The sequence below is a fragment of the Rutidosis leptorrhynchoides genome, chromosome 2 (assembly GCF_046630445.1).
Source record: "Rutidosis leptorrhynchoides isolate AG116_Rl617_1_P2 chromosome 2, CSIRO_AGI_Rlap_v1, whole genome shotgun sequence".
In the NCBI taxonomy this organism is placed as follows: Eukaryota; Viridiplantae; Streptophyta; class Magnoliopsida; order Asterales; family Asteraceae; genus Rutidosis; species Rutidosis leptorrhynchoides.
This window is the reverse complement of record NC_092334.1, coordinates 17,619,084-17,691,172: the sequence shown is the minus strand read 5'-3', so window position 1 is coordinate 17,691,172 and position 72,089 is coordinate 17,619,084. Positions and strand designations below refer to the sequence as shown.

General features: G+C 34.3%; 2 protein-coding genes and 1 pseudogene across 2 annotated transcripts; 2 read left to right on the top strand and 1 right to left on the bottom strand.

Annotated features, from left to right (window-relative positions):
* Positions 1 to 19,508: 19,508 nt before the first annotated feature.
* LOC139887653 (uncharacterized) lies at positions 19,509 to 33,895 on the bottom strand (annotated as a pseudogene).
* A 3,464-nt stretch (positions 33,896 to 37,359) lies between these two features.
* LOC139887652 (uncharacterized) lies at positions 37,360 to 40,884 on the top strand. Its single transcript, XM_071870723.1, has 3 exons — positions 37,360 to 39,574; positions 39,704 to 40,092; positions 40,273 to 40,884. Exons 1-3 carry the CDS (start codon positions 37,360 to 37,362, stop codon positions 40,882 to 40,884), a joined length of 3,216 nt encoding a protein of 1,071 aa, XP_071726824.1.
* Positions 40,885 to 44,070: 3,186 nt separating this feature from the next.
* LOC139887651 (uncharacterized) lies at positions 44,071 to 45,385 on the top strand. Its single transcript, XM_071870722.1, has 3 exons — positions 44,071 to 44,541; positions 44,607 to 44,841; positions 44,925 to 45,385. The coding sequence occupies exons 1-3, from the start codon at positions 44,071 to 44,073 to the stop codon at positions 45,383 to 45,385; spliced, it is 1,167 nt and encodes a 388-aa protein (XP_071726823.1).
* The last annotated feature ends 26,704 nt before the right edge of the window (positions 45,386 to 72,089 follow it).

Genomic DNA, 72,089 nt, shown 5'->3' with positions numbered 1-72,089 from the left:
ACTGTATATTACTCAAAGATCCAAGCTGTGATATCAATGCACTGATTTGACTTTCAGGTACAGACGGCTCTATCTGACGGTTATCCCTTGCACAAGCAAGCATCAACCGATGCTGATTGTACGTAAGGATAATCCACTCGTTCGAATCGGGACAGGCAGAGATGTTGAATAACTTAGTTCGATCATCGTACCCTAATCTACCACTGCTAATGAATTCAGTGTGTGTCCGTTTCAACTCCTCATACCATTGATTAAGGTCATCAACCAAGTGTTGACGATCAACTCCCCACTTCTTTACTTTGTTCTCAGAGAGTTCCCCCGCCCTCATACTTACTAAATTTCTTCTTGGAGACGTCACATACCAAGATACTGAAATTTATAGACATGTCTTATACCCTCAAGTATTCAAATATCAAATAGTGACCGTCCAAAAACTGATCTGACGGCTAATATTCTTCAAGTAGTGAGCATAATCTAGTGCTTACACGTGTCATCAATTAAAATAATCATATATCAACAGCTGACATCACGACAGCATGCGTCATCAAGGAGTTATCATAGAAGAATGTTATAATCCAAGTAATGTTAGCTGATTATTCTCCATGATTGAAGGATATCTCTTCTCCTCAATTATTACATAGGTTACAGCTCATGGGTTATTAAATGAGTAGTTAGCAGTTACATTTATTTATTATGTAGACTATGGTTGTTTGAGTCTCATTTATGATGTCCAACTGTAAAGGATCGTGTAACAAATGAGAGAAGGACATCAAGCAATGATCACAAATCAATAAAGCAAAAGCATATCAATATTTTCATAAGTAATAGGTACCTAACTTATTCTCTAATTGTCGATCTGTAAAGTGAGAGGGCCATTTATGACTCATATGAATCTTGTAAGTGATCCATCCACATCTTGTTTAGATGAAGAAGTCTTCTACATCTGTAATTGCACTGCATCCTGACTATGTATGTAATATGATTATCTGAATCTGTATACTTGCGATGAACTTTGAAGAAAAGTTCAAAGTTAGATACATTTGGTGTATTCAGTGTTTCTCTTGTACAAACAGCAATGAATATTATACTTAGAGATTGGAGTCTATGACTGGGTATGAATATGAATGTACTGAAGAAATAATAAGATTTGAAATATAAATAAATATTTATTTTTTATTATAATTCATCATAGTACATAAGAGTTATCCTTCTTAACAATGCATCTAACTGTTTATCAAGACATTGATTTACATGATCATAAAATATTATCTCTGGATGAAAAAGAAAGCTCACAATAAATTAAAATTATAGTAATCAAACCCAACTTTTTGTTTCATTTATTCCTATACTTATTAAATATTAACTAGTTTTCAAGGTCTGCGCTTCGCCGCGGCGTGAAATGTTTATGCAGTTATTCAAATAGTATGGATTTTTTTTCTTTGTTTTTTGTCGTTACATATTATTTGTTACTCCCTTCGTCTCATATTAATAGTTAATCTTTTCTTTTTGATATGTCATAAATTAATATTCAACTTCTATAAATAGATAAGAATATTTGGGTAGAATTTAAAAAGACAAAAATGTAGGTAAAAGGTAAGGGTTAAAGCTGGAAATTAGACAAAAAAATACATGTGACAGTCATTTTTTCTTAAACTGTATTTTTTTCTATGAACTATTAAATTGGGACGGAATAGTATCATATTTAGTAATGAAAAATTTTGTCCTTGGAATTTTACTTTTATAGTGCTTCGCCAAATGAAGTGGGAAAAAAGTTACTGCAACCGTAATGAGTTGGAATAATTAAGGGTAGTTCGTTTTCTTATACATTTACGAACAAATTGTCATAAAATGAATGTCTGGTAATTGTGACATATCTTTGTTTTTCTTAAGAAAAATTATACGTTAAAGAAAAGAGAATTATGACATGAGTAAAAAAAGCAAAAATGACTTAACAACAATATTAAAAAAGAGAATGAAATTATAAGTAGTTCTAATTCTAATAATAATAATAATAATAATAATAATAATAATAATAATAATAATAATAATAATAATAATAATAATAATAATAATAACAATAATAATAATTATATGAATACCCTATGTCAAATTATTATTATTATTATTTTAATATGTCAAATAATAATAATAATAATAATAATAATAATAATAATAATAATAATAATAATAATAATAATAATAATAATAATAATAATAATAATAATAATAATAATAATAAGTAATATAAGTAGTAATAGTAATAATAATAATAATAATAATAATAATAATAATAATAATAATAATAATAATAATAATAATAATAATAATAATAATAATAATAATAATAATAATAATAATAATAATAATAATAATAATAATAATGTTAATGTTAATGTTAATGTTAATGTTAATGTTAATGTTAGTGTTAATACTAATACTAATAGTAATAATAATAATACTAATAGTAATAGTATAGTGGTGGTAATGGAGATAATAAAATAAAATAGCAAGACACCTCCGTTTTCGATGTAGTTTGTTGGGTTTTGTTCGTAAAATTATTTCGTGTTTAAAGGTGATGCTGGTGACACGTAAGGTTTGACGAACGGGATGGTAAGGACATTTGAAGTTGTCGGTGGTTTGTTGTTGGGGGAAAAGTGTAAGCTTTAAGGTTTAGCATGTTAGGCCCTTGAAGTTTGGACTTTTGGCATGAATGGTCCCTGGGTTTTGGGTCGGGTTGGGGTGGAAAACGGTTTCAATAGTGGGAATGGGGGGTGTTAACCAATGGGGTGTTGATATCAAATACACGGTAAGGACATTTGAAGTTGTCGGTGGTTTGTTGTTGGGGGAAAAGTGTAAGCTTTAAGGTTTAGCATGTTAGGCCCTTGAAGTTTGGACTTTTGGCATGAATGGTCCCTGGGTTGTGGGTCAGGTTGGGGTGGGAAACGGTTTCAATAGTGGGAATGGGGGGTGTTAACCAATGGGGTGTTGATATCAAATACACCAATTAGTATATTGAGTAATATTAAATAATTAAATTAATTGTAATGAATTTTAATTATGATTATTAAAAAGTAATATTAATATATTAAAATTATTGTCTTTTAAAGACTAAATTTATAGTAGTGTCTAATAAATCTCTATAATGATGATGTCATAAATAAGGATTATTCAAGCTTAAAAAAATTCAAAATAAAGAGAAAAATTTTAATCCCCATGCTAATGTCATTAAAATAATTAATTATATTTAAAATAAATTTAACATGTTAATTGTATAATATATGAAGCATTATGTACAAACTTATGATAAAACACCCTCATGACCATATGTACAATATTTGAAGTATTATGTACAAGCTTATGGTAAAACACTCCCATGACCATATATACGATATTTGAAACATTATGTACAACCTTATGATAAAACACCATCATGACCATATGTATAAACTTTAAAACAAATTGTACAATCTCTTACAAAATACTCCATGAACACATGTACAAACTTTGAGGCATATTGTAAAAATAATTGTATTTTAGTTTTTAAAAAACTTTCAAAAGGCATTTGTTATTACTAATAATTATTAATAAAAATATAAATACTCAATTGTTAAGTAAAATTTTTTATTATTATTTATTGTTATAATTATAATAATTATTATAATTTAAATGTGGGTTCTATTTACGGGATTAATTACGTTACATATGTATGCGAAGTACATATCTCAATAAAAGGTTGTAATATATGCTTTTATGACAAGGAAAATAGTAATTGTAATGAAAATTAGAAGAGAGTGGTGGGAGAATAAATGCAGTTCATTTATGGTTGTTACGATAAAGAGGTCAAAGAACTGGCTTCTAGGGAGATCCTTTTGTTTTGTTGTTTTGTTGTTTTCTTGCTTCTATATGTTAGTGCAGTTTTTGGTTTTTAACAGCTCCTTCATAGTTTGTTAGTAGATGTGAATTCATGGTTGTCTGGACAGTAAATGTAAGTCCAATTCGACCCATTTTGTATTGTTTGACTTTTCACCTTTTTGTGAAAAGTCTTTATCTATTTTGCTTCCTGTTTTTTGCCAAAATAATATTAAAAAAAAAATGTTAAGTACATCAATATTTGTAGAAACAACGAGAAGTTTCTTAGTCGGAATTCGTGGTTTCGCCGGTAATTAAACTAAATGACCTTAACATTTACATTCACTTAATACTTAAAACATATTATTAAAATGTTTCTTTTAAACAAATCCGTGGTTCCACGTGTCATTTCACTAGTTTTAATATTATTATTATTATTATTATTATTACTAGCTTAGTGCCCGCGATTTCGCGGGGCTACTTTATTGGATTAAGCGGGTATTGGTTTTACGTGAGTAAATTTTAGTAATTTTTTTATTTTGCATGTGTTGTAGTAATCTCGACATTCAGATAATATTTTTTGTTCCAAATTGATGGGGTAGCCAAAATGCTTATAGCCCCACTTGTAGCACTATGTACACTACATTACATTTATCAAATACACTATGACTTCTATCATAAAAAAGATAAGAATAAAGCCCCATGAAATATTATTCCAATCCTTATAATTGAAGTTATATCAAAGAAACATAATTATAACTGTAAATATTAAACTAAGTAGAGAACTTGCAGTCATACCACGAGGATGAGATGGTTCGATGTTGTACACTACCAATTTTGTAATTCTCCAACTGAAGAGCTGCAGTAGACCACACATTAAAACGATACTTTAAAGCATGATCATTAAATGAGAATTTTATAACAAAAGGAAAAATAACCCTGAAAATGCTAAATTTTGAGAAAGCATATATATCCATGTCTAATGGGTTTAATGGATTTCAATTATTGAGAGTTAGAGTAAGCAAGTTAACTAAAATGTGTTTCAACACATTCTACACCTATTCATTAGCTCATCTATAATCAAATATGTACTACCCTATAATAATGATGATACATCAGAGTGTGACACAATGTGCTCAAATCTTCCATCAACAGGCACCGCTGATTTTATAACGTGTGGAAACCTGCCATATCTACAATCATATTATGCCAAATATGAGTTCGGTCACTTAGAAGTTTTTTTATTGATAATACCCGAAAGGTTTTCGCTCAACAATGTGGTAGAGGCGACCAGGTGCATATAGCCTTCTTGGATCTTTGAGTTTTCTGTCCTCCGATGTGCATGTGTCTGTTACACATCTTAAGCACAACAAACATGGTAAACTGTTCAAACAAAGAATCATGATCGTTATTATATTACTAATGACAAACTGTTATAAACACTATGCTTTTGTGGATATTGGTGTATTAACTTGACCACAACTTAATTTAAAATTACATGCTTTAACTGGTTACCCAACCTACCCATTTTGCTAGCTCTGGTTTTCATCATACAATGCATAAAAGTTAAGAAAGCTCTTTATTGTCTCAGTATATCTCTCTAATTGTATAAAAGGTAAGAAAAACTTGCCTGCAGCACGAACAAAATTGATGACATCAGCATATCTAAGGCCAAGTTAAGTGACATACATCCGGCGGGTGCAATAAAAAAGCATCGAACCCTTTTCCTATCAATGTTCCCAAACATATCTCGGTTTGTGACCACCACCATGGCCAACAATGCAGCCACAGCTGACCCAAGTAAGTGACCCATTAGAGTTAACGTATAGCTCGGGTAACTCTCTAACAGCTTCTTCAAAGTGTCACTTTCAGCATCCAATATAACTCTGGCAGCTTTTAACAACCCATTATGAACATACCCACCATCTAATTTCCTTCGAACCAACTTTTATCAAGCAAGATCGCGTAATTTGTATGGATGGCAGCAAGAACTATATCACAATGAGCATGATCTAATTACAACAAGTATGGTGGGGTTCAGCCTTGAGTATCATTATGTCATGACCCGGATTTTTTCCATGGTTATATATTGAACGATATTAATATTTACATGATTAAATGTTTCCAACATGTTAAGAAATCAAATTTGTTAAGACTTGATTAATTGGAACGAATTTTATGTAAACGTGTGACAACCCAATTTGTCCGATGATTCACGAACGTTATAACTTGTAAATGACATGATAATATATATATGAACTTATATATATATTTAACATGATGAAATGATAATTAAGTATCTCATTAAGTATATTAACCATGAACTATATACATAAAATGAGACTACTAACTTAAGGATTTTGAAACGATATATATACGTAACGATTATCGTTGTAATAACGTCTTAATATTTATATATCGTATTAAGATATATTAACACACTATGTTATCATGATAATATAACAATTTAACATCTCATTAGATATAATAACAATGGGATTAATTACATTTAACAAGGTTGTTAACTTAAAGGTTTCGAAACAACACTTAGATGTAACGACTAACGATGATTTAACGACTCAGTTAAAATATGTATATATATATATATATATATATATATATATATATATATATATATATATATATATATATATATATATATATATATATATATATATATATAGTATATTAAGATGTATTAATACACATTTGAAGGAGTTCAATACATATATCAAAACACTCTTACTTAACAAAAATAATCACAATTGTATTCCCATTTGTTTTCATCAAGAATTCGACTCGTATTCACTCGGTATTTGCACTCGTATTATACCCAGCTTCTAGATGTATTTACTATTGGTATATACCAATAAAAATCTGCTCTTTAGCAGCCTTAAATGATTAAGGAACATGTGGAACCAACCATTTGTCAAGTAGCATGAATTATTTAGCAAGAAAACAAAATTAGGAATCTTTTCTTTCTTTATAAACTAAAAACGTTTTTATGCATGCACATCATTTATTCATTCCATTTTCTCATACCTACACTCCCAATTCTCTCTCAAAATACTTCTAACTTCATACTTGATCATCTCCAAGCATTTTCCCCATCATTTAGCTTCAATTACAAGCTTTAATCATCATAAAAACAACCTAGAATCAAGATGTTGCAAGATTACTTCCAATCTTTTTAATCCAATCCAACAACTCATCAAAGATCAAGAACTTCCATCTAATCTCAGTAACTTTTCATTCTTAATCAAGGTAATAATCATATCCAAGCTTTGGTTTATTCCTATAAACATAACTATCTTAAATCAAGTAGTGATCTTACTTGAACTTGTTTTCGTGTCATGATTCTGCTTCAAGAACTTTCAAGCCATCAAAGATCCTTTGAAGCTCAAGTTATTTTCTCATCATTTCCAGTAGGTTTACCTACTATACTTGAGGTAGTAATGATGTTCATAACATCATTCGATCCATATATATAAAACTATCTTATTCGAAGATTATAACTTGTAATCACTAGAACATAGTTTAGTTAATTCTAAACTTGTTCGCAAACAAAGTTAATCCTTCTAACTTAACTTTTAAAATCAACTAAACACATGTTCTATATCTATATGATATGCTAACTTAATGATTTAAAACCTGGAAACACGATAAACACCGTAAAACCGGACATACGCCGTCGTAGTAAAACCGGGGACTGTTTTGGTTTGGATAATTAAAAGCTATGACAAACTTTGATTTAAAAGCTATACTTCTGGGAAAATGATTTTTATTATGAACATGAAACTATATCCAAAAATCATGGTTAAACTCAAAGTGGAAGTATGTTTTTCAAAATGGTCATCAAGACGTCGTTCTTTCGACTGAAATGACTACCTCTTACAAAATGACTTGTAATTTTTATTTCCGACTATAAACTTATACTTTTTCTGTTTATATTAGTAATCTTTGGTTCAATATAAACCATAGCAATTTGATTCACTCAAAACGGATTTAAAACGAAGAAGTTATGGGTAAAACAAAATTGGTTAAAAATGGTTAATTTGACTACGGGATTAATTTACAAAAATCTATTCTAACCATAACTTAAATAACTTATATTATATATTATGTAATCTTGATAGACCATAGACACATATACAATGTTTTAACATATCATTTCGACCCATATATATATATATTTCGGAACAACCATAGACACTCTATATGCAGTAATGCGGGAGTTAGCTATACAGGGTTGAGGTTGATTCCAAAATATATATATACTTTGAGTTGTGATCTAGCCTGAGACATGTATACACTGGGTCGTGGATTGATTCGAGATATATATTAAATTATTTATGTACTACTAATTGTGGACTACTAACGTTGGACTGCTAACTGGACAACTTAAATCATCAACAGTAATAAAAATGTTGTGAATATATTTCGATCATACTTTGATATATATGTATATATTTGTTATAGGTTCGTGAATCAACCTGTGGCCAAGTCTTATTTTCTGACGAAGTGAAAATCTGTGAAAGTGAGTATATAGTCCCATTTTTAAACTCTAAAAATATTTTGGGATGAGAATACATGCATTTTATGTTTTACGCCATGGACACAAGTACTTAAAATATATTCTACGTTGAGTTGTACCACCTTGCATATCTTCCCTAATAGCTTGGTAACTAATATTTACATGTTGTAAAAACATGTAAGCGCGAATCCTATTGATAGATCTATCGGGTTTGACAACCCCAACCGGGCTAGTCGCTCTAGTATCGTAAACGGTTGCATAGTACTTCATTTTTACTACACTTGGTACAGTGTAGGGAGATTTCATAATAAAGGGAATATGCCACATTAATGGTTAAGTATGGTTACCGAAGCGCTCAACAACTTACAGAATATCTTTATTGAAATATTTGTAACTATGAAATCGTGTGGTCTATATTTATATTGATGCTAGCTTTAAACCTATATATCTCACCAACCTTTGTGTTGACTGTTTAAGCATGTTTATTCTCAGGTCCTTAAGAAAGTCTTCCGCTGTTGCATTATCTGAGCAAGCTGTGCATGGAGTCTCATACTTTTGTTTAAATGAAGTGTTGCATTCAATAAAACCTTTGTCATGTATTATATTCGACTGTTATGTCACGTGCGTAGTATTTGGAAACTGCTGTATTATGGGGATTATCTCTTAAATAATCGCCCACTTGTTTAAAACATGCATTATGTATAATAATGGTGTGCTTTTTATGAAACGAATGCAATATTTTCTAAAACGTATCATATAGTGGTCAAATACCTCGCTATGGGAACAATGAATAACGTACTACGTTTATAGTAATATGGATGGGTCGTTTCAGTTGGAATCAGAGCAGAGGTCTTAGCGAACTAGAATTTGCATTAGTGTGTCTGACCGGTATTTGTTAGGATGCATTAGTGAGTCTGGACTTTGACCGAACTTGTTTTTAAAAACCATTGCTTATCATTTTTGGTCGAAAATTGAATATTGTAACATGTAAATATTATGTGGTATATTACTAATGTGGTAATTAATGTGTGATAGATGTCTACTTCTAGCACCAATCTCATTATCACATTCAGCGACTTCGAAGAGGAATCTCCGGCAAAAGTACCAATCATCGACTTATCTGATAATGACGATGACCCGAAGAAAGATGTATCAATCATCTATATAACTGATGACGATGATGACCTGGATTCGGATGCATTTTGGGAAGATTCACAATTTCCAGAAGAACCGAAAGTGAAAGAACCTAAAAACAATCCTGAGGCGGAGGAGGAAGTCAAAGAAATTTCTAAACAGAAATGGATTAACGCAACAAAAAGACCCAGTGTTAAACTTCCTATTGTAGTAGGGCTTGAAAACCGACACCTTTTACCACCAAACCACCCTTACCATATAAATCTCCCTGATAATCCCACCGAGATATTAAGTACCTCCAACCCCCGACCAACAACAAAATACACTGTGCGTATATCCCTCATTCCACCTAAACAAATTGATTCACCAACAACTAAAAGGCTCCGTCGTTTTTGAATCACCTCCCGCTATGATAACATTTCACGCCATGTATAATATTATGTAGTGTGCTTTATTTTATCCTACATATGTATTATGTAAAATATACCTATGTGAAATACTGGTATTGCATTGCTATATCATGAATAGGCGTGAAATGATTATATGATTTTACTTTAAATTTTTCATAAAAGAATATTATCTAGATTATAGTAGTTAATTTTTGTACTAAGCTATTAAGTATGAACTTTAACGGGTAGGTACTACCCTGGATATAATTATAAAGTGCTAATAAGAAGAAAAGGCTTTTATAATAATTGGTTCATATTATTAATATGCCACGATGTACCATTAATTACTCGCTACATCTATAATATTCTATGTGATTAATTATCTTATATGTTTATTGAAGAAACATGGCTCGAATAAACCGAATGACGGAACAAGAAATTGAGGAGCTTATCAACCAACGCGTAAACGGCCGTATGCTTTGAGTTGAAGCGGCAAGAGCAGCAGCAAACAACACCAACCCTCATGTTGGATGCTCATATAAAGCATTTCAAGGTTGAAAACCTTCATCATTCAGCGGAATAGAAGGACCAGTCGGTTTAACCCGATGGTTCGAAAAGCTGGAGTCCGTATTTAAAATTTGTGGTTGTGCGGAAGGGGATAGGACAAAGTATGCTTCATGCACATTACAGGATGGTGCACTTACATGATGGAAAAACTATGTAAAAGCTGTAGGGGGCGATGAAGCATATGATGCTCCTTGGGAAGAGTTGAAAAATATGCTAATCACTGAATACTGCCCAAGAAATGAGGTCAGGAAGATGGAAACCGAGCTACGAAATCTGAAAGTTGCTGGCACGGAACTTACTAACTATAATAGGCGATTCATGGAATTAGCCTTGTTATGTCCTGCATTGGTACCAACGGAAGAGCGAAAGATTGAATTATACAAAGAGGGTCTGCCAAAGAACATCAAGGCCAATGTTACAGCATCCAAACCCAAGACAATTCATGAAGCTATCACCATGGCAAACGAACTAATAGATCAGATCATCCTGGATAAGAATGCATCAAATACCGATGCTAATGCGGAATGAGGTTATTGAGGAGACAAAATGCTCTCCGCAATTCACAAAAGCTATGCTTAAATCGTAAGCAGCTGATAATATTGAAAGAAAATATATTTTATTGATATCCAAAGTAATAGGGCATAGCCTCTATTTATAATGACATGAAATTAAACTAATTAGGATAGAATTCCAATTCCTTATTTATGCAAACTTCATCTAAAAATAAAATAACCAAGTAAATCTTCCAGAATTATAGTCCTGAAAAGAATTTTCTGTCTTCTTTAGCCTGGTTCCACGTCAGTCTCTCCCGCTTGAAAAGAAACAAGGGAGTTGTAGCTTCATGGTAATGCGAGAGGTCCGCAACATTGAAAGTAGATGAAATTCCCATAGACTTGGGTAAATCCACAACATATGCGTTGTCATTGATCTTATGAAGAACTTAATATGGTCCATATTTCTTCTGCTGTAATTTGCTGTATTTACCAACCGGAAAACGTTCTTTTCTAAGAAAAACCATGACCTGGTCGCCTACTTCAAAAACATTAACTCGTCGGTGCTTGTCAGCTGCCATTTTATACTTATGATTTGTGGCTTCCAATCGTTGTCGAACTTCTAGTTGAATAGCTTGCGAGTCTCCTGCTAACTTTACTGCATCATAATTAGTCTCAGCCACGGGTGGTAATTTGACCAAATCTACCACATGTTGGGGTGCTTTCTGATAAACTACCGAAAAAGGTGAACGCCCCAAAGAGCTGTGAACGGCACTATTAAAGGCAAATTCTGCTTGGGGTAAGGCGTAGTCCCATTGCTTTGGTCGATCCCCACAAATACAACGAAGAAGGTTACCTAGTGTCCGATTCACCACTTCTATCTGTCCATCGGTTTGGGGATGCGCGGTGCTACTATACTTAAGCGAAGTATCAAACAACCGCCACAACGTGATCCAAAAGTGGCTCAGAAATCTAGTGTCACGATCCGAAACAATGGAGCGAGGTACTCCATGAAGTCGGACGACTTCACGAAAGAAAAGTCGGGCAACATTAGATGCATCAGATGTTTTTTTACAAGGTATAAAGTGTACCATCTTCGAAAACCTATCTACCACCACAAAAATGGAGTCAACTCCGCATTGTGTGCGAGGTAACCCAAGGACAAAATCCATAGAGAGGTCTTCCCAAATAGCTTCAGGTACGGGTAAAGGCATATATAATCCTGTATTCTGAGCCTGCCCCTTTGCTGTTTGGTAAATAAAACACCTGCGTACAAACTTACCTACGTCTCTCTTTAGTTGCGGCCAGTAGTATCGAGCTTCTAAGGCTGCGATGGTCTTTTCGCGACCTAGATGGCCACTAAGTCCATCCCCGTGCAAGTCACGAACCAATTTCTCTCTTAACGAACATTGAGGTATGCAAAGGCGGTTCCCTCTAAACAGATAACCGTCATACAGTTGAGTAATCTTCGAGGGGATTTTACTCCATATTTCCTTAAAATCTGCATCATCAGCATAGAGTTCTCGAAAGAGTTCAAACCCCGTAACCTCTTGTGTCATAGTAACGAGCAACGTGGCACGACGGCTAAGAGCATCCGCCACTTGATTCTGGTGGCCCGATTTATGCTTAAGCGTGAATGGAAACTGTTGCAAATAAGACACCCATCGAGCATGCATTTTGTTTACCTGTTTTTGACTATTGATGTATTTCAAGGCCTGATGGTCAGTGAACAACACAAACTGATCTTGGATCAAGTAATGTTCCCAATGTTTAAGAGCCCGAAATACCGCATAGATTTCCTGATCATAGGTAGACCACTTTTGACGAGCCTCACTTAATTTCTCGCTAAAGTACGCCACGGGTCGGCCTTCTTGAGAGAGGACAGCTCCAACCCCAATGCCACATGCATCACATTCAACAACAAATACTTTATCAAAGTTTGTGAGCGCCAAGACAGGGGCTGTACAAAGCTTTTGTTTGATGCTCAAAAAGCTGTTGTCTTGAGCGGTGCTCCATTGGACTTTCCCCTTCTTTAGACAATCAGTCAGCGGAGCTGTGATGGTGCTAAAATTACGAATAAATCGTCGATAAAAGGTGGCCAACCCAAGAAAGCTTCTAACTTCCGTTACTGATGTTGGAACGGGCCAGTCACGAATTGCTCGAACTTTGTCTTCGTCAACTCGAATGCCTTCACCGCTGATGACAAAGCCCAAAAAAATGAGTGATGACTGCATGAAACGACACTTCTTTGTATTAATGTAAAGCTTGTTTTCCTGCAAAACGAGCAAAACCTGTTTCATATGCGAAATGTGATCACTCTCATTAGAGCTAAATATCAGAATATCGTCAAAATAAACGACTACGAATCTGTCAATGAAAGGCTTGAGCACTTGGTTCATCAACCGCATGAATGTGCTAGGCTCGTTACTCAAGCCAAATGGCATTACCAGCCACTCATAGAGACCCTCTTTCGTCTTAAATGCTGTTTTCCATTCGTCCCCTGGTCTTATTCGTATCTGATGGTAGCCACTTCGTAGGTCAATTTTTGTAAATAAGGTCGCCCCGGATAATCTGTCTAGCATGTCCTCCAAACGTGGAATTGGAAATCGATATCGCACTGTGATTTTGTTAATGGCTCGACTGTCCACACACATGCGCCAACTCCCATCTTTTTTTGGTGCTAATAATGCAGGTACTGAACAAGGACTCATACTAGTACGAATCAAGCCTTTTTGTAACAATTGTTCTACCATCTGTTGTAACACTGCACCTTCCCTCGGATTCATTCGGTAGTGGGGAAGATTCGGTAAACTCGCCCCGGGGACTAAATCAATTACGTGTTGAATATCACGCATAGGTGGCAGATCTTCGGGGAGTTCTTCAGGCATCAAGTCGGAGAACTGTGACAATAACTCTTGGACCACTTTAGGGACATGGTCACTGCAAGTCAATTCTTCCTGACCTGTCATCAAAAATTCTTTCACAGTTAGCACAAACACTTTATTAGAATCCTTAATGTCACCCATGAATTCAGTCTCAGATTGAACCAGAGTCAATAAGTTTTCACTCTCTTTCTGCCCTGAGTTGGGCCGGAAGTGTAATGGCAGTAGTGTGATCTTTTGTCCATCTTTAACAAATCGATAAACGTTCTCCCTACCATCATGCGTTGTTTGTAGGTCAAATTGCCAAGGCCTACCAAATAAGAGATGACAAGCATTCATCTCTACTATGTCACACAAGACTTCATCTTTGTAGAACTTTCCTATGGACAAAGGGACACGACACCTTTCAGTTACTTTGATTCCCGGGCCATCGGTAATCCACACAATGCTATATGGCTCAGGGTGTTTCTCGGTAGACAATTTTAATTTGCGAACCAATTCCTGAGATATGATATTCTCACAACTACCACTATCAATAATTAAATCAAACACATGGTTAGCAATTGTGCACCTGGTGCGGAACAGTAAGTTCTGTTGTGTATCCACCTTTTTAGGTGCGAGTAACACCTTTCATACCACTAGGGCTGCCATGTGATTATCGAAACCATCAGGCTCGCATACACCTTCCTCTTCCTCTGTATCAACTGTTTCTTCTTCCTGGTCATACTGAGTGTAATTAACAGGCCTCCGTTGGGGGTAATTATTAGACTTATGTCCTGTTTGGTTGCATCGATAACACTTATCCATTGTAGCGCGACTATAAGTGTTGATGACGGGTTTCTTTCATGCATCTTTCTCAGTAGCTGCTTCTGCTTGTCTACTTTTAGTTGCCACCGAGTCAGGCCTTTTGGGTGTGCGGGACATCGAACCGTACTGGTAGTTCCCAAAGTTTCCCCGAGTACTCATCGTCTCCGCCCTTCGTGCTAAGTTGCAGGCTTCTGTCAGACTCAATATAACTTGGCACCCTATTTTATCACGAATGGCTGGTTTCAGGCCGTACAAATACCGCGAGATTTGCTGCCCTTCAGTCTCCATTAAATTATTTCTTGAAGCTAACCATAAGAAGTCAGTCGTATATTCTACCAGAGTCTTCTGCCCCTGTCGTAAGGCTTGATACTGTTCGAACAGAAACTGATCATAATCTGGCGGGAGGAATCGAGACATTAGCATTCTTTTCATCTTCACCCACGTGCTTACTGGTGGTTTTCGAGAACGAAGCCGCTAACTTTGATTTTGTTCCCACCAGGAAGAGGCTCCCCCTTTCAACCTGTAGGCTACCAATTTTACCTGCTTATTTTCGTGTATGTCAGCAAACTTGAAAAACCTCTCGACCTCTGTTAGCCAGTCAAGGAACTCTTCAATGCTTAGATTTCCATTGAAGGATGGAAGATCAACCTTCAAACGAAAATCATCTTGTCTATTTTGTTGTCTTATTGGGTTGCGCTCCCTGTTGGGAGGTTCTTGGAAATCGTCGTCAGATGATAGATCATCTTCGTTGCTCCAGTATTGTTGATGATGTTGGCGGACAGGTGGTTGATATGGACGATGTGGTGGTTGTTGAAACTGAGTGTTTTTAGGGTGATCTGGTGGTGGCTGCCTGTTTTGGTGGTGTTGCTTTGGAATCCTTGGTGGTGTATCAAGGATAGTCCTATCTACATCATCATGGTTCATGCATCCTTCCAGCTCTGACCTTAGTTCCTGAACACCAGCCTCGGTTTGTTCGACTCGAGTGGTGAGGGTCTTGATTGCTGCAGTCAGGTTTTCGATCCCTTTGATCATCGCAGAGAGATCTTGACCTCTTTCGTCATTACCGGTCATCGTAACAGGAGATGCCTGCTCTGATACCAACTAATGCAGAATGAGGTTATTGAGGAGACAAAACGCTCTCTGCAATTCACAAAAGCTATTCTTAAATCGTAAGCAGCTGATAATATTGAAAGAAAATATGTTTTATTGATATCCAAAGTAATAGGGCATACCCTCTATTTATAATGACAGGAAATTAAACTAATTAGGATAGAATTCTAATTCCTTATTTATGCAAACTTCATCAAAAAATAAAATAACCAATTAAATCTTCCAGAATTATAGTCCTGAAAAGAATTTTCTGTCTTCTTTAGCCTGGTTCCACGTCAGATGCCAAGGTATCGGATAACAAAAGAAAGTGGGATGGAAACCGTGATCGAGGTCACCAACAACAATCTCTTAAGAAAAAGGAAACCACGCAAGGTGCGGGTAGTGGTTCAAGCTCAGGTTACAAAGGACGAAATCCTTTATGTAACAGATGCCACAAACATCACTCTGGTTTTTGTAATGTGGTGTGCAGCAAATGTGATCGAAGGGGTCATCTTGCTGAAGATTGTAGGGTTCCCGTCACAAATACAAATGGCACCAAGACTCCTGCCAACAATGCAAATAGAACAGCCCTGGCTACTGTTACTTGTTACGGGTGTGGGAAACAGGGTCATATTAAGAGCCAGTGCCCGAATCCAGAGAAGAATAATGGACCTGCACGGGGAAGAGCATTTGTTATTAATGCTAGAGAGGCGTGTGAAGACCCGGAGCTTGTTACGGGTACGTTTACCATTAATGACTTATCAGCATCTATTATATTTGATAATGATGCTGATAGAAGTTACATGTGTAGAGACTTTTACGCTAAATTGAATTGTTCATCATTACCTCTAGATGCTAAGTACATGATTGAGTTAGCTAATGGTAAATTAATTAAAGCCGATAAAATTTGCCGTGATTGTAAAATAAATTTAGCCGGAGAGACGCTTAAAATTGATTTGATACCCGTAGAATTAGGAAGTTTTGATGTAATAATCGGCATAGACTGGATGTCCAAAATAGGAGCTGAAGTTGTGTGTGCCAAGAAGGCAATTCGTATTTCTCGTAAGGATAAAACGTCAGTAATGATTTATGGTGAGAAGGGTAACTCAAAGCTAAAACTCATTAGCTGCTTGAAAGTCCAAAAGTGCTTGAAGAAAGGGTGCTATGCTATCTTAGCACATGTTAATAAAGTCGAAACTAAGGAAAAAGAGAAGAGCATCAACGACGTGCCTGTGGCAAGAGATTTTCCTGAAGTCTTTCCGGAAGAGTTGCCGGGATTACCTCCATTTAGATATGTAGAATTTAAAATAGATCTAGTACCAGGAGCTCACCAGTCGCTCGTGCTCCATACAGACTTGCACCGTCTGAGATGAAAGAGTTACAAAGCCAGTTAAAAGAATTACTGGACCGTGGATTCATTCGACCGAGCACTTCACCGTGGGGAGCTCTGATTTTATTCGTCAGGAAGAAAGATGGATCTTTCCGAATGTGTATAGATTACCGCGAATTAAACAAGTTAACTATCAAGAATCGGTACCCATTACCGAGAATTGATGACTTGTTTGATCAGCTGCAGGGATCACGTGTTTACTCCAAAATCGATCTGAGATCGGGTTATCATCAGTTGCGTGTCAAAGAAGAAGATATTCCGAAAACCGTATTTCGGACATGCTACGGTCATTATGAATTTTTAGTCATGCCGTTCGGGCTGACAAACGCACCAGCTGTATTCATGGACCTCATGAATAGGGTATGCAGTCCATACTTAGATAAGTTTGTTATCGTCTTTATTGATGACATTCTTATTTATTTTAAGAATGAAGCAGAACATGAACAACATTTAAGGTTGGTGTTGGAACTGTTAAAGAAAGAACAGTTATACGCAAAGTTTTCCAAGTGCGCCTTTTGGCTGAAGGAAGTACAGTTCCTTGGTCACATTGTCAGCAGTGAAGGAATTCAGGTTGATCCAGTCAAGATTGAAGCCATTGAAAAGTAGGAGACCCCAAAGACTCCAACGCAAATACGCCAATTTTTGGGTCTTGCTGGCTATTACAGAAGGTTTATTCAAGATTTTTCCCGGATAGCCAAACCATTGACGGCATTAACACATAAAGGGAAAAAGTATGAATGGACTTCTGAGCAGGAAGCCGCATTTCAACTATTAAAGAAGAAGTTGACTACATCGCCTATTCTTTCGTTACCTGAAGAAAACGATGATTTTGTAATTTATTGTGACGCTTCGCGACAAGGTTTTGGTTGTGTTCTCATGCAACAAAAGAAGGTTATTGCATATGCATCCCAACAACTGAAGATTCATGAACAAAATTATACGACTCATGATCTAGAATTGGGAGCAGTGGTGTTTGCATTAAAGATTTGGAGACACTACTTGTACGGGGTTAAATGTACTGTGTATACCGACCATAAAAGCCTTCAACATATCTTCAACCAAAAACAACTGAACATGAGGCAACGTAGGTGGGTCGAGCTGATAAACTACTATGATTGTGAAATTCGCTATCATCCCGGGAAAGCAAATGAGTAGCAGATGCTTTAAGCAGGAAGGAAAGAGAGCCGATTCGAGTACGAGCAAAGAATATGAAGATGCGTACGAACCTCACTACCCAAATTAAGGAGGCTCAACAAGGAGCTCTTTCTGAAGAAAACTTTGCAAATGAGATGCTTAAAGGATTAGATAAACAGCTTGTTACACGGGAAGACGGAACCCGATACTTTGCTGGACGCATTTGGGTACCGAAGTTTAAAGGATTAAGAAAATTGGTTTTGGATGAGGCACATAAGACGAGATACTCGATACATCCAGGAGCTGGAAAGATGTATCAAGATCTAAAAGCACACTTTTGGTGGCCGAATTTGAAAGCTGATATTGCAACGTACATCGGAGAATGTTTAACTTGCTCCAAAGTCAAGGTGGAACATCAGAAACCGTCAGGTCTGCTTCAACAACCAGAAATCCCAGAATGGAAATAGGAATGTATTACCATGGATTTCATCACGAAGCTACCAAAGACTGCATGGGGTTATGACACCATTTGGGTTATTGTCGATCGTCTCACCAAATCTGCACATTTCCTACCTATGAAGGAAATGGATAAGATGGATAAATTGGTACGATTATACATGAAGGAAGTTGTTTCAAGACATGGAGTACCTATCTCTATTATATCAGATCGCGACAGTAGGTTTACGTCAAGGTTTTGGCAATCACTACATGAAGCTCTAATATTTTTGGTTCCAAATTGATGGGGTAGCCAAAATGCTTATAGCCCCACTTGTAGCACTATGTACACTACATTACATTTATCAAATACACTATGACTTCTATCATAAAAAAGATAAGAATAAAGCCCCATGAAATATTATTCCAATCCTTATAATTGAAGTTATATCAAAGAAACATAATTATAACTGTAAATATTAAACTAAGTAGAGAACTTGCAGTCATACCACGAGGATGAGATGGTTCGATGTTGTACACTACCAATTTTGTAATTCTCCAACTGAAGAGCTGCAGTAGACCACACATTAAAACGATACTTTAAAGCATGATCATTAAATGAGAATTTTATAACAAAAGGAAAAATAACCCTGAAAATGCTAAATTTTGAGAAAGCATATATATCCATGTCTAATGGGTTTAATGGATTTCAATTATTGAGAGTTAGAGTATGCAAGTTAACTAAAATGTGTTTCAACACATTCTACACCTATTCACTAGCTCATCTATAATCAAATATGTACTACCCTATAATAATGATGATACATCAGAGTGAGACACAATGTGCTCAAATCTTCCATCAACAGGCACCGCTGATTTTATAACGTGTGGAAACCTGCCATATCTACAATCATATTATGCCAAATATGAGTTCGGTCACTTAGAAGTTTTTTTATTGATAATACCCGAAAGGTTTTCGCTCAACAATGTGGTAGAGGCGACCAGGTGCATATAGCCTTCTTGGATCTTTGAGTTTTCTGTCCTCCGATGTGTATGTGTCTGTTACACATCTTAAGCACAACAAACATGGTAAACTGTTCAAACAAAGAATCATGATCGTTATTATATTACTAATGACAAACTGTTATAAACACTATGCTTTTGTGGATATTGGTGTATTAACTTGACCACAACTGAATTTAAAATTACTTGCTTTAACTGGTTAACCAACCTACCCATTTTGCTAGCTCTGGTTTTCATCATACAATGCATAAAAGTTAAGAAAGCTCTTTATTGTCTCAGTATATCTCTCTAATTGTATAAAAGGTAAGAAAAACTTGCCTGCAGCACGAACAAAATTGATGACATCAGCATATCTAAGGCCAAGTTAAGTGACATACATCCGGCGGGTGCAATAAAAAAGCATCGAACCCTTTTCCTATCAATGTTCCCAAACATATCTCGGTTTGTGACCACCACCATGGCCAACAATGCAGCCACAGCTGACCCAAGTAAGTGACCCATTAGAGTTAACGTATAGCTCGGGTAACTCTCTAACAGCTTCTTCAAAGTGTCACTTTCAGCATCCAATATAACTCCGGCAGCTTTTAACAACCCATTATGAACATACCCACCATCTAATTTCCTTCGAACCAACTTTTTATCAAGCAAGACCGCATAATCTGTATGGATGGCAGCAAGAACTATATCACAATGAGCATGATCTAATTACAACAAGTACGGTGGGGTCCAGCCTTGAGTATCATTATGTCATGACCCGGATTTTTTCCATGGTTATATATTGAACGATATTAATATTTACATGATTAAATGTTCCCAACATGTTAAGAAATCAAATTTGTTAAGACTTGATTAATTGGAACGAATTTTATGTAAACGTGTGACAACCCAATTTGTCCGATGATTCACGAACGTTATAACTTGTAAATGACATGATAATATATATATATATATATATATATATATATATATATATATATATATATATATATATATATATATATATATATATATATATATATATATATATATATATATATATATATGAACTTATATATATATTTAACATGATGAAATGATAATTAAGTATCTCATTAAGTATATTAACCATGAACTACATACATAAAATGAGACTACTAACTTAAGGATTTTGAAACGATATATATACGTAACGATTATCGTTGTAATAACGTCTTAATATTTATATATCGTATTAAGATATATTAACACACTATGTTATCATGATAATATAACAATTTAACATCTCATTAGATATAGTAACAATGGGATTAATTACATTTAACAAGGTCGTTAACTTAAAGATTTCGAAACAACACTTAGATGTAACGACTAACGATGATTTAACGACTCAGTTAAAATGTGTGTATATATATATATATATATATATATATATATAGTATATTAAGATGTATTAATACACATTTGAAGGAGTTCAATACATATATCAAAACACTCTTACTTAACAAAAATAATCACAATTGTATTCCCATTTGTTTTCATCAAGAATTCGACTCGTATTCACTCGGTATTTGCACTCGTATTATACCCAGCTTCTAGATGTATTTACTATTGGTATATACCAATACAAATCTGCTCTTTAGCAGCCTTAAATGATTAAGGAACATGTGGAACCAACCATTTGTCAAGTAGCATGAATTATTTAGCAAGAAAATAAAATTAGGAATCTTTTCTTTCTTTATAAACTAAAAACGTTTTTATGCATGCACACCATTTCTTCATTCCATTTTCTCATACTTACACTCCCAATTCTCTCTCAAAATACTCCTAACTTCATACTTGATCATCTCCAAGCATTTTCCCCATCATTTAGCTTCAATTACAAGCTTTAATCATCATAAAAACAACCTAGAATCAAGATGTTGCAAGATTACTTCCAATCTTTTTAATCCAATCCAACAACTCATCAAAGATCAAGAACTTTCATCTAATCTCAGTAACTTTTCATTCTTAATCAAGGTAATAATTATATCCAAGCTTTGGTTTAATTCCTATAAACATAACTATCTTAAATCAAGTAGTGATCTTACTTGAACTTGTTTTCGTGTCATGATTCTGCTTCAAGAACTTCCAAGCCATCAAAGATCCTTTGAAGCTCAAGTTATTTTCTCATCATTTCCAGTAGGTTTACCTACTATACTTGAGGTAGTAATGATGTTCATAACATCATTCAATCCATATATATAAAACTATCTTATTCGAAGATTATAACTTGTAATCACTAGAACATAGTTTAGTTAATTCTAAACTTGTTCGCAAACAAAGTTAATCCTTCTAAATTAACTTTTAAAATCAACTAAACACATGTTCTATATCTATATGATATGCTAACTTAATGATTTAAAACCTGGAAACACGATAAACACCGTAAAACCGGACATACGCCGTCGTAGTAAAACCGGGGACTGTTTTGGTTTGGATAATTAAAAGCTATGACAAACTTTGATTTAAAAGCTATACTTCTGGGAAAATGATTTTTCTTATGAACATGAAACTATATCCAAAAATCATGGTTAAACTCAAAGTGGAAGTATGTTTTTCAAAATGGTCATCAAGACGTCGTTCTTTCGACTGAAATGACTACCTCTTACAAAACGACTTGTAACTTGTATTTCTGACTATAAACTTAAACTTTTTCTGTTTATATTAGTAATATTTGGTTCAATATGAACCCATAGCAATTTGATTCACTCAAAACGGATTTAAAACGAAGAAGTTATGGGTAAAACAAAATTGGTTAAAAATGGTTAATTTGACTACGGGATTAATTTACAAAAATCTATTCTAACCATAACTTAAATAACTTATATTATATATTATGTAATCTTGATAGACCATAGACACGTATACAATGTTTTGACATATCATATCGACCCATCTATATATATATTTCGGAACAACCATAGACACTCTATATGCAGTAATGTGGGAGTTAGCTATACAGGGTTGAGATTGACTCCAAAATATATATATACTTTGAGTTGTGATCTAGCCTGAGACGTGTATACACTGGGTCGTGGATTGATTCGAGATATATATTAAATTATTTATGTACTACTAATTGTGGACTACTAACGTTGGACTGCTAACTGGACAACTTAAATCATCAACACGTAATAAAAATGTTGTGAATATATTTCAATCTTACTTTGATATATATGTATATATTTGTTATAGGTTCGTGAATCAACCTGTGGCCAAGTCTTATTTTCTGACGAAGTGAAAATCTGTGAAAGTGAGTATATAGTCCCATTTTTAAACTCTAAAAATATTTTGAGATGAGAATACATGCATTTTATGTTTTACGCCATGGACACAAGTACTTAAAATATATTCTACGTTGATTTGTACCACCTTGCATATCTTCCATAATAGCTTGGTAACTAATATTTACATGTTGTAAGAACATGTAAGCGCGAATCCTATTGATAGATATATCGGGTTTGACTACCCCAACCGGGCTAGTCGCTCTAGTATCGTAAACGGTTGCATAGTACTTCGTTTTTACTACACTTGGTACAGTGTAGGGAGATTTCATAATAAAGGGAATATGCCACATTAATGGTTAAGTATGGTTACCGAAGCGCTCAACAACTTACAGAATATCTTTATTGAAATATTTGTAACTATGAAATCTTGTGGTCTATATTTATATCGATGCTAGCTTTAAACCTATATATCTCACCAACCTTTGTGTTGATTGTTTAAGCATGTTTATTCTCAGGTCCTTAAGAAAGTCTTCCGCTGTTGCATTATCTGAGCAAGCTGTGCATGGAGTCTCATGCTTTTGTTTAAATGAAGTGTTGCATTCAATAAAACCTTTATCATTTATTATATTCGACTATTATGTCACGTGTGTAGTATTTGAAAACTGCTGTATTATGGGGATTATCTCTTAAATAATCGCCCACTTGTTTAAAACATGCATTGTGTATAATAATGGTGTGCTCTTTATGAAACGAATGCAATATTTTCTAAAACGTATCATATAGAGGTCAAATACCTCGCTATGGGACCAATGAATAACGTACTGCGTTTATAGTAATATGGACGGGTCGTTTCACAATATAAATTCTCTTCAAAATTATATTATTCGGATCGATTTCATATCCACCTGGAAGTTACCAAATAGGGTAGTTTAGATCATCTTCATAGACTGCTAGAATATAATGACAAATCCAAGAAACGGGTTCAAATTCTTCGAAGGTGGCAACACTGTGATGGCCCGCCAAAATCCCTATTGACGCAGCACATCATTCATCGGTCCCATTGCGAGGTTTGCCCTCTATATGATACGTTTTACAAACATTGCATTCATTTCAAAAGACGCGCTTTCTATATAAGAAAGTTTTAAAATCTGTATACATTTTTAAAGTATGTACATAAATGTTTTCGACTTGTGGTGATTTCTACATATAGACAATCCCAATAAATGATAGTTCATAATAATACATCAGTTGATTAAACAGTCAAAATATAATACATATTAATGTTTGAATGCAAAGTTTCCTTGAAAAATATGCCATGTAAGACTCCATGCACATAGCAGTTAAACAGCGGAAACTTCTTTAATACCTGAGAATAAACATGCTTTAAAGTGTCAACCAAAAAGGTTGGTGAGTTCATAGTTTTATCATAAATAATGATTTTCAATAGTTGTAATAGACCACAAGATTTTAGTTTCATAAATAACCATACACTCGCAAGTGTATAAAAGCATTCTATAAGTTGTAGGCACCCGGTAACAAGCCTTAACGTTCATGTTTTACCCTCTGAAGCACACCGGATCAGGTGCGTTTAAAATAACCTCGAAGTACTAAAGCATCCCATAGTCAGGATGGGGTTTGTCAGACCCAATAGATCTATCTTTAGGATTCGCGCCTACCAGTCATACACTAGTAGTTATAGTTACCAAGCTAAGGGGATATTTCTGGTTTAAACCCACGTAGAATTAGTTTTAGTACTTGTGCCTATTTCGTAAAACAGTTATAAAATACGCATGTATTCTCAGCCCAAAAATATATAATGCAAAAGCATTTAAAAAGGGAGCTATGAAAACTCACATATCAATATTGTGGTTCAATATTGTAGGAAAAATATGCAGACGCAACGGAGATGATAAATGCAAGGTTGACCTTTGATTCACGAACAATACCCCCGATCAATACCCATAACCTCCTTATTAAATACCCATGAATTCCTTAGCTTTAAACCATTTGAAAAACTTGTTCTGAAATCACCCGAACGTAACCCCGTCGTAGTATTTTATGTATATTATTATCTTTGTATCATAAAAATAATAATCTAATAATAATAATAAGATTAATAATAATATTAAGAAATATAATCTTAATAATAATATTACTACGGAGTATATGTATATGAATATGTTTATGTGTGTGTGAGATTTTAAATCTCTCGATTGAATCATTCATATATATAGAATAATATAATAATATAATATAATAAATATATTAATATAATAATAATGAAATAAAATATAATAATATAATAATAATCAATAATTCAATAATAATAATAAAAAAATCAAAAATTAAAAACGTGTGAATTAGAATTCAATAATATCTGCCGACAGTTTTCACGGACCGGTATTTCGTACTCTTGTTGCTAATAATTGACGGGTAAAAGAATGAGTAAAAATTCCACTTTTTATATTTGAATACATATATATCTGTTTTGGTCTTAAGCTTTATAAAATTAGTTTTAAAAAGGTTCGTTTATAAAGTTTATAAGCGTAATATGTGTTTTCCTAGTTTTTGACTGGACAAAGATATATAATATAATATAAATTTTAATATAATAATATAATAAATATAATAATATTGAAATAAAATATAATCATATAATAATAAATTTAGAATAAAAAAAAGTCGTATTTATTAAATACTTCAGGGGTATATTATGTAACTTATAATTAATAATATCTATCATGTCGCTTTCATGTGAATAGTAAATTAATTAATTTCGTTTCATTTACTATTCATATAAATAGTAAATGAATTAATTTCGATTCAACTATTTAAGCTACACGTTGTTGTACGTTGTGCTTTACAAATTGTACATTTTTAATTTAACTTCGTTTCTTAAAAAAAAATTACAAAAATTATATCATAAAAATAAAACGACTTAATACGTAAAATTTTTAATTTGAAATAGCATCGTTTAATAGTAAATTTTTATCATTTCATATATAAATATTATAAAATTTAGTTTCCTAGAACTAATTATATTCAAAATCATTTTATTAAGAGGTTATAATAATAGAAATTATTATATCATAAAACGTATTCATTTAAGAAAGTAAAATCATATATAAATCATGACGGGTTCGAGTTTTAAATTATAGATTGTTCTTGAATCGTAGGGTAAAGTCCAATGGTTAATTAAATGTATGAAAAAAAAAATATTTTAATGCAACACATCAATTTGCTTATCTTGTCGGAGTTATCAGAGTATAAACTTGACCGAAATTTCCGGGTCATGATAGTACCTACCCGTTAAAAGAAATTTCGTCCCGAAATTTGGCTAAGGAAAGTTGATAACGAAAACGAGGATATTTTCGTATCACGAAATATGATATAACTTGAATTCTTTAAATGAATTCGATTGTTAGTATAATCATTATCAAAGAAAATGATAAGATCGATGAATGGAGTATTTCGAGTACCCTAAATGAGTCGGGTTCCGTTTTATGATAAGCACACGTTCAATAAATAGATAATTTCTCACTATTGAGAAATACAAATGAAATGATAAAGATTTCTCTGGAAATACGATAGATAGGATTTCAAATGAGCATAACTAATGTTATAAGCAGAAAGAAAAATGTAATGGCACGATTATATTAGCAAACTACTGGAATCACGAAAAGTATAGAACTATCAAGAAAATACATTCTTGGTATGTTCAGATGTTAAGTAAAATAAAAGAGTCGCGTAACATGGTACATGGTGAGGGTAATGTTGATCAAGTACTACCTTCATCATGTGCCATTAGAACTTTCGCATGACTTACTATAATATAATCACGTTGATCGGGCGTCATTATATTACACTAACTCATGCTTTCATTCCAACACTACTCCAAATATCAAGAATTTTAAATTCGAATGTTACCGAAATTTAGGAACTAAAATAGTTTCCTTTATGATTTATTACAGATAGCGCGAAGAGATAATTAATTTCGGACAAAAATAGTTATGGAGGTATTTTTCAAAAATATTGAGGATATTTATAATGGAAGATACGATGATATCTTAGAATTTCTAAGATCAAAGGATGATGAAGAAAAAAAAATCCGCAAGAATTTAGAATATGTAAGGAGCAAGGGATTCGCTAAAGATTTCAGCAGACACTGAATCATTTGGATTCTTTGAAGGTAGATTTAGTCTTTGTGATTTGTCCACAGCCTCCTTCATGGTTTGCTCTATTCGTTTTTCAGTACCAAATTTTCTCATTTTCTGAGCTTTTTCAACACACTATTCTTTATCATCAAACTTTTGACTGTTAAGGTCATTTATAGTTTTTGCTGCTTCATCAGCTTTTCAAAATTCCAAGAATTGATTCGTAAACTGGGGTGCTTTCAAGAATTTTGAATTTGAGTGTTTGAAAACAGGTTGTATCCGTTATTATATGATGGTGGAGGTGAAATCATCGCGAATTATGAAAGATACGAATAATTTTCTACTCGGTTTTATGAATAACATTTTGAATTCAAAGTATGGTTTCGAAGGATGTAGGAATTTAAGATTGATGACACTTCTTAAATCTTGACTTGAATTTTGATTTGTCAAAATCAGAATATGTAATTGAATTGGCATGGAAAATGGTTGTCTTGATTTTTGTAAAATGATGTCTATTGCTATGAAAAGAGAGTATAATTAACGATTGTCGAAACATCATTGAAAATGTACAGCGTAACATATTAATGTGAACTTAAGTATTTCTCGGGTATTACCTACCCGTTAAAATAAAATTTCACAAGTAATATTTTGTACAAAAGAATTTTTATTACAATCTTTATGAAAATATATGTATGTATATTTTCTTCAGATGTAATATGGATTTAATGAGTTAATATTATATTAATCTCATTTGGTTTACGGTTGGAACTAGAAATGAATAATCCCTAAAACTTTAGAAATTACATAATATTTGCGGAGTATTTCACTAATGTAATTAATATATCATTATTTATTCTTATTGATATTCCTTGGTGAAGAATGTTGATGCTCATGAAATACTTGTGAATTCCGCAAAGTACGAATGATGTTTTCTGGAAAGTTTCGAGTATATCGAAAATGGGAGTGTAAAATCAAACCTGTAGTTGAATAATACACTTGGTTTATTATGAAATGAAATTCATTGGTTTGAAACAGAGATTGTAGTTAATAAAGGATTTGCATCATAGCATATTAGTAATATGAATTAACCGAGTAGTATCTACCCTTTTTCAATTCATACTTAATAGCTTAGTACGAAAAGATATATTATGGTTTCCAAAATTTATATATATAATATATAAATTCTTTGGAAATAATGAGTTAATACTTCATAACTCATTATTCCAATATACTCCTCGGTGATTGTGGTGTCGATATCGTCGGTGGTTATGGAGTTGGTGGAGCTTATGGTGCTACAGGTGTTACTGGTGTTGGTGATACTAATGGTGATGCTGGTGGTACTTCTGGTGGCGCTTGTATAACCAGTCTAACTTGTAGATCACACACCATCCTTGTCAGGGTTTCCTCTATCATCTCTATCCATCTACTCTTCTGGTTTATGGTTAGAACTAGAATAAGTAATCTCTAAATTTTTTTAGCAATTACATATTCTCTGCAGAATATTTCTTCAATGAAGTGATGAATCGATACTTCATCATTTGTTGTTGTTGGTACTCCTTGGTACCTATGGTGCATATGATGTTGATGCTCGAAGTACAAATTTTAGATGTGATATTGAGGTGTGGGATGCGGATGTGGTTGTTGGTGGTGGTAATTATACTGTTGATGTTGATGATGGTACTGTTGATGTCGGTGATGCTGCTGGTGTTTGTGGTATTGAGGCTTCCGATGTGGATGTTGTTAGCGGTACTGGTGTTGTTGATGGTGCTTGTAATCCTTGCACCATATTCTCCAAAGCCGTCACGCGAGCGCGAAACCCGTTGACTTATTCTATTACACCGGGATGATTGTCGGTTCGGACGAGCGGATGAATAAGATTCAGAATTTGGGATAGTATATAATCGTGACGAGATACTCTGGAAATGAGAGAGAAAAGGGTGTTTCGAAAAGGTTCGCCGGTAAGTGCTTAAGGTTCTTCGCCAAGAGGTGAATGTAGTGGATGGAAGGGATCACCTTCTTCTTGTCTTCAATGGTTAAGTAGATTACGAACCCATCCCCAATTCATCCAGAATAGATGATGGCTAATTGGTTGATCCATTCCGGTTATGCTGCTTTCGGAGCTCAGGTTGAATTCCATATCGGAATAGCTGTCGGAATCCGAGAAATTTGAACTAGATGCGGGATCCATCTTATATAATCAGGGAAAGAATTTTTGGTATGAAATAAATTATAGGACTTAGATTTGGTATTCTTCAATACATAATTTACATATGTATATATAATATCAAAATCCCATAAATTACGGAGGAATCTTTGGAAGATGTCAGGCAAAGTTCACAGTAACAGATATGCTAAGATAGGAATTCGTCTATACACTATTTATGCAATAAATGCAGGAAAACGCGCCTAGACTTAAGAATGATAAGAAGGTAATTTCCGACAAGAAATGATAAACAAAATTTATAATATGCAGATACGGTCGAAGTTCAGACTCACTAATGCATCCTAACAACTACTAGTTAGACACACTAATGAAAATTCTGGTTCGCTAAGACCAACGCTCTGATACCAACTGTGATGGCCCGCCAAAATCCCTATTGACGCAGCACATCATTCATCGGTCCCATTGCGAGGTTTGCCCTCTATATGATATGTTTTACAAACATTGCATTCATTTCAAAAGACGCGCTTTCTATATAAGAAAGTTTTAAAATCTGTATACATTTTTAAAGCATGTACATAAATGTTTTCGACTTGTGGTGATTTCTACATATAGACAATCCCAATAAATGATAGTTCATAATAATACATCAGTTGACTAAACAGTCAAAATATAATACATATTAATGTTTGAATGTAAAGTTTCCTTGAAAAATATGCCATGTAAGACTCCATGCACATAGCAGTTAAACAGCGGAAGCTTCTTTAATACCTGAGAATAAACATGCTTTAAAGTGTCAACCAAAAAGGTTGGTGAGTTCATAGTTTTATCATAAATAATGATTTTCAATAGTTGTAATAGACCACAAGATTTTAGTTTCATAAATAACCATACACTCGCAAGTGTATAAAAGCATTCTATAAGTTGTAGGCACCCGGTAACAAGCCTTAACGTTCATGTTTTACCCTCTGAAGCACACCGGATCAGGTGCGTTTAAAATAACCTCGAAGTACTAAAGCATCCCATAGTCAGGATGGGGTTTGTCAGACCCAATAGATCTATCTTTAGGATTCGCGCCTACCAGTCATACACCAGTAGTTATAGTTACCAAGCTAAGGGGATATTTCTGGTTTAAACCCACGTAGAATTAGTTTTAGTACTTGTGCCTATTTCGTAAAACAGTTATAAAATACGCATGTATTCTCAGCCCAAAAATATATAATGCAAAAGCATTTAAAAAGGGAGCTATGAAAACTCACATATCAATATTGTGGTTCAATATTGTAGGAAAAATATGCAGACGCAACGGAGTTGACCTTTGATTCACGAACAATACCCCCGATCAATACCCATAACCTCCTTATTTAATACCCTTGAATTCCTTAGCTTTAAACCATTTGAAAAACTTGTTTTGAAATCACCCGAACGTAACCCCGTCGTAGTATTTTATGTATATTATTATCTTTGTATCATAAAAATAATAATCTAATAATAATAATAAGATTAATAATAATATTAAGAAATATAATCTTAATAATAATATTACTACGGAGTATATGTATATGAATATGTTTATGTGTGTGTGAGATTTTAAATCTCTCGATTGAATCATTCATATATATAGAATAATATAATAATATAATATAATAAATATATTAATATAATAATATTGAAATAAAATATAATAACATAATAATAATCAATAATTCAATAATAATAATAATAAAATCAAAAATTAAAAATGTGTGAATTAGAATTCAATAATATCTGCCGACAGTTTTCACGGACCGGTATTTCGTACTCTTGTTGCTAATAATTGACGGGTAAAAGTATGAGTAAAAATTCCACTTTTTATATTTGAATACATATATATCTGTTTTGGTCTTAAGCTTTATAAAATTAGTTGTAAAAAGGTTCGTTTATAAAGTTTATAAGCGTAATATGTGTTTTCCTAGTTTTTGACTAGACAAAGATATATAATATAATATAAATTTTAATATAATAATATAACAAATATAATAATATAATAATATTGAAATAAAATATAATAATATAATAATAAATTTAGAATCAAATTTGAATCTTAAATTTTTAAAAAGTCATATTTATTAAATACTTCAGGGGTGTATTATGTAACTTATAATTAATAATATCTATCATGTCGCTTTCATGTGAATAGTAAATTAATTAATTTCATTTCATTATTATTCATATGAATAGTAAATGAATTAATTTCGATTCAACTATTTAAGCTACACGTTGTTGTACGTTGTGCTTTACAAATTGTACATTTTTAATTTAACTTCATTTCTTAAAAAAAATTACAAAAATTATATCATAAAAATAAAACGATTTAATACGTAAAATTTTTAATTTGAAATAGCATCGTTTAATAGTAAATTTTTATCATTTCATATATAAATATTATAAAATTTAGTTTCCTAGAACTAATTATATTCAAAATCATTTTATTAAGAGGTTATAATAATAGAAATTATTATATCATAAAACGTCTTCGTTTAAGAAAGTAAAATCATATATAAATCATGACGGGTTCGAGTTTTAAATTATAGATTGTTCTTGAATCGTAGGGTAAAGTCCAATGGTTAATTAAATGTATGAAAAAAAAAATATTTTAATGCAACACATCAATTTGCTTATCTTGTCGGAGTTATCAGAGTGTAAATTTGACCGAAATTTCCGGGTCATGACAAACACCCTATGACTAATCGTCGTGTCCTGCGTTATAAAGGCATCGTTTCCAAGCCCACCGAGCACAACTATTTGGAAGTTATATCTCATAACTATTCACCATTAAGTTAATGAACTAAAAGTCACAAAAAAGAAAAGTACTGATCGCTAAAATATCATGGTACATCATTTTTACACCAAGGAAAACGATCTTGTGAAATGAACATCAAGTAACTGACCATCAAATAGTGCATTGCCAACCTAAATTACAGTGAATCTTAAGTTAGAAAAAAGCAAAATTCTGGATCTCAAAATGCAAAGTGAAGGTGGTTAGCTCAACCAATATACACATAAAAGAATTGATTTGGGTGATGATTTAATTTTAATGTGTCAATCAGGTTTAATAAACCCAATTATGGCCTGAACCCACAATCAAGATATCATTTGTTTGACTGTTTAATATATCTAACTCTATCTGAGAAAACACTTAACTTGAATCTTCATCCTTCATTAAGAATTAGAAAAAAAAACTATAATTATAGAAGACACTTACATAGCTGTTGTATTTTTGAGCAGATGTAACACCCCGTCAAAATCCATTAACGGTGATGCTAACTCTGGTTCTAGTGCTTGATTTGACTTCTACGTAACAACTATGTTCTACAGCGGAAGTAACTAATACCTGAGATAAAACATGCAAAACGGGTCAACATAAAGTTGAGTGAATCTACAGGTTTAAGGAAATGATTCATCATATGTTTCATAAAACAGTTTCCATAAATCATTTATCGAAAATCAGTTATCAAAGTCGTTTATCAGTAATCAGTATTCGAAAATCAGTATTCAGAAACCAGTAACCATTTATCAGTATAAAACCACCAAGGTTTAAGTAACGTAAAGGAAAGTCTGAGAAATAGTACTCAGTGTAATTATCCTTTGTTAATATCTATCGTAAGTGTAACAACCCAATTTTCAAGGTAATATTTTATTTAATATTTGGTATTAATAAGTAAAGGAAAAGGGACTAATCGTGTAATGTTAGGATTAGTTAAAGCTAGGACCACTTTAGATAAGTTTTGATGAGGAGGGACTAAGGTTGTTAACATGTGATAGTTATTACCTTATATGTGGGAATTGGGATCTACTAGCTCATTACCCTTACATACTAACCACGCTCAAAACGCCATCTCCTCCCCTATATGAAAAGGACGGAAGGGAAAAAAAAAAAAAAACCACCATCGCCACAAAACACCTACCATCGCCATCACCACCACCGCCCTCCAACGCCGCCACCACCACCACCGCCACAACCAGCGCCACCACCGCTGCCAACACCAGCGCCACCACCGCTGCCAACACCAGCGCCACCACCCTTCAGGTACGTTTCTTCTTCTTCCTTTTTTTGGTGGAATTCGGAGGTCGACTTGGTGCGGATCTGAGCGACTGAAGCGGTGGTGACTGAGATTCGTGGTCGTACCTACTCAGATCCCGTCATCATCATCGGTGGTGGCTGATAATCATCATGTGTAAGCAAAACCCCATTCGTAGGTAATTTAATTCATGTAGGTTGTTTAGTTGATTTGGTTTGTTTATTTTTAATTCAGAGCATAATATCCTTATTATTTGTGAGTAAGAATTAGGTTTTGTTTGTTTGCTGCAGGAATTTGAAAAACTAGGGTTTCTAAGAATGTCGGTAACGGCAGAGGTTATCCAGGTTGGAAAACCCTTAAAAGAAGACGATTAATAATTAACTCCAACACTCAGGTAACAAGTTAAGCTCCTGCACAATACACATGTTGCTCACTTACTACATACATATACAGAGAATTAATTGCTTAAGGATTTACAGTTCTTAAATTATTACACAAAAGTGAGTTACGCATATGTGGTCTAGAGTTAGAGGTGGTCATTCTGACCCATTAACTATTCACTAATGAATAGGTTAGGATTTATATCTAATTAGTCAAGCGGTCATATTTGTTGTTTCTGTTCCGAATTTTGTGTGTTACTCTGTTCATTTACTATTTTGAATGTTTGTTAGTTGCTATGGTTACAACATTTGGTGAAGTATCACGTGTTTGCTGATATGTTGCTTTATGTTGTTTTTTGTAGGTCGGGAGTTATTATTGCTGTGTATATTCTATTTATCGTATAATGCCTCTAAAGATAAGAAGATACAAGTAAGTCAGCTTAAGTTGTTGGCAAGCGCAATACCACTGGTGTAAGTCGAGACACTCGTCTGGAAGACAAGAAGTCTCTCTTAAAAAGGCATGTGTAAGAAATGATGGTTGTATCACTAGAGTTCGTGTGCAAAATATGTCTGAGTGCCCATCAGAATGTGTGGGAGTTTTTGATTCTGAGAGTTCTTTTATGTCCACTATGGATAATCTGTTTATGTCTGGAAGTTCCAATGTTGAAGGTGCGTTTCTGACTTTTGTTAATACTAAAATCGTTTTCATTTTTTGTTTACAAGTGTGAGTCCTTTAGTCGTGGTTCATTATTCTGATTATATTTCTGTATGCAGATGCAGGTGTTTCGATTATTGACTCTTCTCGGGTTCAATTCAGCAATAGAAGTTTTGATTGCAACTTAGCAAGCTCATTATTGTTGACGACTACGACTGAAGGTATGTTCTACGTTGTGGTCTAAGGAGGTTCGTACTACTATCGGTATGTATTTTGGGTATTTGTTCATGTGGTTTTGTGAACTGTTTTTGCTACTTTTAGTTGTCTGCACATATTAGGTATTTGTTTATGTTTGAATATTTCCTAATCTTGGTTAAATGAGGTTATGTTGTATGTTCTATGATATTTTCAAACTTAATAGCTGGTATTTTATTTTTCCTAATTTTGCAACTAGCAACAATGATCACTTCCTAATAGCATATTACTAACACATACTTACCTTGCTGCAGCTAAAGAAACCAGCAGTACCAAGAAAAAGAAAGGGTAGCAAACACCATAAACAACACACTCAGGACCTCAACTTCTTTGTAACCATATTATATTTGTGTATCACTCCTAATCACATCGGATATTATACGTAGACATTTTGCAAACATACTCCCGACATTGTTATTAAGCAAGATACTATGAATGTTATAACCATTATGTATTGGAAGGTCAATATATATAAAATGCCTTAGCCGCAGCGACGCGCGGCCCGACTCTTATCTAGTTCTAGAGATTGTGAGAAAGAAAGTCTAGAGATTGTGAGAAAGAAAGGAAAAAAAAAAAAAACGGTTCTACAAAATAAGAGAGAAATTAGGGTTTTTCAATTTTGATGATTCAAGCTAATCAAAGCAAGAAATTGTGAGATTAAGGTAGTAATAACTTAAAGGAAGTAGCAAGATCATCATCCATATCCTTTCTCCATCAAATTCAAGTTAGAGTTCTTGAAGAAAAGTTGTGGTAAGATTTGGTATATGTGAAATTGGTTAAGGTTTATGATTAATAAGTGGTTAGTTCTTAGTTTTATACATGATTTATGTTTATTACTTGTTCAAATTCGGATTTGAATGCTAAGGTACAAGTTTTGATATTTTTAGAAACATATGGAAATGGGTTTGTAAGCTTAGTGATGTTTATGATTTGTTTACACTTGAAAAGCTATTAAATGATGAGTTCATGTAAGAAATTGTTGAAAGAATAAGTATGAAGGAAAAAGATGGTGATTTTGATGTGTTATTGATCAAAATCAAGTGAATGCACATAAGGTGTTTGTATAAATGTCTCAATGAAAGTAAGATTGTGGTTTTAAGTTAAATTGTATGGAAAAGACTCATGAGTTAGTCATGAGGTGTTTTGGTGTGTTAATATTTATGAAGTCTTGAGTTAGAAAAAGGGGTAAATGGGTTAAGGTTGTCTTGTTTGGTTAAGTAAGTAAGTACGGGAATGTGGGACTAATGAGATTAGCATAATGATAGGTGCTAGTCAAGGAAAAGGAGCTAAAAGGAGCAAGAAAGTGCTTTAGAGCAAGGTGAATTTATAGGGGTAAAATGGGCGGGTCAAGAGTGGCTTAGTGCTCCCGGATTGCATCCGTGCAAGAGGGAGACGACTAAGTACACTAGATGATTAGCTTAGATAGGATTATTAGGCTTGCCTAATAATCGTGTCTATGGTTGATGATTAGCTTAGGCATAATTATTAGGTTCGCCTAATGAATATGCCTATGGTTCGATTTTAGCTTGGACATTTTGGGTGTCTATGTACGTATGTTATGGTAAATGTGAGCTTAGGCATATGCGTATGTCTATGGTTTTATGATTAGCTTAGGCACTATACTAGGGTAAGCCTAGTAGTGGTGTCTATGGTATGTTATGATCGGATCCGAGTAATGAATGCAACCTTTGGGTTGAAAGATTATGTTAATGTTTATGTTATGTAATGTTTCTCATTTTACTAGCCTATAGCTCACTAAGCATATAGCTTACCCCTTTATGTTGTTATATTTTTATAGGTTCTAAAGGTCATCGCGAAGGTAAGGAACCGACTTAAAGTTGGTGGAGCATTGGGCATTTTGTAAGTGGTTTGCAAGTTCCTTTTGATATAGCTCTAGTCAACCGCTTAGTAACGCCAAAGGTCTAGTTGTGTGTGGTATGTAAAAGAATAAAAATGTTATGTTGTTTGTAATGGAGATATGTAAACTCCTAAATAGGTTTAAATGTCGGTTTTTAAATGTGTTGGGAGTGTTTTATGAGTGATTTTTATGATGTATTGATAAGGGTTGCTTAAAATGAGTTAAAGGGCTTAAAAACAAGGAAAAACGGACCTGAAGGGTGCGCTCGGCGCACAGGCATGAAATTTGATCAGAAAAAATGAAGTTGCTGAAAAAGTGCACTCGGCGCACTGTAGCGCGCATTGTAGCGCGAACTGTACTGTAGCACTTTACTGTTTGGAACTGTAGCAGTTACTATTTAACACTGTAGCAAAAAAAATTTGTCGTTTTCGAGCACGGGTTTAAGGGCGTTATAAGTTGGTATCAAAGCTATGGTTTAAGGGACTTGGATAATCCACTGTAGGGTTATCTAGGCTTAAACCATCTCGAATGTATGATAAGCGGTTTAGGACTTGCATATTAGATAAGTATAGTATTATGCCATGCTCCATAGGAATGATTGTGATGCTAGAACCTATAGGATTGTAAAGAATAAATGAATGCCATGAAAAGAAGGTCATAACCCGGAAGATCGTGAATCATGATTAGACTAAGTGTGTGTTATGGTAATGTAAGAACGACCGGCCACCGTTGTTACATCACCATAAGACACATAGAAGCTAATTGTGATCATGAGATGATGGGTTGGGAGATAATATGATTGAAAGTTTATGTACCCTTAATGTTGAGTGTGCTTGATTAATGAGTTAAAACGTGTTAATTTCATAATGGCTTTAGTTTCGAATCAAGGTGAAAGAAATGATGAAGAGGGTGATGAGTATGTACATACTCCGTCAAGTGAGTCTGTTGAAGATTCACAATCTGAGTCTGAAAGAACACCTGATGAAAAGGATATTTCAGGGCAAATATGGCAAGCCCTAGTTCGTTACACGCCGACCCTCTTAGAAGAAATAAGAAAATTAATCGATGAGCAATTGGATACTAAGTTAAAGACTTTGTTGGCAAATAACCCCACGTTGAGGGGTGAAGGAGGAAGTGGGGTTAGAGAAGATGAACGTGAAGTTCCAAAGAAGAAAGATGAACGTTTTGACTTTAAGAACTTTGCAAATTGTCATCCGCCGGAATTTCATGGGAAAGTGGACCCTATTGTTAGTCAAAGGTGGATCGATGAAATAGAAGAAACCTTCATGTTGTGTTCTTGTCCTGAAAATTTAAAGGTGATTTATGCCGCCCATCAAATGAAAGGAAGTGGGTATGGATGGTGGAACTTTATAGTCAAATCTCAAGGGCGGGAAATGGCGACCAGTATTTCGTGGGAGAAATTTCGGGAAATGTTTACAACTCATTTTGCCCCACCTGCTGAGGTTAGTCGGTTGAAAACAGAGTTTATAAACATCGAGCATGGAACGAAATCTGTGACTGAGTTTAATGCGGAATTTAATGATAAGTCTCGGTTTTGCCCTGATTTTGTGGCAAGCCCTAAGCTTTTATTGGATCATTATCATGAAAAGTTAAACCCCGAGATTAGTAAGTTCATTGATAAGGGAACATACAAGACCCTAGCTGAAATGATGAATAGGGCCCTGTCAAGAGAAATTGAGATAAAGAAGAAGGCCGCATATAAACGAAAGCTTAATCAAGATTCTAAAACCACTCAAAATACTAGTCCTAAGAAAATCAAGTTCAATTCCGGGTCACCACAAAAGCTGAAAGGAGTGTCTACTCCGGGAAAGAGTAGTGGAAAGGAAGTGAAAACATGTAATAGATGTGGTAAGAACCATGTAGGCGAATGTAGAGCGGGTACAACCGATTGTTATGCGTGTTGCAAACTGGGACATCGAGCCGCGGATTGCCCTAACAAAGGAAAGACGTGCTATTATTGTTTCCATAAGGGTCATATGCAAGCTGAGTGTCCGGAATACAAGAAAGACTTAGCAAGTGGTGAGGTTAAGAAAGAAGTAAAAGTGGAGCCGAAGGTGAGTGAGCATAGGCCAAGGGCTCGTGCCCATCACATAACTACAGTTGAGGCCAAGGAATCACATGATGTGGTGTCAGGTACTTTTATTGTAAACTCTATACCTGCACATGTTTTGTTTGATTCCGGTGCTACAAAGTCGTTTGTCTCATATTCTTTTTGCAAGCATTTTAATGTGCCTCTATGTATGCTAGAACACCCTTTAGAAGTAGAGATAGCGGCAGATAAAATTGTGGTAGTTAATAATGTGTATAGAGGGTGTGAAATTGTATTGGATGATGAAAGGTATAATATAGATTTAATACCCATGGGAGAGTTTCAAGTGATTGTAGGTATGGATTGGCTTGGTGAGAATGAAGGTATAATTTTATGCCGAAAGAAGATCGTTCTAGTACAATCACCAAATGGCAAAAATAGTTGGATTCATGGGGATCGAGCTAAACGTACTGTTCCAATATGTACGTATGCTAAGGCTAAGCGTTTCTTATTACATGGGTGTAGGGCTTTCCTAGCACATGTAGTAGATGGTGCTAAAACTGTTCCAAAAGCAAATGAAATCCCAATTGTTAATGAGTTCTTAGATGTATTTCCGGATGAATTACCCTGGGTGCCTCCCGATCGTGAAGTAGAATTTCGAATAGATTTAATTCCAGGGGCTACCCCAATTGCAAAGATGCCGTACCGGTTAACTCCATCAGAAATGAAAGAAATGATGAATCAATTTCAAGAGTTACTTGATAAGGGTTTTATTCGCCCTAGTAGTTCACCCTGGGGAGCTCCGGTTCTCTTTGTAAAGAAAAAGGATGGCACCTTGAGAATGTGCATCGATTATCGAGAGTTAAATAAGGTCACCATCAAGAATAGGTATCCATTGCCTAGGATTGATGACTTGTTTGATCAATTACAAGGAGCATGTTTCTTTTCGAAAATAGATTTAAGGTCAGGATACCATCAATTGAAGGTGAAAGAGGAAGACTTTCCTAAGACGGCCTTTCGCACTAGATACGGTCATTATGAGTTTGTGATCATGCCTTTTGGTTTGACTAATGCACCGGCCACATTTATGGATTTAATGAATCGAGTGTGTCATCCAATGCTCGACAAGTTTGTAATCGTTTTCATCGATGATATTTTAGTGTATTCAAAAAGCAAAGAAGAGCACGCTTTGCATTTGAGGCAAGTTTTAGAAACCCTTCGCCAAAAGAAACTTTATGCAAAATTCTCAAAATGTGAGTTTTGGCTCAGAGAGGTTCAATTTTTGGGACACGTTATTAATGAAAAAGGCATCCATGTAGACCCGGTTAAGGTAGATGCGGTGATGAAATGGGACCGTCCTACAAGTCCCACCGAGGTTAGGAGTTTTCTGGGTCTAGCGGGGTATTACCGAAGATTCATACAAGATTTTTCAAAGATTGCCACTCCCCTTACAAAGTTAACACGAAAAGACATGCAATGGAAATGGGAAGAAAAGCAAGAACAAGCGTTTCTACTCCTAAAGGAGAAGCTTGTTCAAGCCCCGATTTTAGTGTTACCAGAAGGAAATGAGGATATGACGGTTTATTGTGATGCATTAAAGAAAGGTTTAGGGTGTGTGTTAATGCAAAGGGGGAAGGTCATAGCTTATGCTTCCCGTCAATTAAAACCTCATGAAAAACGATACCCCACTCATGACTTGGAATTGGCGTCAGTGGTTTTCGCACTGAAGGTATGGCGCCATTACCTTTATGGTGTAAAATTTTCCATCTATACCGATCATAAAAGTCTCAAATATTTCTTTGATCAAAGAGATTTGAATAACCGTCAAAGGAGAGGGCTCGATTTGGTGAAAGATTACGATTGTGAAATCCTATATCACCCTGGGAAAGCAAATGTTGTAGCGGATGCCTTAAGTCGAAAGTCGAGTCACCTATTAAAGGTAACAAGTTTGGCAATAGTGGTAACACCCCAGATTTTGGATAGAATTCGAGTGGCACAAGGGGAGGCCTTAGCACCCGAAAATGTAAAGAAAGAGAGAATTAAGGGACAAGTTGATGAATTCACCGTAGATTCTCGAGGTTTGAGACTTCGTTATGGGAGAATTTGGGTACCTTTACAAAGAGGGGTAAGGGATGAGCTACTAGAATCGGCTCACAAGTCTAGATATTCGATTCACCCTGGTGCTACAAAGATGTATAAAGACTTGAAGAGAGATTATTGGTGGCCGGGAATGAAAAGAGACGTAGTAAAGTATGTTCACAAGTGCCTTACTTGTCTTCAAGTAAAGGCCGATCATCAAATGCCGTATGGTAAACTACAACCACTAGAAATTCCCGTGTGAAAATGGGAACATATCACCATGGATTTGGTGACTAAGTTGCCAAAGACCCCTCATCAACATGATGCAATATGGGTAATTGTCGAAGCTTCTTCTTCAGAAGTTATATCAAAATTATACATACAAGAGGTTGTAGCCAGGCACGGAGTGCCGGTTTCTATAGTCTCAGACCGTGATACTCGCTTTACTTCACGGTATTGGAGAAAGTTTCAGGAAGAAATGGGTACCAAGTTACACGTAAGTACCGCGTTTCACCCACAAACGGATGGTCAAAGTGAAAGAACCATCCAGACCCTGGAAGATATGTTAAGAGCTTGCGTTATAGACTTTGGCGGTAGCTGGGATACTCATCTACCTTTGGTCGAATTCTCTTATAATAATAGTCATCATTCTTCCATTGGTATGCCCCCGTATGAGATGTTATATGGAAGAAAATGTAGGACCCCGATTTGTTGGGGTGAAGTGGGCCAAAGAGAATTAGGAAGCACTGAAATAGTGCTTCAAACGACTGAAATGATAGATCAAATCCATGAAAGATTGAAAACGGTCCAAGATCGACAAAAGTCTTATGCGGATAAAAGAAGGAGACCAATAGAATTTCAAGTGGGAGATAAAGTGATGCTCAAGGTTTCACCATGGAAAGGTATTATTCGATTTAGAAAGAGAGGTAAATTGGGTCCAAGATTTGTAGGACCTTTCGAGATTATTGCAAAGGTTGGAAAAGTAGCTTACCGTTTAGCTTTGCCAGATGAATTAAGTGCTATTCACGACACGTTTCATGTGTCTCAATTAAGAAAATGCTTGGCAGATGAAGCAACTTATGTTCCGCTTAACGAGATAAAAGTTGATGAAAAATTAAGGTACGCTGAAAAGCCAGTGAAAGTCTTAGATCAAAAGACAAAGCAACTGAGAAACAAAACGGTGACATTACTAAAAGTGCAGTGGGAATTTAGGAAGGGTTCTGCATGTACATGGGAACCCGAGGAATGGTTAATGAAATACTATCCGACGTTACACTAAGAATGGTTCACGAGGACGCGAACAATCTAACGGGAAGAGAGTTGTAACACCCCAATTTTCAAGGTAATATTTTATTTAATATTTTTGGTATTAATAAGTAAAGGAAAAGGGACTAATCGTGTAATGTTAGGATTAGTTAAAGCTAGGACCACTTTAGATAAGTTTTGATTGGGAGGGACTAAGGGTGTGTTTGTTTGCTGCTGAACTGGATCATTCAGCGCTGAGTGCTGAATCGGTAAGCATTCAGCGCGTTTGATATCCATATCTGAACGAGGGGTTGGTGCTGAACGAGGAAAAAAGGGCGCTGAACCATTTGCCTTCTAGACCCTCTCTAAACCGTTCAGTAATACACTTTTTTCTTTAATACCCTTTCCCTTCCCAATATATTTTCCAGTCTCTTCCTCTTCTCTTCCATCTTCTTCACAAGATTTCATTGAACTATTGATTCTTCATCAGGTAATTCTTTCATCTATTATAATCTTCAACTTTGAAACCCTAATTTTTTTCCCCTCTTTTACAATATATAGATATATAATATACAGCGAGATTGAAATTTTTGCATATATACACGTTGATTCTTAATTTGTGAATATATGTTGGTTGATTCTTTTATTATCTTGTATATGGTTTTTAGCAATATTTTATTCACTTATATCCTAGCTACCTGATATGAGATATAATTTGCTGCATTTTTTTATTGATTTACAGTAAGGCCTTTTGCCTTTATACTAACCTAATACTCCGTATGTATGAGATATCATTTGGATTGTTAATTCATAGTAAGACAATTAATTTTATTGATTGTTAATTCTATAAGAAAGTTAGGTTTTAGTCCATATTTTTTTGGGATTTCCTAATTTAGGTATGGATCAAGTTGGTGATTCTTTGAAATTAAAAAAGGGTAGGCTGAACTGGAAACAAGATGGTTTAGAGAAAACTTTTCTTGAAGCTTGTATTCACGAGATTGTTAATGATGGACGAGAAGGAAATAGCCTTAAGATGCGTTCATGGAAAAACGTTGCAGAAAAGCTTAAAGAAGAACATGGTTTTATTGCGGATCAACGACAAATGAAGAACCGTTTTGACTATCTTAAAGGAAAGTTTAACGTGTGGACAAAGTTACACAACAAAACTGGAAATGTCTATGACCCAGTAACAAAGAAGTTCAATCTTACAAAAGAAGAATGGGAGATAGAGATAAAGGTTGAATTTTGTAGTATATAGTTACGAATTAGTTTTCTAAATTACACATCTATACTTATATATAAATATATTTTTAAACAGTTGAACAAGTATGCGGAACCCCTAAAGAATGCACCTTTGTTGTATCCCGATCTCTGTGCTCAACTATTTGATGGAGCAATTGTTACCGGGCTTGATGGTTGGGGACCGGCATCTACCTTACCTCATCCACAAGAAGCTCATGATGATCTCGAAATAAATGAGGAACTACTGATTTCAACAAAAGAACCAAATGCTATGTCACAAGAGTGTTCCTCAACTCGCTCTCCAACTCAAAGCAAAAAAAGAAAAAGGAAAGATGTCAATCATAACATCATGGTTGTTGCCGAAGATATATCTAATATCGCAAATATGATGATGGAGAAACATAAAGGAGATAACATGAGTGCTTGCATTGACAAATTGGAGAAACTTGGTTGGGAACCAAACAATCCAATGTATGAGACCGCACTATTACTTTTTGGTGAAAGTGCTGACTTTAGGAAACTTTGGTTGGTACTAAAGCCTGAAAGCTGTGAAAGTTGGATTAGAAATGCTGGAAAAAAGTATGGGTTGTTGACTTTTTGGTTCGATTAGATTAGTTGGATTATGAATGATGCACTACTACTTTTTGATTATCTGTTATGAACCTATTATGGGTTTTTGTTTTGTGTTAGAAACTTGGATAACTGATGTACTATTTTGGTGATGTACTCTTTTGGTAATTATGTTAAGTTCTATGTAAAAACTTTTTTGGGTAATTGTTTGAGAACTTTCTATGCATCAGTAATCATCTAGTTTCTATCTTGGGTATTATTTTACATCATTTATGTTCTTGCATATAAAACAAAATAAGTTGGTTGGTGCACTAAAATTGAAACAAGTTATGAAACGGGTTGTTATCTCTAATATTTTGTGTAATGTATATGTTTATGAAACAGGTAATTAATGGATTTGGAAGACGAACTTGTGCTTATGCTCATTATATGTTGGTATTGGATGATAAATAATTTACAAAGAATTGAAAGGATTAGAGATAACACTTCGGCATTGAGTGGGCATGCGTATACTCAAGAATTATTAACCGGATCAAATACACAATGTCATGAAATGATGCGTCTTTCTCGTGATGCATATGTGTTGTTATGCAACCATTTTAAACAAAAAAATTGGTTGACAAGTAGTAGGACCATAAGTGTTGAAGAGAAGATGGCAATGTTTTTGATAACTTTAGGTCACAATGAAAGTTCTCGAGCGATTAAACGGAGATTCCAACACTCTACACAAACTATTCACAAATGTTTCCATGAAGTACGGCGTGCAATGATGAAATTTGCAAGGGAAATTATAGTGCCAACTTCCTCAGAAGCAACAACGAATATGTCACAACGCAATAGAAATCTAAGAGAAAAACTTCCGGTATGCCTTTTTTTATAACCTTAAACATCGTTAAATAAATTCTTATTATTTTTGTCTTTACAAAGGGGGCGGTAGGTGCATTGGACGGAACACTTATACATGCAGTTGTACCACATAATCAACAAACTCGTTATAGAAGTAGAGGAAAAGGTGAATGTTATCAAAATGTCTTGGGAATATGTGATTTTGATATGATATTTACATTCGTCTGGGCCGGATGGGAGGGCATAGCACATGATGCTAGAGTTTTAACGGAAGTAGCTTATAACCCAACGTCTGGCTTTCCATTTCCTCCACCAGGTACAATCGTTCTTCATTAACGTTAATTAATATATACACGTTGATGCTATATATATTTATCTATTTGGTTATAAATAATATAGATAAATATTATCTTTGTGATGCCGCCTACTCCAACACCCGTGGATTTTTGACTCCGTATCGCAATACAAGATATTGGTTAGCGGATTTTCGGCGTCGACGAGCCATAAATAAAGAAGAAAAGTTCAACCATGTTCATGCACAACTTAGAAATGTAATTGAGCGTGCGTATGGTGCTTTAAAGAAAAGATTTCGAATTTTACGAGATATGGCTCCTTATCCTTTTCCAATACAAAGGGACGTTGTGATCGCGTGTTTTGCGATTCATAATTTTATTAGAAAATACAACATTTATGATGAAGTGTTTCCAGAATTTGAGGATGATGAGGAACCATCCGAAGAAAATGAGCAACAAAATATGCAAGGAGTTGAATGGGGTTCTCGAGGCACTCAATTTATGAACAATCTACGTGATGAAATTGCTAATCAACTCTTTTCAAATGAACAAATCGTTAACAATTAGATGCCGTTTGTCCTTTTTTTTTTTCTTTCTATGAATGAATGTTAAGATATCAATATGATTTTGGTGATTTTAAGATGTTTTATTTATATTTTATTTTAACTTATATGTGTTGTATTTTATTTAAAGTTTCTATATTTAATTCAGTTCAGAACAGAACAGGTCAAAATTTTTTTATTATTCAGCACTAATAATACATAAGGTTAAAATTGTAATTTTATTTCATTCAGAGTGTTGATTCAGAATACATATCAAACAATGAATTTTCATTCAGAAGCATACTGATTCAGAGCTTCTGAACCATTCAGAGCTCTGAATCGTTCAGTGCTAAATCATTCAGTTTTATCAAACGCACCCTAAGGTTGTTAACATGTGATAGTTATTACCTTATATGTGGGAATTGGGATCTACTAGCTCATTCTAGAGATTGTGAGAAAGAAAGGAAAAAAAAAAAAAAAAACGGTTCTACAAAATAAGAGAGAAATTAGGGTTTTTCAATTTTGATGATTCAAGCTAATCAAAGCAAGAAATTGTGAGATTAAGGTAGTAATAACTTAAAGGAAGTAGCAAGATCATCATCCATATCCTTTCTCCATCAAATTCAAGTTAGAGTTATTGAAGAAAAGTTGAGGTAAGATTTGGTATATGTGAAATTGGTTAAAGTTTATGATTAATAAGTGGTTAGTTCTTAGTTTTATACATGATTTATGTTTATTACTTGTTCAAATTCGGATTTGAATGCTAAGGTACAAGTTTTGATATTTTTAGAAACATATGGAAATGGGTTTGTAAGCTTAGTGATGTTTATGATTTGTTTACACTTGAAAAGCTATTAAATGATGAGTTCATGTAAGAAATTGTTGAAAGAATAAGTATGAAGGGAAAAGATGGTGATTTTGATGTGTTATTGATCAAAATCAAGTGGATGCACATAAGGTGTTTGTATAAATGTCTCAATGAAAGTAAGATTGTGTTTTTAAGTTAAATTGTATGGAAAAGACTCATGAGTTAGTCATGAGGTGTTTTGGTGTGTTAATATTTATGAAGTCTTGAGTTAGAAAAAGGGGTAAATTGGTTAAGGTTGTCTTGTTTGGTTAAGTAAGTATGGGAATGTGGGACTAATGAGATTAGCATAATGATAGGTGCTAGTCAAGGAAAAGGAGCTAAAAGGAGCAAGAAAGTGCAGAGCAAGGTGAATTTATAGGGGTAAAATGGGCGGGTCAAGAGTGGCTTAGTGCTCCCGGATTGCATCCGTGCAAGAGGGAGACGACTAAGTACACTAGATGATTAGCTTAGATAGGATTATTAGGCTTGCCTAATAATCGTGTCTATGGTTGATGATTAGCTTAGGCATAATTATTAGGTTCGCCTAATGAATATGCCTATGGTTCGATTTTAGCTTAGACATTTTGGGTGTCTATGTACGTATGTTATGGTAAATGTGAGCTTAGGCATATGCGTATGTCTATGGTTTTATGATTAGCTTAGGCACTATACTAGGGTAAGCCTAGTAGTGGTGTCTATGGTATGTTATGATCGGATCCGAGTAATGAATGCAACCTTTGGGTTGAAAGATTATGTTAATGTTTATGTTATGTAATGTTTCTCATTTTACTAGCCTATAGCTCACTAAACATATAGCTTACCCCTTTATGTTGTTATATTTTTATAGGTTCTAAAGGTCATCGCGAAGGTAAGGAACCGACTTAAAGTTAGTGGAGCATTGGGCATTTTGTAAGTGGTTTGCAAGTTCCTTTTGATATAGCTCTAGTCAACCGCTTAGTAACGCCAAAGGTCTAGTTGTGTGTGGTATGTAAAAGAATAAAAATGTTATGTTGTTTGTAATGGAGATATGTAAACTTCTAAATAGGTTTAAATGTCGGTTTTTAAATATGTTGGAGTGTTTTATGAGTGATTTTTATGATGTATTGATAAGGGTTGTTTAAAATGAGTTAAAGGGCTTAAAAACAAGGAAAAACGGACCTGAAGGGTGCACAGGCATGAAATTTGATCAGAAAAAAATGAAGTTGCTGAAAAAGTGCGCTCGGCGCACGTAGCGCGCACTGTACTGTAGCAGTTTACTGTTTGGAAATTTAGCAGTTACTATTTAACACTGTAGCAAAAAAAATTTGTCGTCTTCGAGCACGGGTTTAAGGGCGTTATAGTAAGTTTGGCCAGTAAAACATTTTTTTTCGTAAGTAAGGCCAGTAAAACATTCTTCGTAAGTTAGGCCAGTAAAACATTCTATGTAAGTTAGGTCACGAGATTTCATCGTAAGAGTGTTATACATCTGTTATGAGCACTTTAATATAAAGCTTTAACCTGCGGATAGCTCATTCGCTACACGGCTTCCTTTTACCCTATGTAGCATACACTGATCAAGTGTACGTGTTACAACAGTATAGACATCCCGTACGTTGGGACGAAGTTTGTCAAACCAAATGGATCCATCCCTATAAGTTGAGCTTACGTAAAGTAATTAATATTTTTAAGCTAAGGGCTTTTTGATCTGAACTCATATGTATAATCGCAAGTACTCGTGCCTAGTGCGTAAAACAATTTGTAAAAGCATGTTATGTATATTCGTTTAAGTACTCATGCTAATTCGTAAAACAGTTTAAGAAACGGTTCAAAAGCAGCATGTATCTCATCCCAAAAATATTAATGAAAGTGGGACTGTAGACTCACCTTGTGTGCACAGTAAAGTTTAGTGAAACAGTACGGAAAATCTGACAACCGCAAACGTAATACGCAACCTAATCATTTAGGTTACCTTAAGTACAAAAGTTACACTATGCCAACCCATATTGTACGCATAGTCCTAGTGCTCATACTGACTCAACGAACAAGTAAGAGTCAACTAATTCAAACAAGTCAACCAAAGTCAAACTAAAAGTCAACTTGGTCAAAGTGATCAACTAAAGTCAAACATCTCAGTAGGTCATGCAAACATGGTCAACATGTCAAACCTAGGTCAGGTATCACATTACAGTTCATAGTTCAGTAAATTGCATAATCGCAGTTTATCGCATAGCATCAAGTTCACACGTGTCGGTAAAACAATGCACATAAATCAACACACATAAGTCATGGAAACATGGAAAACTCCCGATCATAAGTTGACTCATAAATGGTTCTAACGAGCCTAGCCAGGGACTCATACGAAGTCTACAAGTCGGGTTTCAGAAAAGGTCTAATCATAGTTTACCAAATCAGTTTTAGCATGCGCATCAGTTTTAGAACATTTCTCAAAAAATATAGAAAATAGATTTTAACGAACAGACAATTGGAGAATAATCCAGACATCCCAAACCTCTAGTGATAAAATAATCAAAGTCATTCCTTTAGCCAATTCGTACAGACTTGCCTATCTTTACTGACCTATCAGTTTTAGTTAACAAATGGACACGTCATCTTGTCAAGCATACAACTCATGGCAAATCACGTTTTCAGAGGTTAGCATGCAAATGAAATATGTCAAGAAACACGTGAATTAACAAACTCCAGAAGATCAAAGTCTCAATTAATTTCTACTTCACTCAAGATCGTTATTTCTAACAACGAAAACAGTTTCAGCACACATAAACACACGAAACTTCATTTTAACATATCGAGAGCATTACACAAGCTTTTAACGCGATTCTTAAGCCTAACATGCATGATTTTTCACAAGGATTACATTAGTACATATTTCATAAGCCAATTCAATAAGAATGTAACTCAGAAAATTCGGATTTCAACCAAAACCTAATCAAAACTTCGATTAAGCATATCTAGAGCATACGGTGACGAAATCAAGCAAAATCAGAGCCTAAAATTAATAGTTTTTCGATAGCAATTCCTCTATACACATTAAAAGACCTGATCAGAAGTCAATTTTATCAGATCATCAATAAACCAATTCGTTTTTCATATAAACAATACCAATCGAACAATTAAACGACAAATAACAACGCAAGATACCATCAATTGAGCACTAGACATGATTACACTATGTAATTGATCAAAATCAGATCTAATTGAATTAGGCTTGATGAAATTATACCTCAAACAAGCAATCAATTGATACAACTAGATAGAGAACGACGCGGGGAATCACTTTCGTGTAGAATGCAAGAGCTAAAGATCAAAATTGATGAGGATTATGTGCATGATGATGATTGACGATGGGAGAGGCAAGGAAGGCTGCAAAATTTCGTGGTTTTAGGGTATGGAGAAGGAATGAACTTATTTCTCTAAGTTAGGGCTTGTAAGGATTAGGTTTAGGGCCTTAAACACAAGCTTGGGCCAAATTAAAAGACCAAAAGGGTGGGCTCAAGGGGAGTTCTAAAGGGATTCTTGGGCCTATTTTGACTAGTTAGATCATTCCTTTTATAGCCCGTTAGGTGTCGTTGGCCGAAAACGAAAATCGAATCGTTAAACGTTAATTTCTCGCGTTTTTAATCTATAAAAATTTCAATAAATTAAAATTGTCTTAAAAACATAATAATTACATAATATAATTATTAGAAGTGAATTATGTTACCTTTTGGCTTGCTTGTTCACTAAGTGTGTTTCGTTTCTAGTTGCCGTTAACCGTACCGAGTTCCCGGAACGTTAACCGGTCGTTAAAACGCATCCCACCAAGTTTGATTCATTAAATATATAATAAATCAAATATGTTTTTCTTAAAGTTAATAATTATTAAAAATAATTATTTTATTAAAATCGAGCGTTTCGCAGTCTCACGGGACCTCTGTTGCAGTTTTTAAAACCGTATCGTTTTCTCAGTATTTCAAAATATGAAATAAGTTCTCCAGCTAATATAATCATCCAATAATTATAGTAGTTCATCATGGACTCAGGTATGCATTTAATTAAATTAAATACACAAAATTCAAGTAAGTTCCGTTAAGAGACTTAACGGACAGTTAACGAAGCTTAACGGAAGTAGCAGGGTTGTTACATTATCTCCCCGTTAATGAAATTTCGTCTCGAAATTTAGTGCACGTCGGCTGGAGTTGTTTCATCCGGTAACAGTTGCAGATACTTTTGTTTCATCTGGCTTTCACGTTCCCACGTGAATTCTGATTCTCTGCGTGTGTTCCTCCGAACTTTAACAATCAGTATATTGCTCTGCTTTAAGCGTATGACCTTATGGTCCATGATCTCAAAGGGTTCTTCAACAAAATGAAGCTTGGTATCAACTTGTATTTCTTCTAATGGAATCACTAGACTTTCGTCCACTAAGCATTTCTTCAAGTTAGAAACGTATAAGGTGTCATGAATTTCACTGAGTTCCTGCGGTAGTTTCAGTATGAACACTACCGGTCCAATTCTTTTTGTTATTTCGAATGGTCCAATATACCTTGGACTTAACTTGCCTCGTTTACCAAAACGTACTACGCCTTTCCAGGGAGATACTTTTAGCATGACTTTGTCACCTTCTTGAAATTCTAATGGTCGCCTTCTAACATCGGCATAACTCTTTTGACGACTTTGAGCCGTTTTAATCTCTTTTGAATTTGCACATTTTCTCTGTTGTTTCCTGTATGATCTCGAGACCTGTAAATAGACTATCCCCTATCTCACTCCATCATAAGGGTGATCTGCACCTTCTCCCGTGTAACATTTCAAAAGGCGCTGCTTTAATGCTCGTATGATAACTGTTATTATATGAAAATGCTGCCAGCAGTAAATGTCTATCCCATCCGTTGCCAAAATCAATAACACATGCTCTTAGCATATCCTCTAAAGTTTGGATAGTCTTTCGCTTTGGCCATCTGTTTGTGGATGGTACGCTGTACTCATATCAAGTCGGGTACCCATTGCCTTTTACAATGTCTGCCAAAATCTTGATGTAAATCTGCTATCACTGTTAAAGATAATGGATACAGGCACTTCATGCCTAGAAACTACCTCCTTCATGTAAACACGTGTCAATTTCTCCATGCTATCCTCTTCTTTGATTGGTAGAAAATGAGCAGATTTGGTGAGACGATCTACAATCACCCAAATAGTATCCTGACCTCCAGCGGTCCTGGGTAACTTAGTAATAAAATCGATAGCAATGCATTCCCAATTCCACTGTGGTATCTCGGGTTGTGTCAGCAATCCTGACGGTCTTTGATGTTCAGCCTTGACCTTAGCACACGTCAAGCACTCACCAACATAAGTGACAATATCAGCCTTCAGATTGGGCCACTAATATAATGCCTTAACATTTTAGTACATTTTGTCGGATCCGGGATGAATAGAGTATCTTGACTTGTGTGCCTCATCTAGCACGAATTCCCTTAATCCGTCAAATTTTGGTACTCAGATTCCATTAGCAAAGTAATGTGTTCCATCATCTTTGATCACAACTGTTTATCTAAGCCCTTGATAGATTCATTAGTAACATCCTCTTGTTTTAAAGCTTCGAGTTGTGCATCACGAATTTGAGAAGTAAGTTCTGTACGCATAGTTATATTTAACGCTCTAACTCAGAGGGGTTTAATTTTCTCTTTCCTGCTCAAGGCATCGGCAACTACATTAGCCTTGCCAGGATGGTAACGGATTTCACAGTCGTAGTCATTCAGCAGTTCTACCCAACGTCTCTGTCTCATGTTGAGCTGTTTCTGATCGAAGATATGTTGCAAACTCTTGTTATCGGTGAAAATCGTAAGCTTAGTACCATACAAGTAGTGTCTTCACATTTTTAGTGGAAAGACCACAACACCAAGTTCTAAATCATGTGTTGTGTAGGTTTGTTCGTGATTCTTCAACTGTCGTGATCCATAGGCGATCACCTTCTTTCGTTACATCAACACGCAACCAAAACCTTGTCGTGAAGCATCACAATAAATCACAAAATCCTCATTTTCTTCGAGTAAGGACAAAATCGGAGTAGTAGTCAATTTCTGTTTTAACATCTGGAATGCGGACTCATGTTTCTCAGTCCACTCATACTTCTTACCCTTGTGAGTCAATGCAGTCAACGGTCGGGCAATAATAGAAAATTCCTCAATGAATCTTCTGTAGTAACCGGCGAGACCTAAGAATTGTCGGATCTGCATCGGCAATTTAGGAACTTCCCACTTCTTAACCGTTTCTATCTTCGCAGGATCAACTTGAATACCATTGACACCTACGATATGACCCAGAAATTGAACTTCTTTCAACCAAAAGTCACATTTCAAATACTTTGCATACAACTGTTCTTTCCTGAGCATCTCGAGTATCAAACGAAGATGTTGTTCATGCTCCTTCTCGTTCTTTGAATATACCAAAATATCATCAATGAACACAATAACAAATTTGTCTAGGTATGGCTTACACACACGGTTCATGAGATCCATGAACACAGCCGGTGCGTTCGTCAAACCAAAGGGCATTACCGTAAATTCATGATGTCCATAGCGAGTTCTGAATGCTGTCTTCGGTATATTAGTTTCTTTCACTCTCATCTGATGATAACCTGATCTAAGATCAATGTTAGAATAACATCCAGACCCTTGAAGCTGATCAAACAGGTCATCGATCCCCGGTAACGGATATCTATTCTTGATCTTCAGTTTATTCAGTTCTCGGTAATCGATGCAAAGTCTCATAGATCCATCCTTTTTTTTACAAAGAGCACAGGAGCTACAACTCTGTACTCCTCGGCCATAAAGTCCATCTGTTTTCGCCAGACACGGGTCAAGGTATTACAACCCTGATGTTCTTCACCATGGGGAGTTCCTATTTAGTATGAGCACCTTGCTTCTTGGCTTGGCATTCATAGCTAATAACTCTCTTAGCTCTGGGGGTGTAAGTCTACACGGTGAGCGACCACTGGAGCCGCTTCTAGCATCAGATCAATCTGAAGTTCATCTTCACGGTGAGGTGAAAGGTTAGGTAACTCTTCCGGAAGGACCTTAAGGAAAATTTCTAATTGTTGGGACATCTTCGGCTCCCTTAATTGGTGGTTCAACTTTGCTCACATGTGCCAGAATTGCGAGACCTCCTTATCTCATGCACTTCTGGACCTTCTAGCAATTTACGTAACGCAACGGTGTATTGATCTTCTCTCCGTACACCATCTTCGTCGGTGATAGAATTCGAATAGCCTGCTGGTTGCAACAACCTCGGTAAATAGTCTGTTCTACCCACGAGGTTAAAATTTTCCAGTTTAATAGTTCTATAGAGTACACGTTGTCTAAGGAAGATATTGGATTCTAAATGTTGTTACGGTATTCTCTATCGATAAAGCTTCTATCAGCACCAGCGTTGATAGTATATGAACATTATGATTGTTGAGTGAGAACGAACTCGTGACCAACTTCATTGAAGTTGACGTTGGAAGCACAGTGAGTTATCAGACTTGTCCCACATCGGTGGGGGGAAAAGAACGGAATACCCTTTACGAGGGAGGGTGTGAATAACTCTTTCGGTAGACTCGTATTGAAACTCAAAATCGTGAAACTGTGGGTGGTGGAATGATAGATAAGTCGAAAGTCAAGTAGTCAATATTTACTACGGATTGCACGGCTGTTACAGGGAATTCCTCCTCTAAGATATATCAGAAATGAGTCGTGATGCATAATAACTAGTAGTGAATCGTGGAGGTGCTAGTAGTGACGAGTAGTATTTAGTAGTGGTAAGTAGCAATGGTAGAATTAAGTAGTAACTAGTAATGACAAACAGTGAGAAGTAGTGATCGTCACGACTAGCAGTGAGAGACGGCGTTGAGTAGTAATAAGCAACGATGAGTAGTAAGGAGTAGTGGTATGAGATGATGAGTATGTTCCAAGCAGTGTCTTCGTAGTGCCAAGTAGTGATCGGCGGTAACAGACAGTGTCGAGCAGTGATGAATGGTGACGTGATTACACGCTCCTTATAGGTTATAATAACAATTAATTCGTACGGTGTAAATTTCTACTCATATTTGAAATTATACGATTTATGTTCTAAACGGTATTAATCCAAGTAACCTACTTGACTCGCTCCCAATTCCTTATTTTGCGATGTCAGAACTTCTATATGAATTACCGTAATGTAATCCCGGTCATTACATTACGCTATCTCACATATCCATTCGACATTACTCCATTAGTTCAAGATAGCGTAGTCAACTTAATTCTCTTAAGTGTCGCGTCGTGTGTACGTATGTGATTCGTGATATCATATATCTAGTCCAAGTCCATATCATTATGGGTATAGATGTGTATATGCATGTGATATATAATATGTAGCCTTACGCGTAGCATAGTAGAGCAAACAGTGCAAGCATGGCGTACAACAGTCATTCTAAGTACACGGCTATAGACTAGACCCACTAATGCGCCCTACGGTTAGACACACTAATGTTTCCTAGTTCCCTATAGCCAAAGCTCTGATACCATATGTAACACCCCGTCAAAATTCATTAACGGTGATGCTAACTCTGGTTCTAGTGCTTGGCTTGACTTCTACGTAACAGCTATGTTCTACAGCGGAAGCAACTAATACCTCAGATAAAACATGCAAAACGGGTCAACATAAAGTTGAGTGAATCTACAGGTTTAAGGAAATGGTTCATCATATGTTTCATAAAACAGTTTCCATAAATTGTTTATCGAAAATCAGTTATCAAAGTTGTTTATCAGTAATCAGTATTCGAAAATCAGTATTCAGAAACCAGTAACCATTTATCAGTATAAAACCACCAAGGTTTAAGTAACGTAAAGCAAAGTCTGAGAAACAGTACTCAGTGTAATTATCCTTTGTTAATATCTATCGTAAGTTTGGCCAGTAAAACATTTATCGTAAGTAAGGCCAGTAAAACATTCTTCGTAAGTTAGGCCAGTAAAACATTCTTTATAAGTAAGGCCAGTAAAACATTCTTCGTAAGTTAGGTTACGAGATTTCATCGTAAGAGTGTTATACATCTGTTATGAGCACTTGAATATAAAGCTTTAACCTGCGGATAGCTCATTCGCTACACGTCTTCCTTTTACCCTATGTAGCATACACTGATCAAGTGTACGTGTTACAACAGTATAGACATCCCGTACATTGGGACGAGGTTTGTCAAACCTAATGGATCCATCCCTATAAGTCGAGCTTACGTAAAGTAATTAATATATTCAAGCTAAGGGCTTTTTGATCTGAACTCATATGTATAATCGCAAGTACTCGTGCCTAGTGCGTAAAACAATTTGTAAAAGCATGTTATGTACATTCGTTTAAGTACTCATGCGTAATTCGTAAAACAGTTTAAGAAACGGTTCAAAAGCAGCATGTATCTCATCCCAAAAATGTTAATGAAAGTGGGACTGTAGACTCACCTTGTGTGCACAGTAAAGCTTAGTGAAAAAGTACGGAAAATCTGACAACCGCAAGCGTAATACGCAACCTAATCATTTAGGTTACCTTAAGTACATAAGTTACACTATGCCAACCCATAGTGTACGCATAGTCCTAGTGCTCAGAATGATTCAACGAACAAGTAAGAGTCAACTAAGTCAACCAAGTCAAACCAATAGTCAACTTGGTCAAAGTGGTCAACTAAAGTCAAACATCTCAGTAGGTCATGAAAACATGGTCAACATGTCAAACCTAGGTCAAGTATCACATTACAGTTCATAGTTCAGTAAATTGCATAATCGCAGTTTATCGTATAGCATCAAGTTCACACGTGTCGGTAAAACAATGCACATAAATCAACACACATAAGTCATGGAAAACTCTAGATCATAATTCGACTCATAAACGGTTCTAACGAGCCTAGCCAGGGACTCATACGATGTGTACAAGTCGGGTTTCAGAAAAGGTCTAATCATAGTTTACCAAATCAGTTTCAGCATGCGCATCAATTTTAGAACATTTCTCAAAAAATATAGAAAATAGATTTTAACGAACGACCAATTGGAGAATACTTCAGACATCTCAAAACTCAAGATATAAAATAATCAAAGTCATTCCTTTAGCCAATTTGTACATACTTGCCTATCTTTACTCACATATCAGTTTTAGTTAACAAATGGACACGTCATCTTGTCAAGCATATAACTCATGGCAAATCACGTTTTCAGAGGTTAGCATGTAAATGAAATATGTCAAGGAACACATGAATTAACAAACTCCAGAAGATCAAAGTCTCAATTAATTTCTACTTCACTCAAGATCGTTATTTCTAACAACGAAAACAGTTTCAGCACACATAAACACACGAAACTTCATTTTAACATATCAGGAGCATTACACAAGCTTTTAATGCGATTCTTAAGCTTAACATGCATGGTTTTTCACAAGGATTACATTAGTACACATTTCATAAGCCAATTCAATAAGCATGTAACTCAGAAAATTCGGATTTCAACCAAAACCTAATCAAAACTTCGATTAAGCATATCTAGAGCATACGGTAACGAAATCAAGCAAAATCAGAGCCTAAAATTAATAGTTTTACGATAGCAATTCATCTATACACATTACAAGACCTGATCAGAAGTCAATTTTATCAGATCATCAATAAACCAATTCGTTTTTCATATAAACAATACCAATCGAACAATTAAACGACAAATAACAACGCAAGACACCATCAATTGAGCACTAGACATGATTACACTATGTAATTGATCAAAATCATATCTAATTGAATTAGGGTTGATGAAATTATACCTCAAACAAGCAATCAATTGATACAACTAGATAGAGAACGACGCGGGGAATCACTTTCGTGTAGAATGCAAGAGCTAAAGATCAAAATTGATGAGGATTATGTGCATGAGATGATTGACAATGGGAGAGGCAAGGAAGGCTGCAAAACTTTGTGGCTTTAGGGTATGGAGAAGGAATGAACGTATTTCTCTAAGTTAGGGCTTGTAAGGATTAGGTTTAGGGCCTTAAACACAAGCTTGGACCAAATTAAAAGACCAAAAGGGTGGGCTCAAGGGGGATTTCGGCCAAGGGAAGTTCTAAAGGGATTCTTGGGCCTATTTTGACTAGTTAGATCATTCCTTGTATAGCCCGTTAGGTGTCGTTGGCCGAAAACGCAAACCGAATCGTTAAACGTTAATTTCTCGCTTTTTTAATCTATAAAAATTCCAATAAATTGAAAGTGTCTTAAAAACATAATAATTACATAATATAATTATTAGAAGTGAATTATGTTACCTTTTGGCTTGCTTGTTCACTAAGTGAGGTTCGTTTCTAGTTGCCGTTAACCGTACCGAGTTCCCGAAACGTTAACCGGTCGTTAAAACGCATCCCACCAAATTTGATTCATTAAATATATAATAAATCAAATATGTTTTTCTTAAAGTTAATAATTATTAAAAATAATTATTTTATTAAAATCGAGCGTTTCGCAGTCTCACGGGACCTCTGTTGCAGTTTTCAAAACCGTATCGTTTTCTCAGTATTTCAAAATATGAAATAAGTTCTCCAGCTAATATAATCATCCAATAATTATAGTAGTTCATCATAGACTCAAGTATGCATTTAATTAAATTAAATACATAAAATTCAAGTAAGTTCCGTTAAATAACTTAACGGACAGTTAACGAAGCTTAACGGAAGTAGCAGGGTTGTTACAGCAGCTACCTCAACTTTTTCAACTGATGACATACTAACAAACCCAAAACCTCTGCTTCTTCCACTAACGTTGATATATATATCCTACATAAATAATTCCAGAATGGTACTTTAACATGAAGCACACATTTGTTTTAAACGGGCCATTAGAAGCCTAACAACATTAAATATAATAAACGGAATAATTGTAAAGCTAAACATAAAATGATAAACATAGCAACATTAATTTAATTTTTACATACTTGTGAAAGTGGAAGCCATTGCATCGCCAAAGCCGATCATGTATTTGTTCCTAGTTTACAACTACAACCTTCTAAGTGACAGATGTAAGGAATCGTTTTAACATGGCTACTCATCAGTCTTGTATTTGCTTTTGGAACCACTTGAACCTATTAACCTATTAAGAAGGTTAAACACTTAAAAAGGTAAGTCAAACAGTCTCTACAATTTACAAAGCGTACGAGACAAATCTGACATGTCATATTGACAATTACTCTGACTCCTTACAGCCACTTGGAATTTTCTGACTATTTACAATTAATTAAATAATTTCTCCTCTAACCAACACGTGTCCCGGTTATATCCGTGTATATATTACGTTATAAAAAAAGAAAAGAAATTAGAAACACATTAAAAATAAACACACTTTCTCTCTCTTCAAAACTGAAAACCGCAGATGAATTGCAGCGTCGATTATGGCCTCCAACAGCCGTGAATGATGAAGCTTGTACCACCAATTAATCCGTAACGATTTCCTTCACTTAACGGTATCAATTTTGTATAATATACCCGTATTAATCGATGCAACGATTGTAGAACATATCTCTAAAGGTACTGCAAAAGGTCACTTAGGGTTTCTAATTCATTCTTCAAAATCCACTTACTCAACAAAATCACATCCTTATTTACGCGACTACTCAGATTCATATATTCTTATATTCATCATCAGGTTTTAGGGCTCAATTACTGCGAATGATTTTATCTGTTGTAAAAAGGCTACATTGGAAACTACCGTATATTTCATCTATTCTGAAGTTTCCGGCCAGATTGTAAGGTTTTCAAGCGCCTTCACTTATTAAAGCTTTGTATTTGTGTGTGTGTGTGTGTGTGTGTGTGTGTGTGTGTGTATGTGTTACTTCTAAATGTGATTTAATCAGATATTTGTTGTACTGTATTGGTCAATTATCGAAGCGGAAAAGTAACAGTTCATTCGAAATTAACTCGAGACACGTTTGTATATTTCAGATTAAGGGAACAAGGGGTACACGAAGAGGATGTAGTTGGTCAACAATTCAACATATCCTCTATACTAATGACGAGGTTCTTACCAAGTACACTACAATATCAAATCTCATTGACACCTTTCATTTTTGTTATGTAATTAAGCTTTGACTGTATTAAAGATTTAAATATATCAAGATGACGGGCTAATGAACATATGGTTACACGTGTTTCTTTAACATATTGTCTTCTTTATGTAAACAGGTGTGTTGAAATGCACGATTCTTACTGAGAACTACAAGGAGGATGCATATGATCTACTTTCTTGGTAAGTTACTTTAAGTTAAATAAGCTATTAGGGAGGTTTCTTTTGCATTTGGGCTTATTATACCACCATATTAATATTATAATTCATTGAAGATTAATTTAATTTGTAATTTGTAATTCATTGAAGATTAATTTCATCTGTTCTTTGAATTGTCTCTGCTACAATACCTTTGCACTATAGCAACAATTATAATATGATTTGCTACTGCTACTGGTCTAATACTTTTTGTTAACAGTCAAACAGAGTAAAACAAGTTAAAATGTTGCTTATAAATGTTGTTTAAACTGTTAATGTGTGTTGTTCAAAGTGTTGAGCATTTTTTATACAGTCAAAGCAAGTCAAAGCATAATTTGTGTTAAAAGTCAAACAAAGTCACACAACTTAAAATGGTGCTTAAAAATATTAACAAAACTGTTAATGTTTATTGCTTAACTTTTTGAACATTTTTTATAAAGTCAAACCAATTCAAATCATACTTTATGTTAAAAGTCAAAAAATTCAAAGTATTATTTACATGTTTTTGGCTAAAACTGTAAAAAAAAAAAAAGTCAAACAATGTTAAACACAAATCAGACTAGCTCAATTTTGCTTAAACTGTGTTAAATGTCAAACAAAGTCGAACTAAAGTCAAACTATGTCAATATACATGATTTTGGCTAAAACTATTATAAATGTCAAACAATGTTAAACAATGTGCAAACTAGGTCAATTGACATGCTCAATGGCTTAAACTGATGGTTGAGTCAAACAGTGTCTTAAAATGTTACAACAACATAACAATATTATTAACGATTTTTTTAACTTCCGTGTACAGGCTCTTAGGCTAACACACATAAACTGCAGCCAAGGACTTAAGCAGAGCCGTCGTGGACTTGTGCAAAGTGTGTGCAACACTTAATAAGAGAGACATACTACATACCTTGTGCGTACTCATACACTATTACTAAGTCAGTTTTTTTTTTTTTTTTTTTTTTTTTTTTTTTTGATAAAGTATAAATGGGTATAACATTTTACATTTACAGTTTCTTTGATTAAGAGTCGTCGTGCAACGCACGGGCTCTTAAAGGCTAGTTAGTAATAAAACATAGTATAACACAACATAACCCTTTAAAAAAAAGTATAACATAACAGAACAATTCGGATTTGCACATATAAACTCCATTTGATTTTAACAACCTATCACTATTTAGGCTATGCCGTTCTATATCACAAAGACCAAATCCTTAGACCACCAAGACCCTAACCCCTTCTTGCCACCCAAGGCTATAACATATAATCATCAAATAGGCCATCACTATCCAAATCACCACTTAGGCCTCCCATGCTTGTATTGCAACAAATAACAAATTTTTGCCCACACCTCAACCCGTCTAATTTGACACCTCTAAATGTCAGCAAGAAACATGTGATTTACTGAAGATACTAACATAGAATGTACCTGAATTTCATTAAGTTTGCCGTTAATAATTCCAGAAATTATCTTAGCGCTAACGATATTCTTTTCGGTAAGATTACTTCTTCAATCTTCCCTGCCAACCATTCCAAATGATTGTTAGTTAATTACCACAAGATCCAAACCCACAGAACATACTTTAATATACATGTAAACTATAAAGTAGATATAGTAATGCCAAGTGTTAGTTAATGGTATCTCTTTTTTCATTAGTAAGAGTAATTGGTCAATTCTTTGGTGTATAGTGCACATGGTACTTCATTGTCTACTGTGTGTTCTATTTATGTTCCAAATATTGCACAACAACATTTTAACATTTGATTACATCAACCACCCTTTTTAACTTCAATCCAAGATAATTTCATGCAAGCTTGATTCATAGTAGCATTCAACATACACTTGCTGGAAGAAAGGGAAATGTTATAAATAAAACTCAAGTTATTTAATTGATAGATATAATAGCACACATACACAAATTAGTCATGTCATCAACCTACTATATTACTTTTGACTGGTTACAAATATAACTTGTAAGTAAATCGAATAAAAATATAAAAAAGACATCAACTCCATCTACACAAATACTCCGTATATCTCTGTATATAATTATTATTATTTTAACTATATGCGTATATGTTATGTACATGTTTGTACTAATACAATTAAATCGTGAAAGAAGCATGATATCAGATGGTGAGCTTCTATCCCACAACAAATAAAATGTTTACAAATCAATATTTTTAGGCAGAAAACAGAACAACAATCACAAAATTCAGAGATTTTAAAAATTAAATGTACCCTTTTGTTGCTAAGAAGAGGTACCATGCGAGACTGATTGCATCAGTAGGTTTGGACTTTTTTGGGGCAGCTGCAGTAGCGAAATTGCAATGGACTCAATCGATTTGTATACAAGTAATTGCGATGGACTCAATCAATTTGTACCCACTTGTAATCTTGACGGCTTCAAATTCATTCATTTATCCATATGCATTCATATAACATATGTCAATTGAATCATTTCATTTTATTGAATAAAACAAAATGAAATGTTCATAAAAACTGTAAGCATTTAAAATCCAATGTAAGGCATAACACCAGAATAATAAATATAGTAAACATTTGGAACCCGATGCCCATTTGACTCAGTGTCTGTATATTCTATAGAATTATCATGTCTGCATTTTCATCCATGTATACTTCTTCCAACAGCATACATCTGTTTTCAAAAGTCAACCCAGCTCCCATTTGATTTATTCAATAAAACTATAATATAAACTATAATTTCGACCGGTAAATGCAAAGTAAGATAGACTATAACATTCAAAATAGTTATACAACTACATTCATTTCCTCAGCATATGGTTTCCATTTGGATTAGAATACCAAATGTTAAGAATTGCTTTTAATACTTTAGATATTTCACTAACGTAATATTTTAAAAATCAAATATTAATTAGCAGATCCAAAATGCAATATGAATTGGTCATACCAGTTATCATTGGCGATTGTTTGCTATCATATTTTGAAATCCTTCAATTTTTGACCTGTAAAATAATCATCAACACATCACTAATAAGCTCTCTGTTATGTGATTTTAACTGTAAAAGGAGAATGAGATTGAAATTCTATCAATATGTTAAACGTAATCGTCATATCTGATCATTTATAAAATGCAACGATCATTAACACAAACCTGAAAATCTATAACACGACTTTGAACGAAACCTAATCGTATAGTATCATCTAATCTTCGCATCTTCAGATCTTCAAATCACATCAATTTTTAGAAACCCTAATTGTATAGTATCATATAATCTTCAGATCTTCAAATCCATTCAACCTGAACGAAACCTAATGCTTCGTGAACCCTAATTTCAATGTATAGTATCATCCAATCTTCAGATCTTCAACTTGATTCAACCTACACGAAACCTAATCTTCAGAAAATTCAAATCGATGCAACCTCCACCATACCCTAATTAGATGGATTCAATAGGTAGCAAAAAATGACTTTATTTGACACGACTTAATTGAAATAGAATAGAAGAAGTTACCTGAAAAGATAGTCGGCGGTTATTGCTACCACATTCATCGTGAATAGATCTTCCCTTGAAATCCATTCATTATTATTTAATTTATTGTAGCTAACAACTGGATATTAAAAAACAACCATAACTGAAATTTTATACATATATCTGCATATAACATCACCATCAACAATCAATATAAACAATGCTAAATTACTCCAAAAAAAGAATAACAAAGCTAAAATAAAACACAACCGAGCATCTTACCACTTTACCCAACAATAAAGTAGCATAATAACCAACATCTAACTGCAAAACAAAAAAATCAAAAACAAACAACGAATTAGTCAACCATAAAAAAAACCTAGAACAACATCATCAACAATAATGTCAATAAGATTTGTTACTTAAAGATTGAGTTCTCTTGATAATTCATCAACCCATCACTGCCCAAATCAATCCATTATGACAGGTTTCCAAAGCTAAATGGATAAACATTTGAGCCTCTTTACTACACTACACACAAGCAATCAAAATCAAAACGCCAATTAAAAATTTAATCTTTTTGTTACAGAGGTGTTTGAGTTTGGATATAAACTCAGGACAAACAACACAATTCATCCTAATGATTAGGTTTATATCAATTTTAATTTTAAACCTACGATTATCAAGTCAAGCATACTCACTCGTATTCTATAATTTACGTATAAATTTATATCAACAGACTCTCATTAACCTAATTATCCCCTATTTAATAACATGAATCGTTATTACCATAATGATCGACTAAATATCAAGTTGAAATAAGATGTGATTACCTGATTTCATAAAAATTGGGTTTAAGTTTGACCCGTAATCTTCAATCTTTCGTCGAATTTCGCTTTACTGATTTGAGTATAATCATCTTGTGATCTTTCGATATGCATCATCTTATTTCAAAGAGTTTAACATCGACAATCATCATCTTTATTCTCTCATTATATGGCATCATAAATCAACCCGCTAACATTGCTTGTTAGTGATTATCGCCAGGAACCCTAATTGCTCGGTATCTTCATAAATCGCCTGAAATATGCACACCCGATTAGACAAATCATAGAAGAATACTGAAGAAGATTGAAGATGATTGAAGATGATTGAAGGCGATGGCAGGAGGAGGCGATTGCAGGAGAGTATAGGGTTTATTGTTCTTGAATGTCTATTGATTCAATTTTTGGAACCCCTAATTTTTTACAAAAGGCCGCCACTTTTTTTAGGTGTAGGGGTATATGTGTAATCAAACAATTGGAGATTGAGATTATTAACTCATAATTTAAATTAGTAGTTAATTAATGGTTTAGATCTAATTAAGCTAATGTAATAAGTGGTTAAGATTGGATGTTTTTTTTAAAAAGTGAGCTAATTTACTTTTTGTTATTATATATAAGAGAGAAGAGAGAAGAGAGATTATATATATATATATATATATATATATATATATATATATATATATATATATATATATATATATATCAAACAATTGAAGATTGAGATTATTAACTCATAATTTAAATTAGTAGTTAATTAATGGTTTAGATCTAATTAAGCTAATGTAATAGGTGGTTAAGATTGGATGTTTTTTTTTAAAAGTGAGCTAATTTACTTTTTGTTATTATATATAAGAGAGAAAGAGAGAAGAGAGAAGAGAGATTATATATATATATATATATATATATATATATATATATATATATATATATATATATATATATATATATATATATATATATATATTATAATAATAAAATATATTTAAATAATAAATTAGGAATAGATATCAATTATCAATCAATCTATTATTTAAATTATCTAAATGGGGTATACCAATATTTAATTGACTTTGATTAGCTTTACATCATGTGTAGAAGCTTTAAAATATTTATTTATATTTTATAAAAGTGTGTAAACTATCCTAATTAGTTATTTCTCATTTAGTTAACTGAACTTTAAAATATTTATTTATATTTTTTTACCCTTACTTTATGCATAAAAACAAAAAAAAAAGTATGCGAAAATTACGGGGTAAAACTATAAAGTAAAAAAATAATATAATAATTACATTTTATTAAACTGTGTAATTTTTATCTTTTAAACGCGGGTGAACTACATCAAAACTATAAATGTGTGTGGCATCGTCATATATAATCCCTTTAAAAAATATTTGTTTATGTAAAAATGTACTCCGTATTATAGTATACGAGTAACTTCATATGACCTCTCATTTTCACTTTAATGTGATTTTGGAAGCAAGTGATATAAATTTATGTTTAAATGTGACTTTTAGTTTGTGACATCTTTGTCGATAAATTTTAAATAATAATTGTATTTGCATATTCTTCGTCCATCGGACGGGATATATTCCTTAAATTAAATATACTAAAAATGGCATATTGGAATTTACCAAAAATTGAAGCACGCGTCCTTTTTAAACAAAGCATGATACAATTTTATTCCTATGTACTTCGTATTACGTATATGTTAAAATCAATGGTGAGTTTCTTTTTTATTATCCTACTAATTATTAATTTAGTTAATAAGTAGTAGTTATTAATAAAATTATGACTAAATTAATTAAATAACTAAGTTAGTTATTTACTAATTAAATTACTAATAAAAATGAACTTTTAAAATTTCTCTAAAACTAAAAAGAATAATTGGTTAAAAAAATCAATTATTTTGCACCATTATTTTATCCATCGTGCAACACACGTGCTCTAAAACCTATTACAGGAATATTGCAAAGTGATTTTTAACTATTTTACCGTGTAATGCACGAGCTCCATAAACTAACTATTTTATAAAGTGTTAGCAATTTAATAATTTTATCAGTTATTATCATTTTATTGAAAATATTAGCTCTAAAAAACACTCCATAATTGTTTAATAACACTGATTTTGCACGGTTATTTATCCACTCGTACAATGCACAGGCTTTAAAACATAGTACATATATATAATACAAATTAGCAAATAGTTACAAATACACCAAGGAAAAATAAAAACCAACTACAAATATACCCACAACTTCACTCAATACACGTTATCATAATATGCGACTCAAATCATACAACCTGAAGACACCATCACAAAAGTGAACACCTATGAACCAATAAGCCTATTAAAACCAATTGTCTAACTACTCGCGAAAATGTTAAAAAAAAACACGATTAAATGCCAAAATCAATTACCACTAATCGCAACCCCAATGAATATATGATAAATCCTAATTATTACATTGAAGATTTAAATATTTGCTATATTACACATTAATTGACTGAAAATTTTGAGATTAAGGCTTTGATAAATTTGTATTTGACTCTTTCATTAGCAAATTACATTTTATGTTATTTTCATATCTACTAATTGTAATAAAATTTTTGGTCGTTTAATGTCTAACTACATGCGTTTTACATAGAAAAAAGTCAACTAATTGTAATAAAATTTTTGGTCGTTTAATGTCTAACTACATGCGTTTTACATAGAAAAAAGTCAAATGTGATATTGTTGTAGGGTAAAAGTTGTAAGTTTTAAGGGATGAGGGGTGTAAATAAATGGTAATTTCAAGGGTTAAATATAACTTTCCAATTTAATATGATAATCATTAAATAAAATCCACCCAATTTTTTAACGGGATTTATCTTTTTTTCGCCGCGAGTTAGGTTTCCCTGATATTACGGTTCTACTCAAAATAATTTCTCGAACAAAACGCAACTAATTATATTTTAAATGGAGCAAGTCGTAAGTTAACGACTTTGTAAGGGAAACTACCTGAGTTCGTGTCGTCCTGTCTTTTTTTTTTTTTTTCCTTTTTGCAATATTTTTTCTCAGTTCTCGCTCAATATTAATTTCTTAGATAACGTTAAAATGTTCTACCGCTACGTACGAACCATTAGATATATTTGTTTTCCTTAATGAGAGTTAAAAGAAAACAATACTATAATACATCATGGACCCGATATTTGGTTTGATAGAAATAAAGAAAGAAGAAAAAAAGAATAATCAAAAAAAATTACTTTCAAAAATATCGTGTTTTTTTAAATATCATGTTTTCAAAATATTCAAAGTAATCATGCGTAGGCATTTTGTACATATCGTCTAACACTACAAAGAAGTCAACCGCCGCAACGCGCGGTCCGAACTCTTTCTAGTTTAGTACCAACTAGCACACAGAAAATGAGTCGATATCATATTAAATATTCACATGGTGAATTTATTTAATTACGAATCAGACAATCATGGCCACACATTTACTCATCTTTGTTTGTTTAGTTATCACCACATCATAAGACCACAGATAACGCATCGTTTCTCTCCGCACTGCTGCCTACATATCATGACAAACTCCCCATAAACGCATGTAGGGCTATTAACGAACCGAGCTTTTACCGAGTTACTCGAGTTCGAGTTCGAGCTCGTTTATTTCGAGTTCGAGCTTTAACGAGTTCGAACTCGAGTTAAATTCGAACTAAAAATAGTGTTCGATTAGCTTTACGAGTCGAGTATGAAAATGTTAGTATTCGACTCGACTCGACTCGCTCGAAACTCGTTTAATAATCGAACGAGCTAATTGAGCACACATGGCTCGAATAGTTCAAAGGCTCGTTTATGTTTAAACACGAGTCGAGCCCGATCTAAACGAGCCGAGTTACATGAAACATGAAGAAATATACAATGTTAAAATACAATGCAAATTTGGTATTAGTAGATGTATATATGTAAAATATCTAGATATTAATATGTATAAGAAAATATCTAGAATTTAGAATATGGTAGGAAAAATCTAGAAATTTGTATTTGATAGGAAAAATCTAGATATTTGTATGTGTAGAAAATATCTAGATATTTATCCATGGAAATATATAGTTTCTAGAATGTTCCATGGGGTAGTATAAATATGGGTAATGAGTAGTTCATTTGTGTAAGGTGTGAGTAAGTGAAGTGTGAAGTAGAGAAGAAGTAAGAAGTGAAGAAGAGTTAGAAGTAGAAGTTGTGAAGAAGTAAGAGTGTGAGTTAAGTCTATAATATTGTAATTGTTTCTTTGTATTAATAAAAGTGTTCTTTGTTAAGTTTCCCGGTTAAGCCTCAGTTTGTGTTTAAGTTCTTAGTGCACTTGTGTTGTATCTATTATATGGTCGGCTTTGCCGCCTAAGTGATATATGGTCGGTTATACCGCCTGAACGATATATGGTCGACACTGTCGCCTAAGTATTATTGTGCACTAAGGATTTATAAAATTAAAGGCTAACCAACGTCAAAGTGTTGGTGTAGTGAGTGAGTATAACCTAGGTCATCTATAGTGGGTGTGTTGGGCTCGTCGAAGCTTCCAACAATTGGTATCAGAGCGGGTCGTTCGGGACCATTGCTAGTGGAGGTACTCATCGGTAAACGTTGGACGTTTACATCATCTTGTTAACACCAAGGCCCTAAGGGAGATTCTGTCGGAGCACAGTTAGGAACTGTGAAAGCTCATCGGTCTGGGACCAAGCTTATTGGACGTTGAACGTCATGATGGCAGATCTTGCAAGTCCGAGCAGTGGAATCAAGAGTCTCAATAACCACAACTATGGTTATTGGCGAACTTGTATAGAATCTTACCTACAAGGACAGGATTTATGGGAAATAGTTGCTGGCAGTGACGCAACGCCTCCACCGAAAGAAAATGCCGAAGCCTTGAGAAAATGGAACATCAAGGCCGGGAAGGCTTTATTTATATTGAAGACTACAATCGAGGAGGATCTATTGGAGCACATCCGTGACGAGAAAACACCAAAGGCAGCTTGGGAAACTTTTGAAAAATTATTTTCAAAGAAGAATGAAGCACGCCTCCAGCTCTTGGAAAATGAGCTCCCGGGTATCTCACAAGGAAGTCTGTCAATTTCTCAGTATTTCACCAAGGTGAAATCTATTTGCCGTGAGATATCTCAGCTTGCTCATGAAGAGAAAGTGAGTGATGCAAGGATGAAGAGAATTATCATTCACGGCTTAAGGTCAGAGTATAATGGATTTATAGCCGCTGTGAGAGGATGGCCTACTCAACCATCATTAATAGAGCTGAAAAATTTATTGGCTAACCAAGAGGCATTAGCCAAGCAAATGAATGATGTAAGCATAAAAGGCGAAGAAGAGGCACTCTTCACCAATAAGAAGAAAGCCACGTCTCGAAGACAAGAAGTGACGAAAGAAAGGCGGACATATGGATGCAAGGGTCATCTAAAATCAAAAAGCAACGCTTCAGGGGGAGCTCAAGAAGGAAGAAAATATCATCACCAACAATATGGAGAAAATGATAAGAGAAAGAATGGTGAATGCTTCAATTGTGGCAAGAAGGGTCATTTTGCTCGAGAATGTAGATTCCCCAGAAGGCGAACTTTCGAAGGAAATGTGGCCACCGCAAGAGATGAGAAGAAAGAGGTCACATTCGAAGCATCCATTAATGAGGAAACTTGGGATGCAGAAGCAGGACTCTCCGTTGAAGCTGACATGGATGATCAAGCTCTTGCAGCAACCTTAAAGTCAAAAATAAACTACAAAGATGATTGGATTATTGATTCTGGGTGCTCAAATCATATGACCAATGATGAGACGAAGCTGCAAGAAATGGATGATTACAAAGGAAAGAGAGTCGTGTTGACAGCCGACAATTCAAGGTTATCTATTTCTCACATTGGAAAGACAATAATTCCAAATGAAGGCGGCTCTCATAAGCTCCAACTCGAGAAGGTGTATCTTGTCCCTGGCCTAAAGAAAAATTTACTATCAGTACCACAATTGACAGCAGAAGGGAATTATGTGCTCTTTGGACCAGAAGATGTGTCCGTATTCAAGAGAGTGAAGGTGGTTGGCAATCCAATTATGCAAGGAAGAAGAATAGAGTCGGTTTATGTACTATCTGCTGAAACAGCATATGTGGATAAGACTCGAAAGAATGAGACGGCTGATCTTTGGCATGAACATCTTGGGCATGTGGGCTACAACAAGTTAAAGGAGATGATGGTAAAACACATAGTAAATGGGCTTCCTCAAATTGATATCCGAACAGATACAATATGTGCTGGATGTCAATTTGGAAAAGCTCACCAATTGCCATTCAAGGAGTCACAACATCAGTCCAAGACACCACTAGAGCTCATACACTCAGACGTCTTTGGCCCAGTGAAACAAACATCACTTGGAGGAATGAAGTATATGATGACATTCATTGATGACTTCTCAAGGTATGTGTGGGTTTACTTCATGAAGGAAAAGTCAGAGACTTTTCAGAAGTTTAAAGAGTTCAAGAAGAAGATAGAAAGTGAGCTCAATAATAAGATTAGGTGCTTACGCACAGATAATGGAAGAGAATATTTATCGACTGAGTTCAATATCTATCTTGAAAAGCACAAGATTAGAAGACAATTAACTTGTCCCAATACTCCACAACAGAATGGAGTCGCAGAACACAAGAATCGTCACCTTGCCGAAACTTGTAGAAGTATGCTTCATGGTAAGAATGTGCCAGGAAGATTTTGGGCAGAATGTATGAGAACGGCATCATATGTGATAAATAGGCTTCCACAAACAAAGTTGGGGTATATTTCACCATATGAAAGATTATGGAAGATCAAGCCGACCGTCAACCATTTCAAGGTTTTTGGATGTGTATGCTACGTTGATAGTGCTCCAAATGAACATATATTTAGTAGCAATATCCTCCCAATATGTAAATTATTTAGTTGTAATTGTCCTATTTTAAGTTGCAATCATTTATATTAAATAAGTGCGAAGATAAAAGGCGAAAACGACGATTTGAAGACGCAAATGACCAAAAAGCTCAAATGTACAAGATACAATCCAAGTGGTTCAATTTATTGATGAGAAACGTCTAAAAATGACAAAAGTACAAATTGCGGAACGCAAAGTACAAGATATTAAATTATACGAAAGGACGTTCTAAAGGTAACGGATCACCAATTGCGGAACGCCCGACGCAACGGATCAAAAATTATGAGTCTACTATGCACAAGAATATAATATAATATATATATAATTATATAAAATTATATATATTATACTATATAATTAAATATAACGTCGACAAGCTAGAAAACAAAGCAATTGGGCATGGCCAGACTGGCCATGCGATCGCATGAGATTAACACTGAGAACCCATGCGATCGCATGGGCCTCAGGATCAGACCACATCTATAAAAGGCAACGAGTTTTGGCCATAAAAAGAATAATAATAATACTCTGTAATAAATATATATATATATATATATATATATATATATATATATATATATATATATATATATATATATATATATATTATATATAGTATAGGGTAGTTTTATATTAGATTAGTTCGGGTTATGTAAAGGTTATTTTACGGGTTTTAAAGTCGGAGCTCTGTCCGTGTAACACTACGCGATAAATAATCAATGTAAGCTATATTCTCCTTTTTAAATTAATGTCTCGTACTTAAGTTATTATTATGCTTATTTGAGCCAAAGTAATCATGATGTTGGACTAAATATTAAAGACGGGGTAATTGGGCTTTGTACCTTAATTGGGGTTTGGACAAAAGAACGACACTTGTGGAAATTAGACTATGGTGAAAGGACCCGTTCATATACATTATAAACGATTCACAATAGTTGATTACATTGCGAGGTATTTGACCTCTATATGATACATTTTACAAACATTGCATTCATTTTTAAAAGACAAACTTTCTTTACATCGAAAATTGACAGGCATGCATACCATTTCATAATATCCACTATCCAACTATAAATTGATTTAATAATAATCTTTGATGAACTCAATGACTCGAATGCAACGTTCTTCGAAATATACTATGAAAGACTCCAAGTAATATCTTTAAAATGAGCAAATGCACAGCGGAAGATTTCTTTAACACCTGAGAATAAACATGCTTTAAAGTGTCAACCAAAAGGTTGGTGAGTTCATTAGTTTATCATAATTATTTATTTCCATCATTTTAATAGACCACAAGAATTTCATTTCCAGTTCTCATAAATATACGTCCCATGCATAGAGATAAAAATAATCATTCATATGGTGAACACCTGGTAACCGACATTAACTAGATACATATAAGAATATCCCCTATCA

Excerpts from the sequence above, each read along its gene's own strand:
- LOC139887652 (XM_071870723.1), top strand. The coding sequence starts at position 37,360 with ATGGCTTTAGTTTCGAATCAAGGTGAAAGAAATGATGAAGAGGGTGAT. Across the intron at positions 39,575-39,703 it reads GGCCTTTCGCACTAGATACG|TGTATTCAAAAAGCAAAGAA; the intron begins GTCATTATGAGT and ends ATGATATTTTAG. Across the intron at positions 40,093-40,272 it reads TTGTTCAAGCCCCGATTTTA|GTATGGCGCCATTACCTTTA; the intron begins GTGTTACCAGAA and ends TTCGCACTGAAG.
- LOC139887651 (XM_071870722.1), top strand. The coding sequence starts at position 44,071 with ATGGATTTGGAAGACGAACTTGTGCTTATGCTCATTATATGTTGGTAT. Across the intron at positions 44,542-44,606 it reads ATCTAAGAGAAAAACTTCCG|GGGGCGGTAGGTGCATTGGA; the intron begins GTATGCCTTTTT and ends GTCTTTACAAAG. Across the intron at positions 44,842-44,924 it reads CTTTCCATTTCCTCCACCAG|ATAAATATTATCTTTGTGAT; the intron begins GTACAATCGTTC and ends TAAATAATATAG.